Consider the following 60,948-nt stretch of genomic DNA (forward strand, 5'->3'; position numbering starts at 1 on the left):
GGATGGGAAGCAGGCCAGCCAGGATTAGAACCAGCGTCCATATGGGATCCCGGCGCGTGCAAGGCGAGGACTTTAGCCACTAGGCTACTGCACTGGGCCCACTGGGGGATATCTTTAAGATGCTGAAACAAAGCTCCATGAATCCGGAATTCTGTATCTCCAGAAAACCATCCAGACATGCTTGAGTACACAATGACTGAGGCAGCCGGCTCCTGGCAAAGGGGGTTCTCGGGCACAAGGAATAATATCAGAACAGAAGTCGTATCTGAATACCAAAATGAAGATCTCCTGAAATGTACAGAATGAAGGTCAGTGTGAGAGCCACTCTAATTTATTCAAGTTATTTTTATTTGAAAGAATTAGAAGGAGGGAGAGAGAGAGAAATTTTCCATCCCACTGATTCACTCCCCAAATGGCCCCAAGGGCTGGAGTTGGCCAGTCTGAAGCTGGGAGCTGTGTGAGTACTGTAGCCTAAGAACTTGGGCCATCCTCCACTGCTTTCCCAGGCCACTACTATGGAGCCATTTTGGAAATGGAGCAGCTGGGACACAAACTGGCATCCATATGCAATGCCAGTACCACAGCCAGAAGCTTAGCATTGCACCATGGCCCTAACCCCAATTTTTCTTTTTTTATATTTTAAAGATTTTTTTTTTATTGGAAAGGCATATATACAGAGAGGAGAAGAGACAAAGAGGAAGTGCTTTAGCTTTCATTTGCTGATTCACTCCCCAAAAGATCCAAAGCCAGGAGCCAGGAGATTCTTCCAGGTCTACCATGGGGTGGCAGGGTTCCAAAGCTTTGGGCCATCCTCAACTGCTTTCCCAGGCTACCAGCAGGGAGCTGGATGGGAAGTGGGGCTGCAGGGATTAGAACCTGTGCCTATATGGAATCCCGGCACATTCAAGGCGAGGACTTTAACCACTACACTATTGCGCCGGGCCCGGAAACATTTTTTTTTTTAATATTTATCTATTTTTTATTGCCAAGTCAGATATACAGAGAGGAGGAGACACAGAGAGGAAGATCTTCCATCTGATGGATGGAATAAAATGTCCCCTATCACTAATCAAGGCTTGTTGAGGGGGTCATGTTAATATCAGATAAAGTGGACTTGAGAAGAAAGACAGAAACATTACGTAATGATCAAAGTTCAGTTCACCAAGAAGACTTAATAACCATACGTACTACACACCTAACAGCAGAGCTTCAGACATGAAACAGAAAACAACAGACATGAAAATAATATTCTTAGAAAAATCTGTACTATACTTAGTACATTCAATGCTTCTCTCTTAGTAATCAATAAAACAAGTAGGCCAAAAAAGTAAGAATGCATAGAAAACCTTAACATTATCACTAACTTGTTTCTAATTGATACTTTCATGATACTTTACATAACAATGATAGAATTAATGTTCTTTTCAATTGAACATCCAAAATTCAACAAGACACATCATAATCTGGGCCATAAAAATGCATTGGCTCAACGGCTAACCTTCCACCTCTGAGCACTGGGATCCCATATGGACACCGGTTCACAGTTCTGGTTCCAGCTGCTCCACTTCTGATCTGACTCCCTGCTTATGGCTTGGGAAAGGAGTCGAGGACAGCCCAATGCTTTGAGATCTTGCACCTGTGTGGGAGATCTGGAGGAAGTTCCTGGCTCCTGGTACCGGATCAGCACAGCACCAGCCATTGCACTCACTTGAGGAGTGAATCATCAGAAGGAAGATCTTCCTTTCTGTGTCTCCTCCTCTCTGTATATCTGACTTTGTAATAAAAATAAATAAATCTTTAAAAAAAAAAAAGATGAATTTCAAAGGGAATTTGTAAAAAAATATCTCGACTCAAATTGAAACCGTGTTATCAGCCAGCAAATGGCTCATTCCTTGCCCTCTGTCACTCTTCTTTCGTGGGGTCCTTTCCAGTATGCCATCAAGGTCACCCTGGGTGACTTATGGGACACAGCAGACATGATGCTGTGTCCTTTTCAAAACCCAGATCAAGAAGACCGACCGGCCAACCCCGCAGCCTGTGTCTCATGCGGGTGCTCTCACTATTGCTGGGGTCGCTCATTCTGGGGGGAAGCAAGGGGCCACACTCTAAGCAGTCACACGGAAAAGGCCCCCATGCTGAGGAACTGACCAGCCGACAGCAGCTCTGGGAGTGAGCGTGGAACGCTCACACGCACTGAGACCGTGAGCACGTGGGGCTTTCACCTGCTAGGTCTCAGGAAGACTTTGCTGTGCAGCAACAGACAACCCAGAGATCGTGGTTCTGTGGTAGACTGTGGTTACGGCTCCGAGGACGTGCTAGAGGCGAGGTCAGTACTCCTAGGAAACGTGGTTGTGCACGAGGGTTAGCGCCAGTTGCCGGTGGAAACTAGTGAAAGGGCTGATCCAGAGAAGGATGTTTCCGAGCAAAATAATGAAGGTGCCTTCTGCCTTGTCCTTGCAGTTAACAGTAAAATGCAGGAGAGGAACAACAAAGTTCTCAGGTGACAGTGATACTGCCTCCCAGGGGACAGCTGGCAATGTCTGGAGACATGTTTAGTTGCCAAAGCTGGTGAGGTTGCTACTGGCAACTTTTGCTGGCGAGCAGAAGCCAGGGGAGCTACCGGGCGTCCTACAGTGCCCAGGAGAACCCCTCAAGCCACACATGGCAAAGAACTGCCCAGGTTCAACAATGCTGAGGTTGAGGAAGGGAAGAACTGTGCGACATCCACGAGCCAGGCCCCTGGATTACAGGCTACGTCTCTCATGTCAGACAGTGGCCCCACTGAGACAGGGCTTCCTGGCACAGCTCGGACCAGGGACACAGTCAGGAAGTCTGGTCTAATTAGAAACTGGAAATATGATTGTAAAACCCTATGTGCAAATCCCAGCAAACACTGAAGCAGTGCCTCAGGGCACCATGCAGGCAGGGAAGCCCCTCTCAGCAAACCCCGGTGTGTTCTACAGATCCCCAATCAAGCCACAGGGTTCTACAAAGTGGCGTGGCGCATGTGACTGTCCATCTCAGCTGGAGACCAGGGTAGAGAGTGGCCATCTCTCAGAGTTGTGGACATGTCTTTGTCTAACAGGATGCAATGCATTGCACAACTTGTTTAATTATATAACCAACATCTCCACCTGAAAGGAAATTTCTAGGAGTCAAGAGGGAAAGAATAAAAAGATGAATTCTGTCTGAAAAAAAAAAAGATTGACAAACAACAGAAAAGTCTTGAACTGTTAATATCTAAAATGCAACAACGTATTAACACTACAGATTGTACCAACATCAACAAGGCTGCAATGGCCAGAACTGAGCTCATCCAAAGCCAGGAGCCAGGAGCAAGGAGCCTCTTCCACATCTCCCATGAGGTTACAGGGTCTCAAGGTTTTGGGCAATCCTCCTCTCTGCTTTCCAGGCCATAAGCAGGGAGCTGGGTGGGAAGTGGGGCACCCAGAACATGAACCAGCACGCATATGGGATGCCAGCACTTTCAGGCAGAAGATGAACAAGTTGAGCCATTGTTCTGGTCCCAACATTAACAAGATGTTAAGAGGCAATTTTTAGGACCAGTCCCACACACATACGTTTGACAACTTGAAACTACAGATTACTCTAACTCACTCAATCTGAAAAGATAATTTAAGTAGCCTTCTAACTATTAAAGAAATGTAATTTGGGTGATGGTGTGACATAGTGGGTTAAGCTTCTGCTTGTGATGCTAATAGCATCCCATACTGGAGTTCCAACTTGAGTGCCCAGCTGCTCTGCCTCTCACCCATCTCCCTGCTGACGTGAAGGCAGTGGGAACATGACCCTGGGAGTTGGGTCCCTGCCACTCATGTGGGAGACCAAGAAGTAGTTCTGGACACCTGGCTTTGGCCTCATCTAGAATTCTCTCTCTCTCTCTCTTTTTCTCCCTCCCTCTCTCTTGTTGTGTCTTTCAAATAAATAAGCAAATAATTACTTTGAAATTTTTATTTTGTAGGATTTTTTTTTTGGTATCTCATGCAATAAGATATTGTGAAGTAATCAAGGAATCAATAATCAATATGAGTAGACTGCTTCTGATCTACATCAAAGAATTGTAAAATTGTAAGGCTCTAAACAAGATGGAAGAATCCACCATGGGGGGGGGAGCGGGTTTTGGGGAGGGGGGAATCCCAGTGCCTGTAAAACTGTGTCTCATGATGCAATGTAATAAAATCATAATAATAAAAAAAAAAAATTTCAAAAAAGGCAAACAAAGAGCTGCTGAAACAGGAAGCTTCAGGCCCTTTCGCTAGAAAATTCTACCCAACATTAATGGAAGACTTGATACCAATTTATACAATATCTTTCAGGAAATGGAAGGGGAGGGAACACCGTTTAACCTCTTTTATGAGGTCCATATTACCTTCAAACAGATCCAGGTGAAGACAATATGGAAATGAAATGCCACACGTGGGCACCGTTCAGCTAGTGTTCCGAGCATCTCTTCACTGTTCCTTTGATGGTCCACGGGATCGATGCTGATAGAATCCTCTCATTTATAATACTGATGAGTCCCATATTTTTTTATCTTAGTTAACTTCTTAGAGGTTGGCAAATTTTAAGTTTTATTTACTTATTTTTTGAAAGAGTGACAACAAAAGAGAGAGAAGGAGAGAGCGATAGAGAGGTTTTCCATCTTCTGGTGCATTTTGCACATTTTCACAATAGCCAGGACTGCTGAAGGCTGAAGCCAGGGGCCAGGAACTCCACCTGGATGTCCTCCACGGGGACAGGAACCCCAGTACTTGGGCCACGGTCTGCTGCCTGCTAGGAGCATCAGCTGGAAGCTGGATCAGAAGTGGAGGCAGGACTCAGTCTTACGCACACTGATATGGGTGCCGGTGTCCCACAGGGTGGCTTAACCGCTGAACCATATGATTGCCTGTTCTAACTGTCATTGCTTCTTTTCCTCTGTTTATTTTAGATTTAAACTCCTTTCTCATTTCCTAAGAAAGCTAAAGCTTGGGTTGATTCAAACTTTTTCTTATACAACAGCAAATACATTGAATGTTATACATTTTCCTTCAAGCACAATCTTTTCTGCACCTCACAAGCTTCATCAGCCGCGTTCTCATTTTCATTTAGTTCAAAATATTTTCAAAATTTCTCTTGAGATTTTTGATCCATGTGCTATTAAACAGTGTGTTGCTTAATCTGCAAGTGTCCTGGGATTTTCCCATTTTCTGATACCTAGTTTAATTCCACTTTGGTTTAACAAGCAATTTTGTCTGATTTCTGTTCCTTTGCATTTGTTCAGGTGTTTTATAGCCCACCTGCATGTTGGAGTGAGTTTCATAAGATTGTGTATTTTGGAGCCCAGCACAGTAGCCTAGTACCTAAAGTCCTTGTCTTGTACATGCCAGGATCCAATGTAGATGCCGGTTCATGTCCTGGCTGCTCCATTTCCCACCCAGCTCCCTGGGAAAGCAGTTGAGGACAGACCAAAGCCTTGGGACCCTGCACCCACCTGGAGGACCCTGCACCCACATGGGAGACCCTAAACAAACTCCTGGCTCCTGGCTTCGGATCAGTTCAGAGCCAGCCGTTGCAGCCACTTGGGGAGTGAACCAGTGGATGAAAGATCTTTCTCTCTGTATCTCCTTCTCTCTGTAAATCTTTCAAATAAAAAAATAAATAAATCCTTTTAAAAATGTGTCTTTGGGGCTCAGCACTATGGCTCAACAGGCTATAATCCCCTACCTGCAAGTGCCAGTATCCCATGCGGGTGCCAGTTTGTGTCCTTGCTGCTTCACTCTGCATCTAGCTCCCCACTTACAGCATGGGAAGGCAGTGAAGGACGGCTCACAGCCTTGGGATCCCGCACCCTTGTGGGATACCAGGAGACGGCTCCCAGCTCCTGGCTTCAGATCGGCTCCATTGCAGCCACTTGGGGAGTGAACCAGCAGATGGATAATCTTTCTCTCTGTTTCTCCCTCTCTCTCAAAATTTGCCTTTCTAATAAAAATAAATTTTTTAAAAAATGCTGTTTTTTAGGTCAAAAGCAGGGAGTTGGATGTGAAGTGTAGCAGCTGGGACACAAACCAGTATCATGTGCAATTCTGAAATTGTAGAAACAGCCAACAGCACCATGAGGACCCTACTTGTTTGCTTTAAAAAACAAACAAACAAACAAAAAACCCCAAGTGGTTTCCCTGAAGTCTACACCTGAACCCAGTTAGCAATGAGCCCAACATTTACTATCACACTGTGCTTTTCTTTTCCTATGTACTAATAATTATGGTGAAAGTGGATGTATAAATCAAGCACAGTGAAAGTCGGATGGCAACCATAGGAACATGGGACAATTCTAACCATATACCACACAAACGTGTTCTGTCTTCAAGATTCCTACTGCACTTGGACTTCCTTCCCTCACAGGCTCCCTCTGGCATTCGGCACTTGCCAGCATCACTACTCTGGCACTTTGGAGCTGTTGCTAAGGGAAGCGAGGGTTACTGGAACAGAAGCAACGCCAGCACAGCGGGCAGGGAACTGACATGGTTGCTGAGTGGCTAAGCATTGTGGCCTGGGCGGCATGGTTATTCAGGACAAAGGGAGGATTCACAGCCCGGGCACACAGAGCAGGGCAGTGTCAGAGTTTCACACCACTCAGAACGGTACAATTTCAAACTCATGAACTGTTTTATTTCTGGGATTTTTTTTTTCCACTTAACATTTTTGGGCCATGGTTGACCACGGTAACTGAAAACATGTAGGGTGAAGCCATCATTAAAGGGGACTGTTGTATTAGAACATTTCATCCAGTAACATATAAAACAAATCACATCCCAAAGTGGTGCAAGCCTGGGTCAATATGAAGAAATCAATTAATGTAATCTATCATATAAAGAATGAGGGGGAAAATCACACGATATCAGAGAATGCAGAAAAATTGTCAAACATAAGTTTCAGTTTGTGATTTAAAAAATAAACTTAAAAACTGAGCCCAGTGCAGTACCCTAGTAGCCAAAGATCTTGCCTTGCACATACCAGGATCCCATATGGACATCAGTTCATGTCTTGGCAGCCCCACTTTCCATCTAGTTCCCTGCTTGTGGCTTGGACAATCCAAAGCACTGGGACTCTGGACCCACATGGCAGACCCAAAATAAGCTCCTGGCTCCTGGCTTCGGATCAGTGCAGCTCCAGCCACTGTGGCCGCTTGGGGAGTGAATCAACAGACGGAAAGACCTTCCTCTCTCTCTCTCCTTCCCTCTGTATATCTGACTTTCCAATAAAAATAAATAAATCCTAAAAAAAAAAAAAAAAAACCTAAGGTTGGAAGACAACTTTGAACGAAGCACTGATGTAAAGTTATGTTTAGCATCACACTTAATAGTGGAAGACTGGAGCCTTTCTCCTTGAAAACAAGGCAGTAACGTCCGCCCCCACAACCTTTGTCAGTATACCACTGCAAGTTCTAGCCATCACAATAAGGCAAGAAAAAGAAAGGAAAGGTGAATGTATTTGGGAAGTAAATAGCTAGAAATTATACATCCTGAAAGGACTCTCAAAAGTAAACAGTGAAAACAAGCAAGTCAATCCTCACCCTGCAAGCACCTGCATCCCATACTGGTGCCAATTCACATCCCGGCTACTCCACTTCCCCTCCACCTCCCTTCTTGTAGCCTGGGAAAACAGTAGAGGACGGCCCAAAGCCTTGAGACGCTGTACCTGCATGGGAGGTTCAGAAAAGGAATGACCCAAAGTGGATAGAGGATCTTTCTCTTTGTCTTTCCTTCTCTCCATCAAAATTTAAAAAAAAAAAAAAATCCAGCTGGAAAAAGAGCAAAGCACATGAACAGCTGTCTCCCCGGAGGATAGAGAGGTGGCAAATAAACACACTGAAAATGCATTCAACACCCACAGTTACTTAGACTATGATGTCACTACATATCTTTAAAGCGACTAAAACAAACATTAGAGACCGTCCTAGAAGTGGTCAGGATGTAGAGAAACATCCTGGTACACACAGGTAAGAATACAAATGAGAGCGCCTGGCCCAGTGGCCTAGCGGCTGAAGTCCTCGCCTTGAACGCACCGGGATCCCATTTGGATGCTGGTTCTGGTCCTGGTGACCCTACTTCCCATCCAGCTCCCTGCTTGTGGCCTGGGAAAGTAGCAAAGAATGACCCAAGTGCTTGGGACCCCGTCCACACGGGGACACCGGAAGCAGCTCTTGGCTCCTGGCTTGCTGCGGCCATTTGGGGAGTGAACCAGTGGATGGAAGCTATTTCTGTCTCTCCTCTCTGTAAATCCACCTTTCAGATAAAAATAAGTGATACAATCTTTTTAAAAAACAATAATAACATGACACAGTAAATCTTTTTTTAAAAAGAGTATCACATGACAGAGTAGCCTGAAGAAGGGTATGGCAGTTTCTTGTAATATGAAATGTATACATGTGATCCAGCCGTCACACTTCTTGCACACATGCCAAAAAAACGAAAAATATCTACCCAAAAACTCATATGCCAATGTGAACAACAGTTTTATTTGCAAGAGCCCTAAACAGGAAGCAGTTCCAATGTTCTTGAGTGGATGAGTGGTAAATAAACTGTGGTACATGCACACCATGGAATATTACTCAGCAGAAAAGGAGCAAATTATTGATACAAAGACATCAACTTAGATGGAAGAGAGCATTATTATGAGTGGGACAAGGAAGCCAATCTTGAAAAATCCATACCAGGGTTCTGTTTATATATAACAGTCTTGAAACGACAAGGGATACCGGAACAGGACTAGGTCTTGATTGGGACCAAGGGCCCACGAATCCACACATGCTTTCATTGGAATGCTGTAGGATGCAAGATGTTCTCACTAAAGGAAAATGAGCGAAGGATTCATAGGGCCTGTAGGTAGTGAATCTTTAAAATATTTTGTGTCTATAAAATATTTGATTAATGTTAAAAAAAGGATTGACCTAGTTTTGAAGTCTAGAAGAAACCATAGTAGCAAGACTCTGCAAATATTTCTCAGATTAAAAAAAGCACCGTATATTTTAAGATCTAATTATCTATACAAAGTTTATCAAAAATAAAGGGGAAAAAAAGAGAAAAATGGCAAATAAGCATATAAAAATATTACATGAGGTACAACTACATTAAAAAAGCCCAAACAAGTTAACAATATCTACTGCTACCAAGCCTGTGGAACAATGAGACCCCTTGTCCACCAAGAGTGGGAATACAAACTAGTACAGCCACTTCAGAAAGCGGTTTGGCAGTTTCTTAACAAAGCTAAACATGCAATTAGCACATGACCCAGTAATTCTATTCCTCGGCATGTCTAAGGGAAATAAAACCCGTATTCCCACCAAAATCCGCACACAGATATGTTTAGGAACAGAAAATCAGACTCCAACCCAGCTGTCCTACCATGATTAGATAAACAGTGGTGCAGTGAGATAAGGGTGTGCCGCACCACAATGAAAACACAGGAACTATGGGCAGTCAACACTTGTGAGTCTCGAGGGAAGGAAATCCAACACGTAAAGCTCTGTTCTGTGCAAAGTCATCACATGCGGCAATGGGGAGGGCACTGCCCTGGGGCCTGGCACCACCTCGGCTGAGAGCGGGCAACGAGTGCCCCACAAAGAGATGGCAGCGGGAGTTAGGGCAGTTACACAACCATTCACCTATTGATCACTGGTTATGCAATACGATGTTTTCCTCAAAGCTTATGGAACTGAACAGTAACAATGTTAACCTCACCATATGCACAACGGACATGAGGAAACTAAAGCACAAACTATGAGAGGAAACAAATCAAAACAACAGAAGGGAACCTCACATTCTTGAGGATGGTTACTGTTTTTTTTTTTAAGATTTATTTATTTTTATTACAAAGTCAGATATACAGAGAGGAGGAGAGACAGAGAGGAAGATCCATCCGATAATTCACTCCCCCAGTGGCCACAATGGCTGGAGCTGAGCCAATCCGAAGCCAGGAGCCAGGAGCTTCTTCCAGGTCTCCCACGCGGGTGCAGGGTCCCAAGGCTTTTGGGCCATCCTCAACTGCTTTCCCAGGCCACAAGCAGGGAGCTGGATGGGAAGCAGGGCTGCCAGGATACGAACTGGCGCCCATATGGGATCCCAGCATGTTCTAGGTGAGAACTTTCAACACTACGCTATCGCGCCAGGCCTGAGGATGGCTACTGTTAAGAAAACAGCAAACATATAAAAAAAAAAAGTGAATGACTGTGCCCTGCTGCTGGGAATAATAAGGTGTATAGCTACCGCAGAAAGCAATATGATGACTCCTCAAAAAAATTAAAAACAGGGTCAGTGTTGAAAGGGCACAACAATGGGTTGAACTATGGGCACTAGTTCAAGTCTCAGCTGCTCCACTTCCCATCCAGCTCTCTGCTAATGCACCTGGGAAAGCAGCGGAAGATGTCCTATGTGCTTGGGCCCCTGCACTCATGTGGAAGACCGGGGTGGAGTTCCGGGTTCCTGGCTTGGCCTGGTCCTGCCCCAGCCGTTGTTGCCATGTGAAGAGTATTCCAGCAGAAGATACTCTTTCCATAACTCTTTCCATAACTTTCAAATAAACAAATCTTCAGGAAAAAAAAATAAAAAATGGAATCTTCACATGGTCCAGAAACCACTTCTATTTAGACACGGATACTTCAAAATGTGGAAAACCGAACTAAAATGTTTATTTTGGTGCAAAAAATTTTTGAATTCCTTACACAGCTTTTTCATAATACACATTTTTCCTTTCCCATGTAATTTCTTTTCTTTCTTTTTAAAAAAGATTCATTTCCTTTTATTGGAAAGGCAGATTTACACAAAGATGTACAGAGAGAAGGATTTTTCATCTATTAGTTTATTCCCCAAGTGGCTGCAATGGGGCGGAGCTGAGCTGATGCAAAGCCAGTAGCTAGGAGCTTCTTCCAGGTCTCCCGTACAGGTGCAGGGTCCCAAGGCTGTGGGCCATACTCCATTGCTTTCCCAGGCCATAAGCAGAAAGCTAGACTGGAAATGAAACAACTGGGACACAAACTGGTGCCCACATGGGATGCTGGCAGTTGCAGGCAGAGAATTAGCCAGCTGAGCCATTGCACTGGACCCTGGGAAGATATCTGTACACTCATGATCATACTAGTGTTATTCACAATAGTAGCAACAAAAGTAGCAACAGCCCAGCTGTTCAATAAATAACAAATGGATAAATTAAAATGTGGTATAGTCATGCAATGGAATATTATTCATTATTTATTTTTATTTGAAAAGCAGATTTATAGAGAGAAAAAGACACAAAGATGAAATTCTTACATTTGCTGGTTCTCTTCCCAAATGGTCGCACAGCCAGAGATGCACTGATCCAAGATCAGTGAGGAAAGGGGTGTGGAGCAGCTGAGCGGGCAGGGACGCCTGGAGGGGACTGGGGGAAGGGCAGGAGCGTCTCTTCTCATTTTCCTGCTTTCGATTTACCACAACCCCTTGCCGTGTCCTGTCACCTTCACTTTGACACTCACGGGCTTTTGATATGAAAAGCTGTTCCACAGGACAGACTTGGTCCACTGCTCATCAAAGCAGGAGTCACGCAGTCGCTGCGTGCACACACCCCTCCCCGCCAGGTGCAGCGTGATGTGGAGTGGGTCCTGCTCCTGGCTGGGTGTCAGACTGCTCTACTGCACGGGTTGGTGCCTGAGCAGCTGCATTTCTTTTTTTTTTTTTTAAGATTTATTATTATTATTATTATTTTATTGGAAAGGCAGATATACAGAGAGGAGAGAGAGAGAGGAAGATCTTCCGTCCGATGATTCACTCCCCAATGAGTGCAACGGCCGATACTATGCCGATCTGAAGCCAGGAGCCTCTTCCGGGTCTCCCACGCGGGTGCAGGGTCCCAAAGCTTTGGGCGTCCTCGACTGCTTTCCCGGGCCACAGGCAGGGAGCTGGATGGGAAGCGGGGCTGCCAGGATAGAACGGGCGCCCATATGGGATCCCGGGCATGCAAGGTGAGGACCTTAACCACTGCACCATCGCACCGGGCCCTGAGCAGCTGCATTTCACAGCCTCCTCAGAATCGGACAGCTGGGCACCAGGCTTTCAGAGTGGCCAGAGTCCCATCAAAGTCTCCCAGGACCCGTTCCCAGCACACCAGCGTCTTTCACCACTGCCCTACTCCTCCCCCTCCCCTATTTCCTTCAGGTCTCTGCTTAAATACCACCTTGTTAGTGAGCCTTTCCCAGCCCATGTTTTTTCAAACTCCCAGCCTGTGTCCTATCTCCAAGATCCTACTGACTCTTTTCCAAGCAACCCATTCGATACGGCAATGCTGCGCTACAGCTCACATATAAGGGCTTGCTGAAGTCTACCATTAAATTGCAAGGAATTCTGCAGGTTAGAGGTTAAGCATAGCTGAACATTAACATTTAATGTGTAAATTTACAGTAAAATAGTAAAAACAAAGACAAAGATATCCAAACATCACCATTTTTTAAAAAGATTTATTTGTTTTTATTGGAAAGTCAGATATACAGAGAGGAGAGACAGAGAGGAAGGTCTTCATCTTCATCCAATGACTCACTTTCCAATTGGCAGAAACAGCCAGTGCTGAGTAGAACTGAAGCCAGGAGCCAGGAGCTTCTTCCAGCTCTTCCATGCGGGTGCAGGGTCCCAAGACTTTGGGCTGTCCTCTACTGCTTACCCAAATACAAGCAGGAAGCTGGATGGGAAGCGGGGCTACTGGGACACAAACCAGCATCCATATGGGATCCTGGCACATGCAAGGTAAGGACTTTAATCATTAAGCTACCTCGCCGGGCCCACATTACCAATGGTTTTACTATTTTTCACTAAACTTTTACTATATAGCTTCCTAGGATTCTCTATATCTATTTGTTAAGAACATATACTATATCACGGCATGCTACTGTTACTTCCTGCCCAACTCTAGAATTCAGTGATGGTAGACAGGAGTACCACATCAGAGAAACAGAGAGACAGGACACACTGGCATTAGTGTATTGTTTTGTTGATTGCCTGTGCCCATGGTTAGCCATGGACTAAATTCAGGCCACCAGCTGTTTTATTGCAATACAGCCATGCCCAGTGATTTACATATTATCTATAACTACTTTCACACCACAACAGCTCAGCTGACTTCCAAGGTCTGACACATTTATTTCTATCCGGCTCTTTACAGAAGATCTCTACTGACCCTGGTCTAGAGTAAAAAACCTACTAGAAGAAACATTAGTGATGATAATTCAATGTAGGGCCCAGCGCAGTGGCCTAGTGGCTAAAGTCCTCGCTTTGAACATGCTGGGATCCCATACGTGCACTGGTTCTAATCCCGGCAGCCCCACTTCCCACTCAGTTCCCTGCTTGTAGCCTGGGAAAGCAGTCGAGGACAGCCCAAAACCTTGGGACCCTGAACCTGTGTGGGAGACCTAGAAGAGCCTCCTGACTCCTGACTTTGGATCAGCTAAGCACCAGCTATTGTGGCCGCTTGGGGAGTGAATCATCAGATGGAAGATCTTCCTCTCTGTCTCTCCTCTTCTCTCTACATATCTGATTTTGCAATAAAAAGAAATTAAAAAAAAAAGAAAATTCAATATAAAACAATGTTGTTTTAGGCACTCCACTGTAAAAAGCAATAAACAAAAAAATCTGAAAAAATCTACTTCTAATACTCAGCTTATGAACCAATTCAGTAGCAAATGAATCAAGTCATTGAGGAGTAAATTCTAACATCTTTACTGTTTTATTTCTTACCTTTTAACATGAGTCTATCAACATCCATGTTGGTGTGTATGACACTTGTTTGTCCATTAAAACCACATGCTGGAGGCCATGGACAACAGAGTTGGGGAAAAACTGATATTATATAAATTAGATAACGTTGACAGTAAAGACTACTGCAGAGTTTTACTATTATTTGTAGATTCTATAGTTAAAACTTACAGTAGCAGGTGCATGAACACACACACACAGACACATCCATTCCAGAAAGTCAGTCAACCTTTGCAAACACTGCATTGTCTGTCCTCTACTAGAACATACGCCCAAGGTTAAGAATTTTCTTCTATTCCAATGCTTAGAAAGGCACCTGGAGTACGCAACACGGATGAGCAAGTAAGTACTACTGGGTATGCTATTTGATTTCTTTGAACCTTAGCTTCTTCATTTTAAAAAGGGGGCTCATAGGGCGTTCACTGGGCATGCTGTGTTTCCTCACAGATGGCCTTTTCCTGGTCAGCCTCCGACCCTGCCCCTGTCACACATTTCAGTGATGTCACAGCTCTGCTGCTTGAGAGGCTCCGGCAGTCACATCTGACACCCCGGCCTGAGTGCTGGCTGAACGGAGAGGACAGGGCGCAAGCTGTACTCGGGTATAGTCTTGCTTGGCCTGTCTTCGAGCCTCAGAGCCCCAGCATGAGTCCACCAGCAAAGAAGAGGCCCCAGAATACAGTAGTTTTCAAGGTTGGAATGTGGACCAGACCCTAGGGGGTGAGCCCCCCTAGGAGGGGACCTTGACAGAGAGGGCAGGCACACCAACGACAGGGGTCCTACAACCAGGGGAGGAAAGGGGACGGGCCAATGGAGAGATCAGGAGAGTTAAAATGGACTCTCCTGTTCTGCCCCCAAACCAGAAGACAAAGCTCCCAGGCGTGGGTTGGTCAAACCGTGATCAGCTAAATGGAGAAGCATAATGGAGGCACTCAGGAATTCCTCTTTGTTAGCTCTCTGTCTCTCTCTGTTCCTCAGACACAAGATGAGAAACTGCAGGACAAGATAAGACAGCCCATTCACAAAGTAATTAAGCGGACCCGACTTAAAATGGTAAGATGTTCCAATCTGGCCCCAACTCCAAGGAGCCGTGATCCCCACATGGGGCTGCTCCTGGTTGTCACAAGGCGTGACGAGGAGCTGAACTGGGCACGAGGCAGCAAGGGGAGTGGGGCCTCTCCCAGGAGAGCTGCAGCGTCAGCTTCCCTGGTTTCTTGTCCCCGGCAGGTGTTAAGAAACCTTTCGCTTCTGAAGATATTCAAGAGCTCAAACCACCGGATCCTAGAACTGCATAACCTGGCTAAGAAGTGTTGGAATTCACTACTCCAAGTCCCCACGATCCTCCGCATCACCTCCAGGTGAGCCCGGCCCTCAGTCACTCCCAGGATGAATCTGGCACTATGGTTACCAGGGACGGAACTGCTGTTGATGGGTTCATAGAACCTTTCACAGGGGCTCTGTGTGAAAGCTATGGATGAGCCCTATCTTACCGACGGGGCTGAAGCTCGAGGGGTGAGGCGAGCTAGTCCCAGTTCACTGAATGAGATCATGGCAGGTGTGGGCTACTGCTGGCTGGTATCAGAGCTGTGGTCATAACCATGGTCATAATCACCCAATTATGGTCCAACTGAGAGCTGGGACACTGAGGCAGGGTGGAGCAGGGGAGGAGCTCAAAACACAACCACCATCAGAGACGCACCTGTAGACTGCTCCCTGAGGTCTGAGGACCAGGTAATCTTGCTGAGGCGTGGTTTCCTCATGAGGCACAACAGTAAGGAAGCTAATATTTACTAGGTGCCTGCTGAATGCCAGCTCCTGTGCAAGCATTTTGCAAGCACTCTCTTCATTACCTTACCCCTCACAGCAATCCTGTTAGGAGACGGGATAACCCCAGTCTTGTGCACAGTGAAGCAAGGGCTCCCATCTCACAGGTGGGAAGGGCCGAAAGCAGAATCTGGTCCCACAGGGCTGACTGCAAAGCCTGTCACCCTGCAAGCCAACCCACCCTGGTACTCCACGGGCGGCCTTGCTCTGCAGAAATGCTGCAGGGACCCTGGTGGCAGCAGCCGTGACATTAACCTTGTGCCTGAGGCCTTGCCTTCTTCACACACACTCAGGACGGTGCTGCCACCGGGCACCTAAGCAATCCATCAGGTACTCTCCAGGCACGTCTCCTTCCATCACGTAATGTGTTTGGCAGCTCCACCTGTCTGCGCTGCTCTCTGATTTGGCAGTCAACAAAAACGGAGCCACAAGAATTGGAGTCAGCGAGTGCCTCAGCTTGTCTCTCTCTCCCTTTTTTTTAATCAGTGGAATCGCTTACAAATATACACTGTCACCCATCCACCCTTCCCGGCCAAGCTCCAATTGTATGAAGAGAGGAAATGTCCTGCCCTCACCCTGCTCCCACTCTTCCCCATACTCACAGGGCATTTGAGATAACCCAGAGTACAATATGAAATGACAACAGCAACTGCAACGCTAAACTGCTCATTCTCTTCTCAGCTGAAAAATCTGAAGATTTAATCAAAGAGGAGACGTGCAGCATGTACAGGGAGATTCCAGAAAATCCATGGAAATCTTGCTTTATCTCTTACTTTTGTTTTTCCATAACTTCTAGAAGCCACCCCCCCAGCCCACCCCGGTCTTTTCCTAAGTGTCCTCAGAGCTGGCCACACCTGCCACTGGCCCAACCTCTCATAGCTTCTGCCAATATTTGTGCTGCCCCCTAGCGCCAAGCACAAAACCTCCAGGGAGTAGAGCAATTTCCTTTCAGGCCCTCTCCAGCCTTCCTAGCAGGCTCCCGTGACCTGGCCACACAGGACCAGGGCCTAGGTCCTCCTCTGCTGACTGCCTGTTCTCTCCCTGCCAGGGACAACAACGTCCAAGAGCTCCAGTTGGCTAAGTGCCTTGAGGAGAATCCACAGTCCAAGAAATTAGAGTCCGTGGCAGGACACCAACAGACTAGGCCCCAGGAAGGCAAGCCCCAGGTGGTATCTGAGATGAAGAACACGGAGAAGGGGTCGTATGCAGGGGTCACATGCAAGGAGCAGCAGGTGGAGCCCGAGGTCCTGAGGCCATTCAGGGGACACGGTGTGGATCCTGGTGCCTGGGAGAGACAGCAACCCTCTGGGGTTCCCCAAGCCCCCTCCGACCAGACTTACCAGCACAGGAATCCCAGGGAGGAGACAAGGCAGCTGGGTACAGCTGACCCAGGCACCTGGTTTGAGGGGCTGCCCACCCGAATCCACCTGCCGGGGCCCCGGGTCATGTGCAGAGCCTCCACGCTGCGCTGGGTCAAACGCTGCTGCACTCGCTTCTGCTCAGCGTCACTTGAGCACCCCATGGGCCATCTACACAAGGTGGGTGAGAAGACGCCGTTGCCAGGGCCAGGCTCCGGAGGAGATGCAGGCCCTGAGGCATGGGTGCACCATCCAGAGTCCTGGGGTGGGGTGGGGTGGGATGGAGCTGGGGCAAGCAGGGCCAGGAAGCTCCACTTTTAGGATGCAGTTGGAGGCTCTGGGGGCAGGGGCACTGGACAGGTGGGTTTCCGGATAGGTTATCTCATGGCCTCAGGGGAGACCAGGACCAGAACCGCTGACTCCCACTCTTGCCGTAAGAGGTTAAGAAGGTATGTGTGGGGAAAAACTGAGCCAGGGTAAGTGGTGATGGGGCTTTGCTGCCTTCCACTCCCTCAGAACAAACCCATTTCCTGGGCATGCTGGATTCATTCCTGCTTCACAGCAACTACTACTACCAAAAAATTCAAAAATGCTCTAGTCCCTCCGTAGGGGCACCAAGTTTCTGTGAAAGGGAGGGTATGACTGGCTTGGTCCGGGCCTGCCTGCAGCAAAATCAGCCCTTCCACCTGGCGCTCTTGCCAGACAGCGCCACCAGGAGGCGGCCTTGGCACCTAACACAAAGGTCTCTACAACAGGTGTGATCCAGGACGACAGCCAGAAGTGTAAGAGGGTGCAGATCTCATCCTAAGCTGAGCAGGAGGGATGGGCGGGAAAATTCTCCCATCTACAAATAAAGTCTCCCACAGGACACTGAGGAACACCACTGTTATTTCTACCTGTCCGTCCGGGGCTGGGAAGGATGGAGGAAAGAGAGCCTTTGCAGAGGTGGGGAGGGAAGTGTGTGTGTGTGTGTGTGTGTGTGTGTGTGTCGGACTTCAAGGGCTTGTCCCACTCTTGTTCCCCAGGCCACTTGGACTAGTCTAGACGCTGACAAAGAAGTCAGTGAGTGGCACCCCTGCCCCCTGGGGCTCCTGGGCACTGCATTCTGCTCTGTGAAGTCAGTCGAGGAACATCACGCCCACAATGGTTCTAGGCGCTGAGGACATGCACAGTAACTCAGCTGGGAAGTGACAGGGGTGAGAACTCTAATTCATGTCCCCCGGCTGCCGCTCCGCATCCCACTTTCCCAAGAAAACAAAAAGACGCGAGGAGGCAGCCTGCCCAGGCATCACCAGAATGGCTGCAGCGTCCAGCTGGTCATGCAGGGGGCATGGTGCCCTCTGGTGTGGGCTATGCCTCTGAAGTTGCTCAGCCTGTCACAGGCCCTGCAGAATGCTAGGTCAAGCAGGGCCTACGATTGTGTCCTACCGTGCTGGTGTGACCCAGGTACCCACCCTCAGCACTGAGCCCCGGGACCCCAACAGGCCAGGGTCACCCTGTCGGGAAGAGTCACAGGGCCCTGAGCAGCAGCCAAAGCCTAGGATTCTCCAGGTTCGGACAGCAGGCTGCCTTGAGTGGGCTCCCTCAGAGGGTGGCTGTCAGCAAGGGGCACCGAGCCTTCTTGGGGAAAAGCCAGGCAGTAATGAGGAGCCACAGCTTGGGAGGAAGGGAGGAGGGAGAATAAAGCGACAGCCTCCCCTTCAGGATGGGCACCATGACTGAGCCTCACCAGCCAGGACACAGCCTTGGCCCTGGGCCTGCTCAGGCGCCGTGCTGCTGTTCACGCTCCAACAGACACTTGGCTGCCTTTCTCCAGGGCACTCCAGCAGTGATGGTCAAGGGTGCAGGCCCATGTCACCCTGGCCTCTTTTCCCCCAAACCTCCAATGCCAGCCGTTTTCCTGCCTTGTCTGTCCTCCAGGCCAGACCCTCAGGAGTCTCCATGTCGGCTTCCTTGCCAGGCATCATCCACGCCAGCAACCTCAGAACACAAGCCTGATTCCCATCTTCTGTCCCATTGACCTCTGGCCACTTGTCAGGGCATTGCAGTCCCACTCAAGCTCAAACTCTTCTCCTGGGAGCCTGCCCAGGGAGCCCTGTGTGGAGGTTGTGATGGCACGGACCTTGGGAAGATTGGCAATATCCATTTTGCCCCACAGAAAGAACTGGAGTTGGCCCCCAGCTGCCCACAGAGAATGCCACCAAGGTCAGCATACATAAAAGGAGCAGCGAATGCAGGCTGTGCCGGACCCTTGGGGCCGTCCCTTCCTGCCCTAGTACTGACGCCCCCCACAGGCCCACAACTTGGGGAGGCTTCCCCACTGCTTTCTTGCCCTTGTTTAGCCCTTCAACTGGAACTTTTTCTAATGAGCTCAGTTGAGTCCCGACCTCACTGGATCACAATAGAAGGTAAGTCACCTGGTGGAGTATGGCAGAGAGAGCTCAACACCGAGCCCCAAGACCACAGGTGGCCTAACAGTTGAGAACTCTGATGCTCAGGGGACAGAAGGCTGCTCCTGCAGGATGGGAAGTGGTGGCAGGAAGGCGGAGGGCAGTAGCTGAGTGACGGACACTCAGGATCCTGCATCACTTCTCACAGGCCAGGAACTGCACCAAGAGTTTAACACATGGTATCTCGTCACACTCTCATTAGACAAGGGAGATGAAGAATCTTACCTAGGCTCTCACAGCTAGCAATGGGGGCCCGAGGGTGTCACCTGTGCTCCACTGTAGCTCTCTGGACTTCTCCCATGAACTCAACACCTTCAGCCCTCTGACTCCATCATTTCTCAATGCTAGTTTCGCCATTTTTTACTACTTTCCTATAGGAACCAAGGACCTTGGCTTTTCATTTCTTGTCCACAGAGGACTGATGCTGCTCCACCTACCACCAGCCCCCTGCCCCAGAGGCCTGGCCCTAAGACTGGTGCCTGGGCTCCAGGAACGTGTTCCACCCCTGACCACCAGCTGCCTTCTTGAGCTGCTAGAGGCAAGCCACCCTGGCCTGGCAGTGGCCAAGGAAGCAGTCCATGGAACTTGGTTTCCAGGGGAGGCAGCTTCAGTTACGCAGGTGTCAGCTGTGGATCCAATGAAGGCAAGCCAGACTTCAGAAGCCTGCAAAGTCCAGGGAGTGTCACCTAGTAGGAACCTGTGGGGAACCTCTTGGTCCAGAGACCTCTACCCCTTAATCCTTCGGAAAAAGACATTTTCTATGCTCCTACAATCACTAGGACATCGCCAGACACGTTTCCTGTGTAAAAAGCTGTCCTTAGTAACACAGTAGGATGGGAAAACATGAGGTGACAGGCTGCCTAGCTAATGGAAACTCCAATAATGACCTTTCTGTGGAGTGAGCTTAACTTCACCACCAGGGCCCAGACCCTGGCTCCCTGCCCGCTCCTCACAAGCCACTCTGACCTCAGCTCTAACAGCAGGATAAAGTGTCTCCCTGCTTCAGAAGGCTGCTGTGAAGACGCAATGAGGAAGGAGACACAGAGCTCCCCCGCCACGGCGGGATGCTCAGACAGCACTCAACAGATGCAATTTATTATTGAAAGGACAAATGTGGCACCCTCACTGCCCTCCTTCCGAGGACACATCTGCTGTTACAGAAAAATCATAAGTTCATGATGGGCACACATTTCCCATCCCAAGTGTCACTCAGGTCAGTTGCTATTTAAAAACTGGCTCCCCCTCCTGGCGATTTCTGAAAATCAAATGATTTGTCATCACAGAAGACATGGAGAAAATGCAGGGGAAGGCAGAAGCCTTTGGGGGACATTCCAAAGAGGGGTTCCTGCCTTGGCCATAGCAACCACCACTGCAGCTGGTCACAGGGCGGTGGCCACCGCACGTGAATGAAACTAGACACATGTCTGCTGCTCGCAATGTCTGGGGGAACCACCTGTCCAGGGCCAAGTCATCCCAGCACCCTGCAGCCAGAATTCCTGTCCCATCAATCAGCTCCTGCTTCCCAGTGTGGCCACACGGGAGTCCCTGAGGTGCCTCACTTAGCACTGATGTCCCAGTCCCTGCCCCAGGCACTTTCACCTTCATCCTGTCAGCCTCAACCCCCTTACTCCACAGGGCTGAGCCAGAAGCGAGACTGACTTTCCAGGAAGACAACTCTTCTGTGTGCTTCTCACACCGAAGCTGAAAACGAATAGCTCCCTTGGGAGCCCTCCCCAGGGCTCCAAGAGGAACACTGATGGTTTCAAAGCAGAAGTGAATCCAGACCAGAAACTCTAGCAGGTGTGAGTGGAATCCCAGGTGTCATAGTGACTCACTTGAGACAGCAGCTGTGGTTAGAGGGGATGGGACACAGGAGTTTCTGGAACTTAGCATCTGAGTCGAACGGAGGAGTGAGTCTGGGGTCCAGGAAAGGAGAGGGCAGCCTAATAGTTTTTCCTAGCCCTCTTGCCTGGCTGTGTTAATCTCTCCCGGTCCCAACCACGACATGACAAAGGACAGGCAAGCTGCGGAAAATACTGTATTTAGGTACACAGGAAGGACAGCCACAAGCCCCTCACAGAGGAAACTCCATCCCAAAGGAAAAAGTCTTGGCAGCAAATTCCTAACTCCCTCAGCCTGCCAGTGTGTCCCGGGCCGGCGGTCTGGGCTGCCTGTGTCCAGGCCCCGCATCCAATCACCCTTCTCACCGCAGAATTCCACTTGAGGCAGGAAAATGAACTCCTGCCAGAAGCAAGGGCCAGTAGGAGCCAGCAGGGACTTTGTGCCTTAGACTGGGAATGGCACTGGGATTTTTCTCTGGGTCCTATGTGGAAAGCTGTGAGCAGTATGGAACTAGGAGGAAGGGTGGTCATGGGGCCCTTGTGTACACAGGTCATAAGCTATGCATTTTCCTTGTGCTTGACACCTCCTTCAGCTGTCCTCTCCCTGACAGCGGCCTTGAACACTGCACCTACATCTTTCTGCAGCTCTGGATCCAGAAATCACGTGCTTCTCCCAACAGAATCACCGTGGCCATGGCAGCCAGGTCACAGCAGCACTGTATAGAGGGGTGACACGTGAATACGAGTGGTTTGCTCCAATCAGATATCCTTGATTTCATGGTTCTTTTTTTTAAAAAAAAGGCAAAAACAAAGAACAGGCTGGTGACAGGTATGATGGCTCAAGAGCGACATGGCTCCACTTCTGTTGGGATCCTCAGTGAGGTCCCCTTGCTGGCTTCGCGGACGCAAAGGCTCCAGCACAGGGTTGCCGTCCTCGTAGCTGTGAGCCTGTCCCACTCCCTGCCTTCTTGATGGGGTTTCACTCTCTCTCACACCAACACACTTCACATTTCCAGGGTTCCTCCAAGACCGGGGCTGGACCTCAGCTGGAGGGTCTGAGCGGCTCAAGGTGTTGGGGGGCCCAACTTCCAGCGGGGTGTCCACAGGGCCTGAGTCTACACGTTGGACTTCGGGGCTGAGTTGAGGGGTATCTCCTTGAGCTCCGTCCTCATGCACAGGTATTCCCCGATGACAGCCATGAGCGCGATGCACACAGCCTGGACCAGCCACCAGCTCAGCGCCGAGGGGAACCGGGAGCTGTAGAACCAGCAGCCCAGCAGGTGAAAGAAATGAACAGTGACAGTGAAATCCAGACACTGCTTCCCTCGCCGGATGAAGTACAGCAAGCCCAGGGCACTGTGGGGAGAGGACAACAGCGAGTTGTCACGGGGCATCCTGGCCTTAGATTCTGTTACTCGGGGGGTGGAGGGTAGGGACAATTAGGATCATTGCAGTGCGGTCGCAAGCCAGGGAGGTAAAGGTGAAGCAGGTGGTACAGCATCAGATGCCTAGAGGAACCTGGCAAGCAATATCAAGAGTGAGCCAGAAGAAGCAGAAGAAAATCCAAGTGTAAGCTTGATGATCAATGACAAATGTCACTTGCAAGAATGCTAAGGCCTGGTGGGCACTAGGGTACCCCAAAAACACACAAGTGGCAACAACAGCCAATTGTACCTAGGCAGATCTTACCATGCCAGAAGGTTGACTTGGAATCAATCTTCTCATTATTCAAGATATGCCAACAATTTAGATCTTTGCATGAAATACACTTTCAATTAAACAAACAACAAGAAGTTTGATACAGTACCCATGGGTTAACACTTAAGGAAGCCAAACAGAACATTATCTGGGAGACAATTTGAGGTCAAAGTCTACCCGTCAGTTTTCACATTCCCAAGTGAACTCACACATACTGACAAGGTACAAGGCAAGGTTCCTAGTACTTTCTGTGAATTACCTTTCTCGGTCGTCCCGTGTGGGGTACAGGTAATACTATTTGCCCCTTTTTAGTAATGAGGAAGCAGGGGGTTAGACAGACCAATTTGTCCAAAGTCACTCGATAGACAGTAGAGTGGGACTCCAAGCCAGGTGAGTTATCCTCAGGAGCCCAAGATCTTCGTCACCACGCTAAACTGCTTCTCAAGGCACCGGCCATAAGTGTTCCTGAATGCGACCCAATCCAACCTCTTAGAGATGAGCAGCCAAGGAGCCCAGAGAGGAGGGAAATACTTGATCAATGGCACCCGGACTGGGACAGAAACACTTCCCCTGACTGCTAGTCTAATCCTTCCTTCAACCTGCAGGCAGCACACACAAAGTGACATTAGGACGTGCCAGCTAAATCACAACAGCAATGGACAGAGCCCAGCAGACGACCAGCCCCTGAATCGGCCTCTGCCATCCACGCTAGTCCACCAACCCCAGGACGAGGAGCCCGTATGTCTTCCAGGCACACTGAGGAAGCTTGCCCTGGTGCTGGGACCCCAAAAGTTGGACAGCAAACCTGGTGATACTCACCAGGTGAGGGCATTCAGGACGAAGGACATCATGGAGAGCCGGCCTGGAGGGGTGGAAAAGCCCAGGATCTGAGGGGGGAATCACAAATGGAGACACACTGGAGATACCCAGGACAGGCCCGGGCTCCAGCAGCCCAGCAAGCCTTGCAAGACAACCCCCTCTCTGCATGCCCAGCAGTCACGGGGTGCGTCCACATCCCTGTCAGGGCAGCGTGTTTGAGCCTCACAGCAGCCTGGAAAGAGATGACTGTTCTCATGTTACAAAGAAGGCCATGAACGCTCAGAGAAGGTACGCACAGTGACGCAATGAGTAAACAAGAACAGGTTCAGAAACCTATGGCTCCACAGGCCAGACACCTGGTACTGCAAATAAAGTTGGACCGGAACACACTTACACCTATTCACTTACCTACTGGCTGCGGATGCTTCTGCATTACAAGGGCAGAGAGCAGCAGCTGGGACCTCAAGTCCTTACTGCTTCCTGCTGTAAGACAGGTGTGCCTGCCTCTGCTCTGGAACCCGGGTGGTGTGTCTCATGCATCTAGGATTGCCACACGGCCTCCCCAGGACAGAACCTTCGATGAAGCTTCTACTGGGCACCTACCACATCTGCCATCCCCACTACTACCAGCACCAAACATGGGGTGCCACGTTGTCAGCTTAACAAAGAAAGGCCGCATGCTACGCAGACTCACTTGGTCCTCACCAAGCAAGCCCACCCAAGCCATTACGGTTATTTTCATTTCCATCCCTTGGATAACAACATCCCCAAAGGCTCCAGGCTTCCAGAACTTTGCATCTCAACCCACAGCTGCCCTGCAGTACCCACTACCCTCTAGGCCTCCAGAACATTCAACAAAAGCTCCCCTAGTTTTCATAACTGAGGCTGACAAGGCAGGGTTATTCCACACCCTTTCCAGAAGCAGAACAGCTCAGAAAGGGGACGCCGGGCCAGCGTGCCTTGCCTGGACCCTCCGCACTGGCTGTTGGCACTGCAGTTTGTGTCATCGCTTCTCAGTCCAATGCTTATAGACAGGGATGGTGGGGGCAGGGAGGTACCACCACCTGTTCCAGATCCTGCAATTACTAAGGGGCGCGCTTACACAGATGCTAGCTGGCCGCCCCCCAGGCTTCACATAGTTTCCATGAAAGCCTTTTGCTCTGCCTCTCCTGGGGTGGGCAGCCCCTCAGAGAAACCTGAGCTGAGAGTTCAGCCACTTCCTTCAGGGAGGAGCTGCACCAGCATTGCCCCAGCTCGGATCCATCTCACTTGTAGCTCTTTTTTCCCTGTGCACAAATCGGCCATCCATCGTCCTATTTCATACACAGGTTCAGACATCTCAAATCCCTTTCCCAGCGTCACAAAGCGAGGAGGTGACTGAGCCTGGAGCCCCCAAGTGTCAGACCACAGAGACACTCATTCGTGTCGACCCTTACCTCGGCGTCGAACATCTGGTCCAGCGATGGGCTGCTCCGCACCAGCGCGTCCACCAGCGCCAGCCACAGGCCCAGAGAGCCGTAATAGACTGTCTGCATCAGGACCATCTGCGACAGGATCAGCAACGGGTCCCACACGTAGCTGCGGAACTGGCCCGCCATGCCCGGCCGCCGGGCCCGGCCGCTGCCCGGGCCTCGCTCAGCGCCGCCTTGCCATGGGCTCCCGGCTACCCCCGCACCTGCCGAGACACCGGCCGGACCTCAGCCGCCGGGCCGTCGCCTTGGCAACGTCGCCGGGCCTGGGAGCAGCGCCGAGGGACCCAGGAGGGCGAGCCCATTCCGGGGGACAGGGGGGCGCGGGGTGGACCATTCCCAGAGTGGGGGGGAGACCCTGCTCGTCCCGACTGCCCGGACTCCGCCTGTCTACGAACCCCTCCGGGCTTTACTCACCGGGGACAGACCCGACAAGCCAAGCGTCCCAGCGTGGGGCCGGGCTCAGCCGCGAACTCCCGACTCAGCGCTGACAGGCGGGACCATGGAGGAGAGGCCTTCCCGGCCTAGAGAGGCAACGCTCCGGAGACCCGAGGGCCGGTGGCGGCTGCGTGGGAAGGAAGCATTTCCGGGGACAGTGGCGGAGAGGGTGGGGCTGAGATTGCGCAGCCGCAGTGGAGGCAACCACATAGGGAGTGAGACAGGCCCCGTGAGGAATGGTGCACATGCGCACCAGGAAGAATGAAGGTGAACGGAAGTGAGGCACGAAAGCGGCAGTGCTGGCGTGCCCTCTAGAGGGGAAATCTCGAAAATGAGGAAGGCGGCCCAAGTCCATGGCACAGTCAGGGTTAGAGTTCGGGGATTCCCAACAGATCCAAGCGAGACAGCCCCGACCCTCAGCCTCAGTCTGGTTGGAAGGCAGAGTGCTGGCTGTTCAGAGCTTCGGTGCCTTCCCTGCGTGATGCCCTAAGAATCCTATCCCTGCCCCTCCACACCACGTCTGACTCGTGGGCAAGTGAGTAACGATCTCTGGGATGAGTCAAGAAGAGAGAAAGGACACACTGCTGACTCACTGTGTGCCTGTCCGAGCCGACCAGAGCCCCTCAACTTCACCCACCTTAAGGGTGCCCCTGTGGAGTGGGGAGAGCAGAAGTCGCCGGTTCTAGGTCGGAACCTACAGCCAGCTCTAGCACTTCGTAGTTGTGGGAGCAGAAAGCGACTTCCACAATTGCCAACATTTTATCTGCCCTCCCCTCATTCTTTTCCCATTAAAAAACAAACTTATCAACGCTTCGTGTAATGACCAATCAGAATTTCCGAACAGCGTGTGATAACCTTATTATCATTATGAGTTGATGCAATTCCAGACGCAAGTAAAGAAACTTGAGACTATCATGTGCTGAGTTCTCTTATCGTTTGGCAATACTGTAAACAGTTCGCTTGGGTGTTACTGAGGTACTTCCCAGCTCCATCATTCATCTCAGTGCAATTCAGCAAAGATACATTCCAGTGTTGATCCGTTGTTTACCCACATGAGCTCGTGTTTATGAAGTTCTACACGATCTTGTTTGTTCCTCACAACCCAAGGCGGTAGCTCAGAGAGGGGGCAGCTTTTGACCCAGGAACCTGAGCTGGAATTCAAAGTCAGGCCATCTGACTCCAAGCACCAAATGGCAATCCTCCCTTCCCTTCACCCCCCCCCCCCCCAAAAAAAAGGCAGGAAGGAAGCAGAGAGAGGAGTCAGGTGGTAAAGTGGTGGGAAGTGGAAAAGAGCAGTGCCTCCCTCAGCTCAAGTCACGCTGGGTGAGGAATCCGGCAGCCCTGGGAGGAGAGGTTTAGGAAGCCACTTCTTTGCAGTGCTTGGGAGGTGTGGCCATTCCAGGAGTCCACGCCTTCACACCATGGCTGGACCCACTCCACCCCCAACTCCTCCACAGGGAAGACTTTCTACCTGTTCTCCGGAAATGGAAATACACACACGTCTGACTGAAGTGCTGATGACATCATCCTTGCAGCTCTCCTCTGGGAAAACCCCCGCTGGGCAGAGGCTAGGGAGCTTCCGCTGTTTCCTTTTCCCTTCCGGAGTTGGGTACTTGGATGCTTACCTTCCTGGTCCCCGGAAACCACCCTCGGTCTTAATTCAGATCCGAGAAGGAATCCAAGACTGGGGGGCAAACCACAGCAACCCCCAGGGCCCATCTCCTGGATCCAGTTTCAGAATTTGACTATGGGCAGCCTGGGTTGAGACCCCATGCCTGCGACAGAGACCCACGGAATGGCTCCAGGATCCTGGGCCAGTCCTTTGCTGAGTTGTGGTATCCCCACCTGCGAAATGAAAGTGGGACTTTAGACTCTGATTTCTAGATGCAACCCATGGCCCTGTGCTTGCGGAATCATCTGAGAAGTATGTGGCATATACAGATTCCCAGGCCACGCAGAAGTCTCCATGAATGAATCGGAGGTATGGTCGCTTTGGGTAACTACAGAACAACACAGTTCTGTCATTGACCCCAACTCCTCTAACAAAAACTTCCCCGTGACCTTGGCGTGTCCAAACAGCCCTTGTTGGGCTCCAGATTTTTTTTTTCCATCTGTCATGTGAGGGGGTTGGACTAGAATAGCCTGTCCCCAAGGGCCTTTCCCACACTGTCAAGTCTGTGGTTCCCAACTTATGAATGAAATGTTAAACTTTAGGTCAGAGGCAGAATGACGAACAGCCACTAACTGGGACAGAGTGTCCTCCCAGAGGACAGGAGGAGTGCCTGTGGTCACTCAGTCACTGTCGTCACTCCCACACCAAGCCAGCATTGTGGACATACAAGGCCAACTCACACTGAGGTCACTTTCTGAACCCACCGCTCCCATAATTCCTTTGAGAAATGTTCTTGTATAAATGCTTCTGTCCAGGTCCTGGCTCTACTGTCCTGTGGGGTGACCTTGAAGAAAATTGTTCCATATCTTTTTGAGCTTGGCTTGGTTTCCCCTTCTATAAAAAGGGTCATCAGAAAAGTACTCAGGGGCCAATGTTGGGGTACGGTGGGTTAAGCTGCTGTCTGCAACGCAGGCATATAAGGGAGTGCTGGTTCAAGCCCCGGCTGCTCCTCTTGCTTATCAGCTTCCTGCTAATGTGCCGGGGAAAGCAGCAGAGGAGGGCCCATTTAGCAGACCTAGGTGGGGTTCTGGGCTCCTGTTTTAGGGGGAGACCCAACCCCACTGTGGCCATCTGAGGAGTTAATCAGCAGATGAAAGGTCTGTCTCTCTGTGTCTCCCTTCTCTGTCTAACACTTTGCCTTTTGAATAAAGAAAACAATCTTAAATAAAAAAATAACAAAGGTGTCTAGGTCATGGGCTGTCTTAATGATCAAATGTGTGGGTAGCTGTGTGAATGCTAACAACATCAATTATTGTTATTATTTCTTCCTCTGGAATGTGGGAGTGAAAATGCCTGATCTCTCCAATTTTTGGCAAAGATTTCACTATCTGTCAGGCAGAGCCAGCCTGGTGCCTGGCACGTAGTAGGACTTCAATACTTTATCTTCCTGATGGATGCCACAATTGTTCCAGAGAGCCCCCTACTCCCCCATCCCTCCCTTCCCTTCCTCCTCTGCTGAGTTGCCCTACTACTGTCCGGCTGGCATTTCCCCTTTCGGAGAACACTGACAAAAACGCTCCAGCAGACACGTGTCTCGGACAGATTATGCAACTTTGTACTCACACTTTTTGGAAACTCTGTGTGGGAGGCCAGGACTTGGCAGCCTGGCTTTCACATCAATGACCATCCTGGATTCCGGCCAGTGTGCTCCTCGCTCCAGAGGGAAACTGGGGAGGGAGCTCGTTGGCCGCCTGTCTTTATTATCAGACCCAGAACACTTTGTCACCCAGCTGTCTTTAAGGGCTGTGCTGTGCATCCTTGTTTGAGAAGGCATGTTTACTGAGCACCACCAGCCCATGTCATCCTTCTGTAACAGGCCAAGGGTTATACATACGATTATTAGTCCCACTCCCCAGGTGAGGAAAGTGGGTGTCAGAGAAGGAGCCCCCCGCGCCCAAGGCCATATGACTGAGTAAGAGGGAACTAGAGCTGACCTTTGACCCAGGCAGTATGATTCCTCCCACCGCCTTGTGCCCAGGCACAGTAAGAAGCACGTGGGGCCTGACAGTTTACTTGGCGCTTTCATCCATAAGGCTTCCGCTTACTGTCCCAACAGCCCCAGGGCATCAGTAGGTCTGAACATTTTCCCCATCTCACAGATGATGAAACTGAGGCTGGGGGAGGCCTCACAATCAGCTTATAGCTGGGGCATGGTGGTTCTTGCGGCTGGAACAAAGGTGGGAAACAGGGGGTATGGGAAGACTGTCTTTCAACTCCAGCATCCCTGCTCTCTCCTACACACAGAAGACCTTCTGCATGGGTACAGAAAACCATTCCTGCATGGAGGGTGGACAGTCTGGGCTTGCCAGTGTTGGCTGGTCTCTGAACAGAGGAAGCTGTTTCTCTCTTTTACATTTTTATTTGTGTATTTATTTGTCCTTTGAAAGAGAGACAGAGAGAGGTCTTCCAGCAGTTGGTTTACTTTCCAAGTGCCTGTTTCAGTCAAGTTAAACCCAGGCACCCAGAGCTCCATCCAGCTGCCCCTCAGGAGTGGCAGGGATCCAACCATGTGAGCCGTCCCCTGCTGCCTCCTGCACTGCACACTGGCAGGAAGCTAGACTTAGAAGCAGAGCCAGGACTCAAACCCAGGCATGCTGATACAGGATGGGGGCTCCCCAAATGGCATCTTCACTTCAGCACCCAAACACCCAGCCTGATTTTGTTGCTCTTAAATGAAGGACTCCTTCCAGTGTATCACTTTCCCAGGTCTGAGGCACTCTGGGAAGGAAGGAGGGAAGTGAGGTTTTCTCAAACAGATGCCCCTTCCTTTGAGTCTTCCCTGATTCTTGACCTCATCCTGTGCTAAGCTCCCTGCCCTACCTTGGAATTGTTCTTTCCTCTGATATTGAAGAACTCAGGCTTTGTTTTAAGAAGAGTAGCAGTTTCCCTCCCTTTCTTCTTTGTTATCATTCATTCATTCATTCATTTGATAATATTCATGGAGCATTTACTGCAGGCCTGGAACTGTTCCGGGTGAAGCCCTAAGAAGAAGCACTGACCTTGTGGAGGACGCACAAGTGGAGCAACAGGTAGAATTAGCATCACATCATGAGAAGTAGGTTGAAGAAACAAGGCAGAGAGGGAGGAGCAAGGAGGACAGAGCCGAATCACTGGAGAAATGGCATTGGCAAAGACCTCTCTGAAGAGGTGGCCCTTAAGCGGAGATCTGGTGAGATCTGTTCATAAGACAGCAAGATCACAAGGAGACTGGCGGGACAGGAGTGGAGTGGGCAAAGGGAAGAGTGGAGATCCAGGTCATGAGCCCTTGCTTCTGAATGCATTTTTTTTTAAAAGATGTATTTATTTGGTGGCAAAGGCAAATCTTTCACCTGTAGCACAGGCATCCCATGTGGGCACTGGTTATAGTCCCTGCTGTTGTTCTTCCAGTCCAACTCCCTGTTAGTGTGCCTGATACGACAGCAGAAGAGGGCCGAAATTCTGCACCCATGTCGGACACCCGGAAGAAGCTCCTAACTCCCAGTTTCCAACCCGTCCAACTTTAGCCATTCCTAGAGCTTAGGGAGTGAACGTTTGGGGCAGTGAACCAACAGATGGAAGATTTCTCTCTGTCTCTCCTCCCTCTCCCTCCTTCAAGTAAAATAAATCAATCTATAAAAATATTTATTTGGAAGACACAGAGAGAGAGATCTTCCATCTGATACTCACTCCTCGAATGGTTGTAATGGCCTATCTGAACCAGGTTGAAGCCAGGAGCCAAAACCTCAATCTAGGTTTTCCACTTGAGTGGCAGGGGCCCAAGTACTTGAACAATCATGTGCTACCTCCCAGCAACCTCACCAGAGAATTGCATCAGAAGTGGACCAGCCAGAACTCTCACTGGCACTCGAATCTGGGAGGCCAGCACTGTAACCTGCAGCTTAATGCACTCTACCACAATGCCAGCCTCCTGAATTTGCATTTTCATGGTCACCTCACAAGACCCCTGAGAGAGAATCACCAAGGAGAGAATTGGGGAAGGGGATCTGAGGAGAGAGAGAGAGGGGGAGGAGTGGGTTCATTGGCGTACTCACCTTATGCTACAAATACTCACTGAACACTGGGGTTGGTAGAGCACACAGGCAGCTGGTTGAAACAGACACAGCCCCTACCCTAGAGGAGCTTATGGTGTGGGAGGGGAGGGGAGGGGGCCGACATGGAAGCAGTCCGTGATCCCTGTGATTGTAGCAGGTGCAGTGAGCGAAATTACAGAGAATCAAAGCTGGAAGGCATCTTGGCGTCAGGGGCCAGTTCTCCCACCGAGTTGCATTTCCTTGGAGTCCTGAAGGAATGGAGTGAGCCAGGCCAGGAGGGCTCCTCGGAGGAGGCAGTGCCTGCAGCAGTTCCCAGGTGGTCATTACTGTTGTGGTCTTAGGCAGCTAGTTCAGGGTCACGAGCTTGAATGCTCAGCGAAGATGCAAATGCTAAGATGTTTTGTATTTCTAATTAATACTTTCTTTGTACATCCTAAACTTGTGGGGCAAGCTCGCTCCCAGACCCCACAACAATGACGGCACCTCTTGTTTGTTGGAGGTGGACCAGAGACTGCAGGAGTGGAGAGTGACTTACCCACGTGGAGTGGCAGGGCCAGGCTGCAGTTGTGCTCTCTGCCTCGCCAACCCGCTGCCTGTGTGCCTGCCAACCACTTTGGCTGTTGGCAAAGGCAGATCCCAGTCTCCGTGGCATTTGGTCCCTTAATAGATGTTGAATCAGGAACAAGGACCTCAAGGGAGCAAGGAATGCTGGGAGGAAAAGGAAAATTCAGCCCAATGACTGGTCAAGTACGGTGACACCAGGGTTCGGATGGCCGGCTGTCCTAACTCTCATTCTTTGCACCTGCTCTTCCCTCTTCCTGGAATACAATTCCCACACTGCTTTGCATGGTTGACTCCTCTGGGTCAACCCAGCGTTTCCAATCCCACCCAAAACTAACTCTTTCACATACTGCCTCATCTTCTTGGCACCGCCGTTCTCTGCTTTCCCTTTTTAGTGCTGATGTCTGAGGGCTGGTTTTGGCCTAGGGCTTAAGATGCTAGTTGAAGTGTTTATTTTGAGTGATCTGTATTGGAAGACCTGGGTTCAATATCAAATTCTGGCCCCTGACTCCAGCTTCCTGCCAATTTAGACCCTGGAGGGCGAGGGCAGGTGGTGGTGACTCAGTGAGTTTCTGTCATCCATGTGGAAGACTTGGATTGAGTTCTTGAGTTTCTGCAGGCATTTGGGGAAGTGAATCAGTGGATGGGATTTCTCTTTATCTCTCTTCCTTCCTGTCAAACAGATAAAAGCTTTTTAAAATTAAAAGCAGGGTCCTGTTGCCATAGCCTAGTGGCTAAATCCTCGCCTTGCAAGCACCAGGATCCCATATGGGCGCTGGTTCCTATCCCAGCTACTCTACTTACCTTCCAGCTCTCTACTTTGTGGCCTGGAAAGGCAGTCAAAGATGGCCCAAAACCTTGGGACCTTGCACCCACATGGGAGATCCAGAAGAAGCTTCTGGGTCCTGACTTCAAATCGGCTCAGCTTTGGCCGTTGCAGCCACTTGGGGTGTGAATCAGCAGATGGGAGATCTTGCTTTCTGTCTCTCTTCCTCTTGTATAAATGACTTTCCGATAAAAACAAATACATCTTTTTTAAAAAAAAAAAATTAAAACAGGAAAAAGGTCTTGCCATCCTCTCTGCTCTAGAACCCTGCAGCTCTGGCAAGTGACGTACCCCTGTGCCTTGATGAAGGATTCAGGGCCAGTGGGGATGCAGTGGGTAGATTCCAGGGCTAGAAACCATGTGATCTGGGTCAAGGTGAAGCTTTGTAACACTGAAGATTCACTTCACCTTGCTTGACCTTTAGTTTCTTCAGCTGTGATGTGGTTGCAATTGTACCGGCCCTGGGTGCCCTCTGCTACTGCCTGGGGTCTTACACGGGCAATGAAGACAGAAAACATCTCTAGCACCATCGGAATGGTTGGGCCTGCCGTCATCTGGGCTTTTCTCTTGTTCTCATCCACGGTGCACTGAAGGGAACGCGTAAGCTTAGTGCGTTCCGGAAGACATTTTCTGACTTTGGCTGCATATTCTGCTTGGCTTCATTTTGAACACAACACTCCAAAAGTGTTGCTGTGGGAGAACAAAAACCATGGCTGTGTCTGCAGTGGAAGAGCATGGTGAGGCAGACGCAGAGTTTGAATCCTGTATTAGTCAGCTTTGGCTGCGTAACAGATAACCCCCGAGTCCCCGTGGTGAGCAGCAGCAATGGCAGCGCGCATTTCTCTGTCGTGGGTTTGCACATCAACTGGGGCAGCTTTGTCACAGGTTTGTCATCGTCTCTCTTCACTCAGCCTGTTTTCTCACCTGTTATGTGGCAATAACTGACCTCAGGGGGCCAGGGGAGGGTGATACTCAACACTATCTCTTAATTAAACATGCTCTTGCTGCAGGGTCTGGGAGAAGCTGCAGATGTTCGCCCTCTAGGCCGGCCCATCATCCTGTAAGTGCTCTGGCCTGCAGTTGTCCCCTTAAGGAACAATGAAAGCCACTGGCCAAGCCAATCTGACTGCCTGCCCCACCCCAGCCCTAAGCCAACTAAGAGAGAGATAGTAAATCAGGAAAAGTGAGAGAGACACACATCCAGGAAGAAGAAAAGATGTGCTCAGGTGCAGGCCAGGAGCTAAGATGCAGGCAATGGAGCTGACTCAGCTCTCAAGCTTTTCCTGTTGGTTTTAGTCTTTAGCCCTGCTGAGTCTCCTAATGACTCTTAAACCTCCTTTCTCTAAGGCGACCTGAGAGAAGCATGTTTCCTTGCAATTGCAACAAATAGGCTGAGACAGAAGGTGCACACAGAGTTGCCAGCTGTGAGCTTGACTGAGTAGATCCCTACCCTACTGGGGCCAGCATTGTGATGTGTTGGGTAAAACTATCGCCCGCAATGTTGACATTCCATGTAGGTGCCAGTTTGCATCCATGCTGCCCCACTTCCAACCCAGCTCCCTGCTGGCAACCTGGGAAAAGCATCAGAAGATGGCTCAAGTGACTGGGCTCTTGCCACCCTTGTGGGAGACCCACATGAAGCCCCTAGTTCCTGGCTGTGTCCTGGTCCAGCCCTGGCTGGTGTAGCCATTTGGGGAATGAATCAATGGGTGATGGAAGACTTCTTCTTATTATTATTATTATTACTGTTATTGGCAAGAAAGATTTACAGAGAGGAGAGACAGAGAGAAAGATCCTTCATCTTCTGTTTCATTTCCCAGATGGCTGATCCGCCAGACGCCAGGAGCGAGGGGCCTCCTCCGGGTCTCTCCCATGGCTGTGCAGAGTCCCAAGGCTTTTAGGCCATCTGCTGCTGCTCTCCCAGGCCACAGGCAAGAAGCTGGATGGAGAGTAGAGGAGCTACGACAGGTACTGGTGCCCATATGGGATCCCAGTGCCTGGAGGTCGATGATTAGCCAATCAAGCCATCACTTTGGACCCAGAAGATATATCTTGTGTGTGTGTGTATAACTCTAACTTTTTAAATGGATAAATCGTAAAAATAACTGTGAGTTATTATTTACCTATTACAGTGATTTTTGAGAGCAAGAGTGTTGTCTCATTCACTAGGATTTATAAAAATGCCAGTCACGTCATGTCCAGTGGCTGGATCTTGGATCAATGACCACATGAGTGCTTTGCTGTGTCTAAGCTTCTCAGAAAAAAACATCTAAAAGGCATTCATCTATTTATCCCTGCTACAAATATTTATTGGCCACCAACCTGTGCCAGACCTTGGGCATGCTGCTGGAGCAAGAAAATATTTCCACCCTCATGAAATTTTACATCTGGTGGGAAGAAAAATATGATAAGCAAATGAAAACATGAATGCATGATGTCAGGTAAGGAAAATGTTGGGAGGAAAAAATAAAGCCAAGCAAACAGAAAGAGTAAATGGAGGGGTTATTTTTAGAACTCTTCACGATTCCCTGGGGTGCAGGTTTGCTCATTGTGGGGGGCCTCTGTTTGCCTGCCTCACAACAGTGACACTGTTGGATGGGACCGTCTAGCAGGCTCCTTCTGACCCTTGCTGTTCTCAGTTTCTGTGGTTATGCAAGGCAGTGGCTGGACATTCCATGGCCTCTGGAAACTCCAAGCTGTCATTATGTGTACATGGGGAGAGATTTGCATGGAGTCAGGAAGCCCAGAGAGGACTGGCACCATTCCGGGGGAGAGAACCCCATGGCCCAAGGCTTCCGTGTTCCCGTGTTCTGAAAATGGTGATGTGATTACTGCATGTTGAAACTTTTGGCTTGGAATAGCCACTGAGGAGCTAGTGACTCCATACTCCCACAGGCAGACCTCTTTGATTCTTTAAAAAAAACTGGTAATGTTTAGACCTACAATGATCTTCAAGTTGTAAGTGAGGCAACTGAGGCACAGTGAGGTTCCGGTATCTTTCTCCAGTTCACGCATGCCACCATTGCAGCCCCAGTTCTCTGTGCTCTCACCACTCTCTGTCTAAGATGCCTGCTCAAAGGCAGGGGAAAGTGGAGTCCTGAGAGACGCAGGGGAGGGACAGAGGAAGGAGAAGAGGCAGGTGTTAGATCCCAGAGGGCTTCTAGGAGAAAGGAACACTGCACACAGCTGCCTGGAGCACTTTGGGCCGGGTGGCTCTGGATGCTCCTGGGCAGGTGCACATACCCTCGGGTAACTTTGACCTAGGATGTCTGAGGAGAAAGGAAAAGGACACCTTCACCCTGGTTTCAGACTGGGACTGGGTCCACTTTGAGCTTCCTGTGTGTGGGTGGGTGGATGTGGGTGTGCACACCTATTCATGACTTACTCATTTTGATTTGCTTGAAATCAGAGGAGGCTGTGACGTGTTTGACCCTTGATGTCCCCCAGGCTGACCCCATCTCAGGGAATAGAAAACAGAGAAGGACTGACAGGGGCAGGGGAGCACCAACAACAGGGAGCAGGTACTGGGTGCCCGGGACTTCACCTTACTCCATTCTCCCAGTTGTCCAGAAGGGAGTTGTTGCCATTTTACAGAGGAGTCAGGTGGTTTTCTCCTCCTCCTCCTCTACCTCCTTCTTCTTTTTTTAAAATAAATTTTATTTTTTAAATAATGATTACATGGTTAATCAGGGTGGGGAGGACCAAGGTTTAGGGAAAACTTGGTGAATTTGCTTCCAAATTTGCTATTTCTTCTTGTTGTTCCTGGGGAAAAGAGGAGAGACAAAGGGGGAAACCACTCACGACTTCCCACATGTTCGAGCACCCAGGCACGAGGAACTACCACTTCATATCAACCCAGAGTCTCAACGTGGGCCTATTCCGAGGGTTCTATCTGGGTGTTTGGATAGTTCTGAAATGCTGCCGATTTCACCAGTCTGAGGATGATGTCACCCTCCCAGTGTCCATTGGCTTCATTCACCAAGGTTTTTTGCTATCATCGTCTGTTTGGGTTAGTTGTCCAGTTAGTTCTGTTCTTCTGCTCTAGTAACAAATGAGCTACCATATTCTCCTTTTACTACAGGGCCTGTGTCCACTGCTCCACCTTTTTCATTAAGTAGGATATGTACTTGCAAGTTAGTCCAAGGACCCAGACCAGGCGACCCAAGTCCTGCTGGATCCACCACCCCTGGGGCTCACAAATCCCACATCCACCAAGAAGGCAAGCCCCAGGATCTGGGCCAAGCAATCCACACCCCACCGGTTCCCCTGTCCCCAGGGCTCAGGAACCCATCCCCCACCACATAGGGGGGGACCCATGACCTGGAGCCAAGCTACCCGAGCCCTGTCCCATCCCTGTCCCAGTCAGGTGATTTTCAAGAACTGGGACTCTGGCCTAGACACTGTGTGGATTTTTTTGGGTTAGCTTTTTTTTTTTTTTTTCTCTCTCTTTCCTGCTTTTTATTTTTAAAAATTTCAGTCCCCTGCAGGACACCGGGACTCCAGTTCTACTACAAATCCTTGACGATTATATCTTGTTTTCTAAAAGTCAAGGGTGAATCTAACAGAACTTGTCAAGAGTCTCTCAGGTTTCAGTCAAACTGCTGTTAAAACTCTAGTAGTCAGGACGACTTTGTGAGTCTGTAAATTTGGGAGTTTCTTGCTCCAGATTAACCCAGATGGAGACCCAGGCCCTACAACACTGACCATCTGCGTAACTCCTGCCCCCAAGGAGGTCCACTTTGAAATTCCCTAAATCACCAAGCTACACTGAGCTATGCCTCAGGCCTTTAAAGAGAGTCTCAGAGAATTCCTGAATTCCAGGACTTGGGGACAGTTTACAGGACAACTTGCACTGTGTAAAGTAGCCATTTCCAGCCTTTTTTTTTTTTTTTTTTGCTACTGTACTTTCTAAATGATTATTGAAACTCTCTGTATTCCTTGGCACTTTTTTTTTTTAGTTGACAGCTAACATTTTTCATCAAAAGTTTACATAGTTACAGAGTTTGTAATTTCCTGCATATTGTACATTTATGCACTTAAAAATAGAATAGTTCCATCATTCTTTTACATGTGTGCAATTTTGTCAAACATTCTAGCAATGTGATACTTGTAACCATCTATTAAAAAAATACTAGAACAGGGACAGAAGTTGTGATAAAATGGGGCAAGCTACTGCCTGAGATGCTGACACCCCACATGAGCACTGGTTCCAACCTCAGCTGCTCCACTTCCATTCCAACTGCCTGCAATGATCCCGGGAAAGCAATGGAAGATGGTGCAAGTACTTGAGCCCCTGCACCCTTGTGGATGACCTGGATGGAATTCCAGTCTCCTGGTTTTGATCTGGCCCAATTCCAGCTATTGCGACCATTTGGGATGTGAAAAAGTGGATGGATGGTCTTTATCTCTGTAACTTTGCCTTCCAAATAAATGAATAAATCTGTTTAAAAAACACATCAACAGGCTCTTCTTTGATAGAAGTTTTGCCTAATTTCTTTTCCTGCTTGAACTCAAATTTCTACTTCATGTTCTAGTAGAAAATGTTTTTATGTGTAAGAGGCTTATTGCTGACACCATTATTCTTTTCTGTGAAAAATATAAACACAAGTTGAAATGTTTTACTTTCATGGCTGGAAGATTAGGTATTAGCTTTTCTATCATTACAATTAGTAAACAATGCAAATCAATTACCTTTTAAAAGCTGGAGACAGAAATAAGCTATTCATAAAGTATACAATTTGGTAAAAGTATGCATTTGTAAATCCAATCCTATAAACTTTGATAAGCAATTATTTAACAGATAAAGTAAAATGTGGTTGAAGATGCCTATCTTAATGAGGTAGATGGGGCAATTTTTCTTCTCTAATTTATTAACTTAAACCTGGGTGAGGGCCTGCTATAGTAGCCTAGCAGCTAAACTCCTCACCTTGAACACACTGGGATCCCATATGGATGCCAGTTCTAATCCCAGCAGTCCCGCTTCCCATCCAGCTCCCTGCTTGTGACCTGCAAAAGCAGTCGAGGACGGCCCAAAGCCTTGGGACCCTGCGCCCACGTGGGAGACCTGGAAGAAGCTCCTGGTTCCTGACTTCAGATTGGTTCAGTTTCGGCCATTGCAGCCACTTGAGGAGTGAATCATCAGACGGAAGATCTTCCTCTCTGTCTCTCCTCCTCTCTGTATATCTGACTTTCCAATTAAAATAAATACATCTTAAAAAAAAAAAAAAAAAGATTCCCTTATGTGAAAGGCAGAGTTACAGAGAAAGACAGAGATTCCACTTACTGATTCACTCCCCAGATGACCTTAATGAGCAGCCAAAGCTGGGCCAGGCCAAGCCTGGAATTCTATCCCAGTCCCCCATGTGGGTGGCAGGGGCCATCTTGTTGCCTTCCCAGGCATATTAGCATAGAGCTGGATTGGAAGCAGAGCAGGCAGGACTCAAAGCAGTCCACAGGAATGGTATGCTGGCTTCACAGGTGGTAGCTTAACCTGATGTGCCACAATGCTGCTGTTTTCAATTCTTAAAAAGAGGTCGGGCCCTGTGTGTTAACTCAATTGGCTTATCTTCCCTCTCCAAGCACCAGGGTCTCACATGGCAGTCGTGGCTGCTCTACTTCCCATCCAGCCCCCTGCTTATGGCCTTATGGAAAAGCAGCAGAAGATGGCCCAAGGCCTTGGGTTCCTGCACCCATGAGGGAGATTTGGAAGGAGCTCCCAGCTTTGGATTAGCTCAGCTCTTGCCATTTGCAGCCACTTGGGGAGTGAACCAGCAGGTGGAAGATCTTTCCTCTCTGTCTCTCCTCTCTGTAAATCTGCCTTTCCAATAAGAATAATAAATTAAAAATAAAAGAATTGTGGGAAGCCTGTAGTAGTTCATGAGAGTTATTCATTTTTTAATGTCAATTGTTAAGGATAATTATTACTTAGAATTAAGTTATATAATTTATAATTCAATACATTATTATTTTTTAATAAATTTATTTTCACTTTATTTAAAAGTCAGAAACCATCCTTCTGCTGGCTCACCTTCCCAAATACTCGCAGCAGGCAGAGCTGGGCCAGGCCAAAGCCAGAACTCAGGAAGTGCAGTTGGATCACCCATGTGGGTGACAGAGGCAGCTTTACTGTCTTTGGTTAACAAATAGCTTAACAGCTTTTGTTAGAGCAATGTGATGACATGTGGCTAAAATCCCACAGTCGTCTATGATCAAAAATTACTTATTTTGACATATTCATTGATTTATTATTTAGAAAGAGACAGAGGTTTCTCCCATGTGCGTTCATTCCTCAGAAGGTCTGAATGGCCTGGGTTGGTCAAGCCCACACCAGGAACCTGGAGTGCCCATCTCAGTCCCTCAAGTGGATGCCAGGTCCATCTTCCTCTGCTTCCCCAGGCCACAAGCAGGACTGGAAGCGGAACAGGTGGGACACACCACAACTGCAGCCCCCAAAATGACCTTCAAGGATCTCTCTGCTGATAATTAGGCTCTCCTTCAAGTGGAAGGAGAGCAGACATCACAAACCATTTGATTTGCAAAAGGATGTCTTATTCTGCCATGAGATTCATGGTGTCTGCCCCAGTGCTAGGGAAGCACTAGCTGAAAGCACTTGCTTACCTTGAAATCCATGGGGAAAACCTGGTTGGCATTCCCTGAGTTGCTGTTTGCTTTGCTTTGCTTTCAAGGCTGTCTGCCCCGACAGACTTTTTCATTCTTTGATAATAATCAAAGCAAGGAACGGGGGAAATCACGCCATTTAACCTCCCCGCCACCACACACACACACACACACACAAAGTATGTGATTCATAATATGCCAGCAGAGGCCAAAATACTCTAGTTCAAACACAATGTTCACCCTTAGATCCATAATTCTTGCTGTCCGCGGGCCCCTGCTTGCAGGATCCTGCGGATGACAAAATTCCTGGTGCTCCAAGTCCCATTTACAGAATGGCTCTAGTACTCAGATTTGCATATGAATGCTGCCCATTATCCAGGACACTTAATTATCTCCAGATTACTTAAAATACCTAGTAAGGTCATGTAAATAATCCTTACACTGTATTGTCAGGGAGTCGCGCCAAGTAAAAGCCTGTACATGTCACTTCAAACAAAATCTCCTCCCCCGTCCCTCTTCCCCCCCAAATGCATGCGTTTCCTGTCGAGTGTGGAACCCTTGGGTGAGGAACCCTGGTAGCGGCCCGGGTGGGCGGCATGGCTAAGTCAGGGCAGGTTGGGGCTGTGCACCCCAGCATCCGGACTGCTCTGCCTGATTCTGCCAGCCCGAGTACCTGTGTTTGCACCCCAAAGAGTTAAGCATTTCCAGTTTCTCCTCTTCCCTACCCACTATGAAGAGGTTGAGGACCAAGGGACACAAATTACTTCTGTAAAATTTGAACGCTGCCCTGAGAATGGAGTGTAACTCGCAGTCCAGTTCTCACAGACCAGACAACTTCTTTCGAACTTTTTTAAAAAAAGTTTGCAATAGAATGTATATATATATATATTTATTACATTGCATTATGTGACACAGTGTTTTAGACACTGGATTCCCCCTATCCGTCCCCTAACCCTCCCGAACGTTTGAAATCTGGATAGTGGAACCCTTAAAGCAGAGGTCAAGGGATTTTTGTACAGGGGCCCCCCTGTCGAGAATATCGAGGGTTGGGGAAAAACAAAGTCCGAGGAATAACTTCTCGTGCCATGTGAAGATGATACGAAATTCAAATTGCAGTGTGCATAACTAATGTTTGGTCCCAACAGCCGGGCTCACCCACCAAGTGTTGGTGGCTGCCTGGGAGCCAAGATGCTGCCGAAAACGTCAGCCCCTTCTCCCCACCCCACCGCCAAGCTCTGAAACAACACAGGTTGTGCTCCCACCACACGTGTTCACACTCTGCTTGCTTGGGAAGCTGGGCAGATCCTTCCTGTCCTTGGGCCTCAGTCTCCCCAACCGTAAAGTGTGTGTGTGTGTGTGTGTGTGTGTGGCGGGGAGGCTGCGTCCAGGGCCAGGGTTTGGCTGGGAGGTCGGCCCGCGCGCACGGGCGGGTCCCTCGGGCTTTCCAGCCCTGGCGGCAGGCACAGCGCCCCGCAGGCCGGGCTCCGCGGGGGAATTCCGGGCGGGGTGCGGGGTGCCGGGGCGGGGCGGGGCGGGGCCGAACGGGCGACTATAAATTGGGCCGCGCGCCTGCCGCGGGCCACTCGCCACTGTCTGCGCGCCCTCCCCGTGCCGAGGTGCCATGGCCCCCGCTCGCCTGTGCGCGTTCCTGCTGTTTCTCCTTGGCGCCGCCGCCGCCGAGTCGGTAGGTGTTTGGCGGGGACACGGGGGTCCCCGGGAGGGAAAGACCGCGGAGGTCGCTTTTGTTCCCGGGATTCTGGATTGGGGAGTGTTAGGGGGCCGCGCCGCCGCCACCTGGACGCCGAGGCCGGGGGGGAGGCGGGGGACTTAGTTTGGAAACTTTGCCCGGTGGCCCGGGAAGGCTCTGGAACTGGCCCCGCCGCGCGGCGCACACTCGCAACTGGTGGTTCTGGCCGCCTAGCTCCGGCCTCGGGCTCCGATGTGACTAAACTATGTGATTCCTGGGCAGCCTTGGGATCCTGGAGATCCTGCCTCGCCGTCTGCGCGCGCTGGGCAGGCAGCTCTAGAATCCCGGGTGACCCTAGCGGCCGGTGCGGGGGAAGGGAGCTGTGGTGAGTGGGGGTGCTGGGGCTGTGCGAGTTTGGGGTTTCACGTACTGGGGAGCAGGGAACTGAGCGAACCTCTGGGATCGGGTCGCAGTCCCACGGTCAACTTGGGAGAAGACGGGGCCCTGTTCCCGAGTCTCCCCCATCTACTCAGAGGCTGTGAGGCTGTGGGGTGGGAGGTGACCTCTTGGCTTCCTTGGGGCTCCTTAGAAAGTTGGGACTTGACCCGCCTGGTCTGGGGCTCTGTGCAAGGAATGCGCAGGGTTCTGACTAGCTGCTCCCAGGGCGGTTGAAGCACCTTCCTTGGCTGGAGGGAAGGAGGTCCCCAAAAGGCTGGATGAGACCTGTCCTCACTGTGGACTAGATCCCCACAGTGAGAAGGATCCCAATCCGAGTGTCCTGGGGGCTGCAAGCCAGCAGCCAGGGGGCGGGAGGAAGAGAAACTGCACCCCTCCCCTAGGATCTTTAGGGGGCAGCAGTTCTTGGAGTTGAATCATTAAGTTAATTGCTCTGGAGAGACCCGAGGCTACTTGATCTACTTAGGGGGAAAGCCGCCTGTGGCGGGCTAAGCCCTGAGCCAGGGCCCCCAGCCCTCCGTACACAGTACACAGATAATCCAGCAGTTCACACCGTCTGTGTTCCGAACACAGAATAGCCCGACCGCTAGCCGAGTTCCAACAACACTCCAGGGTTGACTCTTCTGAAACGGTTCTGAGGCGGGGGAGTTAGCTTGCCTAAGGTTACAGAGTTAATGAGGGGCTGGGTCAGATTCAAATGTAGGTAGGTGGCCCGGCTTCTCAGTGTCTGTCTGTATCTTGCAGGCTTCTAAGGGTGCTGCCGCCTAATACTGGTTAAGAAGCTGGTAGAGTTTTTAGCAGAGAGGGGCTCTGGGAATTGGAAGCCTAAGGGGTGGTGGTGACTTCCCGAACCCAGGACCATTTTGCGCCCCTCTCCCCACCGCTGTCAGTGGCCCATCCAAGCCTCGGCCTCTCCGGTGTCTACACTGGTACCCTCCAGTTGCTCTCCCCAGAGAGAGTGGCTGATGCGAGTTGGGAAGGCCTTGAAGAGACTCTGCCTGGGAGGTCCCCACCAAGCTGCCGAAGTCCCGGTAGGGACACAGTCTGTCCTCAGTGGCTGCGGCGCCTGCAGGTGCTTGGGGTGAGGAGCAGACAGCTGGGTGCCAGGGGGCAGTGTGTGGGATGTGGTTTGGGGGAGTATGTTAGTCAGCTGAAGGAGAAGCCAGCCTGGGCAGCTGCGTGCCGAGACAGGTGTCATTCTCTCATCCTGTCCTTCAGTTCTCCCCTTCCTGCCTGAGGTCATGGACGTCCTGCGGCTCACTGAGCCTGCTGTCTAGCACAGTGAGACTGAGAAGAAGGGTTTTGCTAATGGCAGCTAGGCTTGATGGAGTGCTCTCCTGGTGCCAGATCTGGGGCAAGTGGGGATGGTAATTTAGCCCATTGTCCAAGAGAGGGAAAATGGGACCGCCTTGGGGTAGCAAAAAGTACCCAGGTTGTGGGCCTCTGGGCCATGGGAATGCTAGCAGGGCCTCTCCCCAGTATTAGGGTGAACCTGCTGTTTCTTGGGGTGGTTTCCTCCCTGCCACCTCACGGTGCCACAGATTTGGGGTGCAGAGCCCAGGCTGAGCACCCAGCACCCTCTCCTGGGTTGGCGGGGTTGCTATCCCTAAACCAGTTCTTCCTGTCCAGCTGGGAGCCTCCCCCCATCTCCTTTCCTGCCACTCCCTCCCTGGCCAGTTAAAGACAGCCTTGTTTGGGGAGTCACTCCCCCATACCGCTCCCCCCAAGGTGTCCATGCTCAGTGACATGGCCCACTGACTTGGCACCAGGCCCAGGCAGTTTCTGGGGAAGTGCCCCTTTCCTACCAGATGCACTTGAACTTTTCTGGTCTGTCTGGGAGTTCTCTCCTTGATTGCACACAAGTGGGCTGGTGGCGGAAGTCTTGAGTGGACACTGAGAGCTATCGGGGCTTCTTGGGACTCCAGAAAGTTATCAAATTCCCAGGCAAATATTTGGGCCATGCTCTGGAAGACTCCAAGGGGCCGAGGCACTGAGCTATCCCCTCTCTATAAAATGGATGTAGAACTGGATGTCTTCTGACCAGTGCTGACATTTGATTAATAATTAAGTGCCAGTTGCTCAAAGGGCCTTTGGAAAACAGAAGAACATTGAAAGTATTCCCTCCCTTGAAGAAACTTGTGCTTCCTGGGGGGATTAGTACACTCCACCAACTTCCCTCCCCACTCCCCAGGACAGGAACTCTGCTCTGTATGAGGGAAATACCTGTAGTTGGTACCTAGGAAATGTTCATATGAATGAGCAAGTCATGCGTGTAACTTTATTCTCGAGGCACGATGAGCGCAGGTGTTACTGGTGTCTCCTGGCGATGCTGTGAGGTAGGTCTGCATCCCCCCTTTCCCCGGCCTTTTTTTTTTTTTTTTTTTTTTGCAGGAAGCTGATGCTCCAAGAATTGGCAGTGGCTTGGCAAGGTCAGAGCCAGGTCTGGTAGTGCAAGGTGTGCAGTGTGCATCCTCTGCGAGCTCTGCAGATGGGCACAGTTGCTGCGTTTGAAGGCCCTCCTCTCCTGCTGTGTGACCTTGAAGCAGACATGGCTTGTCTCTGGCTCTCTTCCCCAGCTCCGTTCTTGCTGTCCTGAGAGCCCATTGAGGAAGGGAGAGGAGCTTTCTTGGCCTCCCTGGTAAGGAGTTTAAACAAGTCCCGGTCTCTGAAGAGAAACGGGGCTGGACATTCAGCTCCTGCCATTCTCTGGCTCCTAGGAACCGAGGTCTTTTTCAAGGACTTGGAGTGCTGAGCCGACCTGAATGAGAAACCGGGGGACCCAGCCTGGGCTCCCAGCCCCGGCTCCCTGTTGGGAGGAATTGGCGGTCCCTTGTTGTTCCTCCAGCCTCCTGGACTGGACAAGTGGGTGTGTGTGATTTCCAAAAAAAAAAAAAAAAGAAAGAAAGAAAGAAAATCTTTAAAATAAATTAGGAGAAGGGGCTGGACAGGGCTTTGTGAGTCACCGAGAGTACTAGCAGAGCCTGCCTGAGTCACCCACTTCCTTCCACCTCCTGCCAGCAGGATGGCTCCGCGGTCGGGATGCTGGAGTGGGCTTGTCTTCTGGATCCAGCGTCTCAGCCTTGGAGCTCGTGCAAGAGATACTGGGAGGCCCTGAACCACCACAGCCCATGTGTGGACTTTGACATTGTTCAGAGGTCAGCCGGACCTGCAGATCCCGTCTTTAGACCTGTTGTAGAGCAGGTGGCATCTCTGCCTGTCCGTGCCCAAAGCTGAACTGAGCTTGCACCTAGCAGGCTTCAGATTGTATTGGACCTCTTGAAGTTTTTGAGAACCACCTCCCCTTCTTGCTCCCTGGTTTTGGCACAGTGGTTTGAGGTTCCCCCAGGCCTGACTTGGCGGTGTGAAGCCTGGCTCTTATTTACCAGCCTCATGGTTAAGCTCTCAAAGTGTAGCTTCCTGGTCTGGTGGAAAGGTGCCTGTGGCTTTGTGGTGAGGCCGCACATGAAGGCACCCTCCGTGTCATGTGTCGAGTCATGTCATGCTGTGTCATGCCTGAGACGGAGGAGGTGTTTCTTGGCGACCAGGCCCCTCCAGCTTGTCCCGGGCCACCTGGGTGCCAGATGGTGTTTTGAGGATTCCACCCCCAAGGCCCCTGGAAAACCTTCTCCTCTCACCCCTAGCTAACTCCACAGCTGCAAGGTAGCATGTTAGGAGTCCAGGGTGGAGCCCAAATCTCCTATTTGTTTATCTTAGAAGTAGGCTGTTTGCTAATTATCAGATGGGTTTATATTTAAACAAGAACCAGTTCCCGGCAGCCCCACCTCTCCTGCTGGGATCTGCTGGGGCGCTGTGCTCAGCCACCTGCAACAGGGCAGGGACTCCAGGGCTGAAGGGGACAGAGAGGCAGGGATAGAAGAGGCAGCTGTCCCTGCCAGTGCCCTGGGCGGGGAGGAGAGCTTGGACGTCAGCAGTTGGGCTGGCTTGACCCTAGGAACCCAGGAGCCCAGCTCCTGGGGCTAGTTTGTCTTTAACTCACCCGTGACCTTTGGACACATTCCTCTACCTCCTGGGCCTGGCGCTCTGGTCTGCTAGGCCCGGGGCACCAGCAAGCCAGGAGGTTCATTTCACCGCCACTAAAACCGAGAGTCCCTGTCCGGCGCTGTGGCTCACCCAGGGACACACAGTTGGTTAATGAGTCACTTTGTTGATGTGAGAGTCCTAGGGTCCTCTATAAAACACCTGTGTCACTCAAGAGTCATAACTTGTGTTTGGTCAAGTTGTAAAAGCTGGCCCGCGTTTGGTTTATTATGAGTGGCTAGACTAAGGGTTCTCCACCAGGCCAGAGGTCAGCTTCCGGGAGGTGGTGTCCACGCACTTGAACGTGATGGCTGCAGTCGCAGGGGTTCAGGCCTTTTTCTCCTGGAGGATCACCCTGAGCTTACCAGTTCTGTCCTCTTTGACCTCCCGCTGCTGCTTCCCTCCCCCAGCACCTTGGGACCAGGCTCGTCTTGGCTGTGCCCACCTCCCACGCCCTTCAGGCCCAGGGAGCTAGGCTGCCCCAATTTTCTCTGGCACAGTAGAAGAGGCTGCTAGTCAGGTGACACCTGGGGTGATGGAAAGGGGAGGCAGGGAGAGGTTGGTATGTGTGGAAACTGTGACGGGGAAAGCCTGGGGGGTGGGGGGGAAGGTTGGTGGCAAGTGGTTGGGCCGAGCTGGTCACACGTAGTGGGGACATTCCTGGCCTCAGGGAAGCCAGGAGATATGTGTGGGACACATCGCCCAGCTCTGGAGAGGTGGCTTCCCCCGGTGGGGAGGAGGGGGAGGCTGGGAAGGGGCAGGAAGCCAGTGCCCAGGGCCGATGCCATTAACTGGGAGGAGGCTGTCCAGGAGGCCCTGGACTCTGCTCTTCAAACAGGAGGTTTATTTACGTCCTGTGAGCCTGCTGCCCGCCTGCGGTCCAGCAGGGACTTGGGATCCCGCGTCTAGATTTCCAGGCGCAGCGTCAATGGTCCTCTGTCTCCAGGACCCATGGGAAGCCGGCCCCCTCCCTCCCCACTGTCTCCACTGGTAATCGGAGCAGGACCAAGCTGGCTACCGGGCCTCCTGACAGAGAGAGGCTTGTCTTACTAAGCCTGGGGCTCTTACAGGTGGGGAAACTGAGGCCTAGAGGGACTCGCCCAAGATCCCCTAGCAAGAGTCTGTAACGAGGGGATGAGCAGTTGCTGGCCCTGGGAGCCCCAGGTCCCCATTCTCCCCTCATTCCTAGCCAGCACCCCAGGATCCTGAAGTCTTTGCTGCTGTGGGAATGAGCTGTCCTAGGGCTTGGTGGAAAGCTGGCAGTGCCAGGCCTGGCTCTGTACAGGCCGATTGTGTTCAGAGTAACCTGACCTTGTGGTGGCAGGCAGAGCCGACATTGGAACCTCCTCTCTCACTCTGCTCCCACCCTCCTAGACCTGGCTTAACCCTTCAACTGCTGGAGCCCCAGGCCGTGGATGGGCCTGCTGTGGTTTCTTCTGACCTCCTAGATTTTGTGGTTGTTCTCAAGGCAAGTCAGGAAATATTCTGGGGATCCAGGTCTCCCAGGAGAATTGCAAGCATCCCTGCTCACTGCCATTTGCTCCTTCTAGAAAGATACAAGTGGTTTTTCTCTTTGTCTGCTTATTACAGGTGCTCAAGGCTGTGTGACCCCAGCGGGCCTCTGCCCATCTCGGGGTCCTTTTCTCCAGGACAGTCCAAAGGGGTCTTATTAGTTGTCCCAAATGCAGAATGAGGCCCGGCGGTTCATGTTGCTGTGCAGTTTACAGGGTGTATCCGCATCTGTTGCCGGCTTCTCTCCAGTGCCGGAACTGCTTGTGCAGTTCTCCCAGGTCTCTGACCTTTGGAGCAGTAATCCCCTTAGTCAGGAGGAAGACAGGTGGGGGTTAATAATACTCATTCCTCCTTGAGCACCTGCTGTGTACCAGGCCATGCTCGCACTGGATCCCTCCTGCACACTCATGCATGCCACTAAGTCCGCATCCCCCTGCAAGGTGTGGCCAGCCCTGATTATACAACAGGAAACAAAGGGTTCCAGAGCTGAAGGTTTCTCTGGCTCAGGTGGTTAGGACTACGACTTGATTTTCACCTGGTGGTAATGTGGCCCCAGGTGGTATCCATCTGGGGAGAGGGTTGCAGAGCAGGGGACAGTGTCGTGGCCCATATTGGAGAGCCTCTTTCCAGAATCGCTCCTGTGAGTCTGATAGTTGGGGCCCAGGTTCATAGCATCCCTCTTCTGCATAAGTTTGAGTTTCCCAGTTACTACCCTTCTGATCTCCCCTCTTGCAAGATGGAATAGCTCCCCCGGCCCTTTGTCCCCTGGAGAGAAATGGGTGAGAAAGAGTGGGTGGCAGGCTGAGGGAGCCGCTCATTAGCTCACAGTTAACCAAGCCCTGACCGTGAACTCCTCCCTGGTGCTGCAGCCAAGTTTCTGTTTCTTTGTTTAAGCAATATCACTTTCACCTTTGTTTACTCCTGGTTGGGAGTTGGGGAGGCCCAGAGCTCTGGCCTTGAGCAGTGTGTTGTGGGCTGTCGGGTTAGGGGGCAGAGGTAAAGAGTGGGCATCAGCGAGAAGTCTGCTAGTGGTTAGATCCTGGTCTTGAGAAACGTCTCTTGGAATCCCAGCTCTGTTGTTTTCTAGCTCCCTGATGCCACTAAACCTTAGTTTCCTCATCCATAAAATGGGTAGAGCACCCTACAGGGTTTTTGTGTCACTAACGTGAGAAAGATCCCATCCTGGTGACCAGCACAGTGGATAGTCCTCTAGCCACCCAGACTCTTCCTGCTGACGGGAGCCGTGGGACCATGGATTAGGGACAGCCCTGTGGCTGAAGAACTCGATGGGGAGCAAAAGCAGAGTGACAGCTGTTGCCTGTGGACCTGCCAGCTCTTTGGGGCGGTGGCCGAGACTGTGGCAGCAGCAGGGAGGAGGGCATGGAAGCTACGAAGCAGGGGAGACCTTGGGGACTGTGAGCCCAACACTACTGCCAGCTGCCTGGGCGCCCTTGGCAAAGCCTGTTGTTGTCTCCTTATTGTTTGAGGGGTGATAAAAGAAGACAGTTGGGCGCGGTGGCCTCAGATACCTTCTCCTGGCAGGTGTCCCTACCTATAGAACAAAGGAGCACCTTGCCCTGTCCCCTCCCCATCCCTTCCTTTCCCAGGTAGGCTAGGGGGTGGGTGGGGAACCCTGTGCCTTTAGTCTCAGGCAGGCATTTGGATTCCTCAGGCACGGGGCCAGCAGGGTCGCAGCCCCACTGCTTTATCCAGCTGGTCGTGTCTGTCGTGTGACCGTGACAGGGACGGAGACGCACAGAGAGCTGAGGGCCTGAGCAATGCCTGTGCATGCACACACACGCACACTCGTGCCTGGGCAGGGCTGGGGTGAGCTGAGGAGAGCACGCCACAGCTTTAACCAGCAGGGCGCGGCTGCTCTGGTCAGGGCTGGGCCTGGCTGCTGGCTGGCCTGGCTTCTTCAAAGGCGCCCGTTTGTGTTGAGAAAAGTGTTGTCCAAAAAGCAAGCGAGGAATGATAAAAACGCCCTTGCCTTTCCAGTCCGCAGCAAAGCTGAGGGATGCCTGCCGCCAGTCCTTGCCTACTGTCTGTCAGAGAACTCCTTCTGAGAGGGGGACCCCAAGGGTACAGAGCTAAGACACTTCTCAATGCCCCCACCCCGTCAGCACGGCCTCCCAGGCCCCTGCCTAGCTGCAGCGGGAGGCTGAGGCTCCTGTTTCCTGTAATATTATGCACGACTTTACCGTCTTACAGCTCTGGGAGACCGTGTGATCCGAGGCAATTCACTTGGTGGGAAACTGATACCAAAATAGTTAGGGGTGACTGGGGTGTCCTGGACAAAGCTGGATTTCTTGGTAAGCCTTGGTTCGAGCCTTGGGTTTGCTGCAGGCTCCGCATGTCTCTGAGGAAGGAAAATGGTCATTTACAGCTGCCCTGCCAGTCTGTGCCCTAACCATGGGCTGTTTGGAAAGACCCCTTAGCACTTTCACATCTTATGAGAAAGTCTAGGTGCAGGACCAACATCCCGTGGCCGGGGAGGGTTGGGGAAGGGTCTCTCCGCCTGAGCACATCCCCAGCCCCTGCCTGGAGGACTTGGACTCCGTAGCCAGGCTTGTCTTCCCAGGCAGGTTGGCAAGTGGCCTATCACCTGACTTGGATTTAACCTCTATTTCACAGGATCTGCCTGTGGCCCTGTGTCCGTGTGTGCTCACACATGTCTGTGTGTGTACGTGATTAAAAACCAGGTGATTCATGCCCTGTGGCATCGGACAAGGGACTCCCCCATCTGAGCCCACCACTGTGGAAACAGGGTCTGTTGTGAAGAAGCTGAGTGCTTGGTTAAATCCCGTCACCTGGTTAACCGGAGATGAGGGTGGACGTGCAGGGATTCCGCTCCCCTCCCCCCCCCCAGACCTGGGCACTAGTGCATGAAGTCCTGCCCCGTGCTGCCAAACCAAAGCCGCTTGGACTGGGGCTGTGTGCGGGGGCTGGAATTCCAACGCCAGCAGCTCAACAACTCCTGATTCCCCAGTCATGAAGTCATCTAGGGCTTAACCCCTTCCGGCTCCCTGCTCCATGTGTGCCAGGCATACTGCCGGCATCCTCCCGCCCCCTCCTGCCTCCCAGGCCGAGAACACCCACCTGCCCACTGCCTTCCTCCCAGCTTCACCCTGCTCCCTTCCGGGCACCCAGCCTCCGGTCCCCATGGCGGTGGGAGAGGTTCCGCCTGCCTGCCTGCCTTTCCCTGGGTGCCAGTGGGGCCTGATTCCCAGGAGAGCCCTTTCAGACTCCCTGCTGTGTCTCCTGTCTCCCTTTGGATCCGACCTAGCCATTTGGTGTAGCTAGCTCACTTTATGACCTTGGGGATATTGCTGTCTTGTTTCTCCTGGAATTCTTGCCAGTTCTGTGAGAGGGGAGGATCTGAAACACTGGGCCTCCAGCTGGCGTTCTGTAGTTCTAACCTGCCATTGCCTCCTGCAGTCACGGGACCTGGCAAAAATGAGACAGGCTTGCTGGGGTTTGGGGTGGGGGTGGTGTTTGATTTAATAAAAACCCTAATTGTTCTGGCAAACAGTAGGTACTGCACATTCAAATTAATAACAGACTGAACCGTGCTTTGGGTTGCTGCCCTGTGGGCACACAGCATCCTGAGTCCAGCAGCTAGCAGATCACATGGGCATCCCGACGTTCTTGTGCCCTCTTTAAGATTTTTATTTTATGTATTTGAAAGAGTGATAGAAAAAGAGAGAGAGAGAGAGATCATCCATCAGCTGGCTTACTTCCAAAATGGCTCCAACATCTGGGGCTTGGCTAGGAGAAGCTGGGAGCCTGAACTCCTCCTGGGTCTCCCGCATGGATGGCCTGGGCCCCAGTGTTTGGGCCATCTTCCGCTGCTTTCCCAGGTGTGCTAGTAGAGAGCGCTGGGGAGGAAGCAGAACAGGATCAAACTGACACTCTAGTGTGGGATACTGGCACAACAGTGGCAGCTTAACGTCCATGCCACCATGCCACGCCCTTGTACTTGCCTTTTGAAAATTGCTTGGTCAGGATGGACCTAGATTGCCTCGACCAGCTGGGTAGAGGAATGGGCCAAGTAACTTGAACAGCTACTGGAGTGGATGAACTGTGAATGCAGGGGCCGTGCCCCTCTCTCTGCCCTGTGTGGGGCTGGCAGCAGAATAATTCCGTGGGAGATGCTGGGAAGACAAGACTCTGCAGTACAGGAGTATGCTCTTGGGTCACCAGCTCTGGGCAGCATCCTGACCTGAGGCTGTGCTGGGGCGTGGAGGAGCCAGCTCTCTGTCCTAGCCCAGCATGACTCATCTGGGAGAGGTGCCCCAGGCTGGGGCAGACCAGAGCCAGCGGCCTGCTCCCTGCCCTGTGTGACTCAGCCCCCACTATGCTACATCATAGAACTCAGGAGCATCACATCCCAGGGCACGCTGGGAAGTCAGGCAGCCCTGTGGGCCAGCTTCACGCCTCCACCTGCCAGGGGTGTTACTAAAAGAAAGTGACTTCAGATCTTTAATTCTCTGGTTCCTTGGTTGTTGTAAGGTGAGTCAGGAATTGAAGGCCAGGGCCTGGCACGTGGCATGTGCTAAGGAATCGCTACGCAATAAGGGTACTCATGATTTGATGGTTACCATCTTGATTTAGCTTTCTTAGTACAGGACAGAAAGAGATTGCCATGATGGGACACAGCAAGTCAGAGGCAAAGGGGGCTCCAGGACCCTGGCCTGGTCCCCCTCTGGGAGTTTGGGGGACCGTTGGTTGATACCATCTTCTTTCTTCACGCTAGATCCGGGAAACAGAGGTCATTGACCCACAGGACCTCCTGGGAGGCCAGTACTCCGGAGACCTGCCGGACGATGAGGATGTTGGTGGCCCCGGGCGGGAGCCTGATGACTTTGAGCTGTCTGGCTCTGGAGATCAGGGTAAGGAGGAAATGCGGGGCAGGCCTGGGCTCAGGGCTGCAGGGAATGGAGGGGGGTGACCTCATATGGGATGTTTTGGGGTGGGTTTTCCATAGCATCTCTCTCCTCCCCCAATGGAATGGGAAAACAAAGGACCTGGGTTAACCCTTTCCATCCCCAAGATCTGATCAGGCAAATTGTTTAGGCTGTGAGTTTGTCTGTAGTTGTGTGTCCTTAGCACCAGCCTGAACTGTCCCTTGGTGGAGGTCAAGGTCAAGGTTAAAGGGGAGTGGTAGGGTGGATGGTGCTTTTCTTCCTTTGGAAAGGCAAAATGCCAGCTCAGACATGTGGGCAGAGGAATGGGGGTGGGGAGCAAGCTCCTGCTGAAGGGACAGAGGCCAATTGGCTGGTTCAAGAGCTGCTGCCTCTCCTGGCCGTCCTTGACCTTGTGGCATTGGCTTCTGGGCCAGCTGGCTACTGAGACACATCTGGCTTTCCACAGGTAAGGAAGGGCTCCTGATCTGAAGTCTGAGCTTTGTGGTCGCATAGTCCCAGGACATGGACTCCACTCTGTGTCTTGGTTTCCTCATCTCTAAAATGGGAGCAGCAATAACACCTGTTACCGTATATGGTCACCCAGTCAGTGTTTCACTGTTGCAGGACCTGGCTAACTGTTGCCACTGGGATCTTCCCTTTCACACAGTCCTGTGAGGGTCTTGTTAAAGGAGCAGACGCTGAGTCAGGAAGCCCTGAGACTGCTGTGTTTGGGACATAGGCCCCGGTTGGTCCCTGGAGCCAGCCCAGCACCTGCCTGAGCTGCTAGCTCCCAGGTTCACGTGCAAGAGCCATGGAGGCAGCTCTTGGGAGTTCCGTTTCACAGATGTGGCAACTGAAGTTTTGCGTATTGAGCCTTTAGGGATGGTTGTAAGGTAGACTCGCACAGCTGTGGCTTGGGGGATCATGCGTGTCGGGAACGGTCCTTGTGCTCACACGGTCCCTCTGGCCTTGCAGATGACTGGGAGGAGCCCAGGAAATCCTCTGAAGCGATAGAGCCCTCGGTAAGCTGCACGTCTTTGCCCCTTCCTTCCTTGTCCCTCTGTAACACACCTGCTCACGGGTGGGAGAGGAGCTTCTCTCCTCCTGCCCCGTGCCAGAGATGGCAGAGGTTGGATCCACTCTGCAACCAGGGTATTTACTTTGACCCTGGGCACTGCTGTGGGTCCCAGGCAAGCCGTCCTCTCCGCACCAGCCCTTTGGCATTTAAACCGCCTTCTCAGCCGGGAAAACCAATTATAAATACAGTTCTGCCTTTTCAACCTGGCTTGATTATTGTCATATTCTTATTTTTGAAAAGATTATTTATTTTACTTGAAAGAGTTATACATCGAAAGAGGAAGAAACAGCAAAGAGAGCGATCTTCCATCCACAAGTTCCCTCTCCAAATGGCCACAGCGGCCAGAGCTAGGCTCTCCTTCCCAGTTTCCTATGTGGATGCAGGGGCCCAAGAAACTGAATGTTGAGCCCTAAGCAGGGAGCTGAGTCAGAAATGGAGCATCTAGGACTGGAACACACCCATACGGAATTCTGGCACCACAGCAATTTTGTTCTTATCTTCTAACTCAGAACTACAGAGAGAGATCTTCCATCTGCTGGTTCACTCTTCCCAGCTGTCCATTTTTCCAGCCACCAGCAGGGTGGGAGATGGAGCAGGTGGCTAGAACCAGTGCTCCTATGGGACCCCGGTGTCGTAGGCAGCAGTTTAGCCCATCGTGCCGTAACGCTGGCCTGGAAAACATTTTTGTCTCCTTCTTAGTATTTCTGATCTGTGGTTGGTTGGATCTGCAGGTTCAGACACCACTTGTATGGGAGGGCTGTCGGTGCTACCCTAGGTAGAGGGTGAGGATGTTGGCGGCACAGCAGAAGTGGTCGTGGGTTCTTGTTCCAGGTCCTGGTGCCTCGGCCAACAGAACCAGGCTGTCCGCCTGCCTGTCCCTGCCTCCCGGCCCACATCTCTCCCTCAGCAACTCTGCATTTGTCCCTGCTTCTCCTCTGTCCCCTAGGCGCCCCTTGATAACCACATCCCTGAGGGCACCAGGCCTGGGATCCGGCTGCCCAGCCAGCCCAAGGACCTGGAGGAGAACGAGGTTGTCCCCAGGAAGATCTCGCCCTTTGAGGGGGACGAAGATATCTCCAACAAAGTGTCCATGTCCAGCACTGCCCAGAGCAGTAACATCTTTGAGCGAACCGAGGTCCTAGCAGGTGAGAATTCCACTCCTCCCAAATGCCTTAGAGAGAGGAGGGCCTGCAGAGAACCAGTGGGTTCTCTGCGGCTGCCTTGGGCCTTCCAAGGACCAGGCCTCCCTGGAAGGGAGCCCCTGGCTCTGTGTGTGTAACAGTTGGAGGGGGAGAAATGACCTGCATACCAAGAACAGGTTTTGAGTCATTCCCTTGCCTTAGGCCTATCTCCCATAGCTTTTCAAAACACTTTTACCACCCGGGTTTGGTATTTGGAAGTTAATCATTGAGAGTTAATTTCCCTTGAAAGCTTAGAGGCTCCTAGGAACTGAGTTAGCTTTCCACTCCCTGCTGCACTGCCTGGCCGCCTTGTGTCCTTGACCGGGAAGCTTTTGAACAAGATGGACGGACCCTCAGTTTCTTTGTGTCTCAAATGGGTGCAGTGCCCCCCATCCCTGAGTTGGCACACGAGCCCATGAACAATGAACCGTGGGATAGTTGTGAATGCTAAAGGACTGTTGCGATTTGCTTGGGTTCTCTGTCTTGGGCTCTTGTCCGTGAGGCACACGGTACCTTCATGGGACTGAAAAGAAAGCTGAGGTCTGGGGATCCTTTGTTTGGCTTCGGGAATGAGCTTTTTGGCCATTTCATGCTGTTGGGCAGCTAGTAACAGGCTGTGGTCTCCAAAGCTGGGATGGGAGGAGGAGATTGGGAAACCAGAGAACATAGTTTGTAATTTGTTAAAAATGTTTATTTTTGTATTTTCTTCTATTTGAAAGGCAGAGTGATGGACACACACACACACAGAGTTTTTCAATTTCCTGGTTAACCCCCCAGTGCCTTTAACAGCCAGAGCCAGAACCAGGCCAGGCCAGGCCAAAGAAGCCTAGAATTCCATATGGGTTTCCCACGTGGGTGACAGACCTGGAGTCCCCAGCCATTGCTGTCATCAGCAGAAAGCTTGAGTTGAAGCAGAACAGGCACTGTGATGCGGGAGGCAGGTGCTCCGAGCACTGGCTTAACCTGCTGTGCCGCAGTGCCTGCCCCACAGCCCGTACAGACATCGGCCGAGAGGCAGTGCAGGTGAACTGGCTGGGGGAGCGGGTGCCTCAGGCCCTGCTGGCTGACTCCTATCTCCTGGGAACCAGTTGGGCTACAGAGGCTTGCAGTAGAGGGAAAGAGCTCTGGACCCAAAACCAGCATCCTGTCTCCATCCAGGAGAGAGATGAAGGATGGCACCTGTATCCTGCAGGGGAGGCTCCCTCGGCCTGTCCCCGCTCCCTCCCAGGTGTTCCAGGTCTCCTGGCACCTAAGCCACTGCTCTTCTGTACTTTTCCTTGCCCACTGCACGTGTCACAAGTATGGGAGGGGATCTTGGGGACCTTCCAGCCCCAGGCTCCAGACTGTGCCTCAAAAGGAACGCCTCACTCCCCTGCCTTTTCGCCAGCCACAGGGTTTTATTTTCAGGTGGCATATGTTTGATCTTTTTCATCTTTATAGACTTTTTAAATTTGTAGGCTTTTTTTAATCGGCTAAAGTTCTCTGCTTCTAAGGAAAAATGCAGAAATAACCGATATGGTCCAAACAACTGTTTCTTACACATGGGGAAACTGAGGCCCAGGCTTTGGGTTGTGTAGCAAGAGCTAGACCATCCATTTTCTCTAGCATCTGAGAACGACATGGGCCTGAGATCCTTATGTGAAACACGACTTGGTTTGACCAGCCGAGGTGGAACCTTCCATCTGTTTCTTAGTCTATTGCCTTAAGAGTCCTGTGCCCCTCACTGGGTCTCTGCAACGACTTGAACTTGTTCAAAGTCACAAAGTCAGGAAGTGGTAGACCAAGGGTGCACTCAACTTCTGAGCTTGGATGCGGTCGTGGCTCTGTGTGTGCATGTGTTGGGCCTGGTGGAGGAGCCGGGGTTGTTGGAGGCAAAAGTGACCCATCGGAAGTGAGGCTGGTGTCCAGGAATACCCTGCTTTTCCTGGCTCCTCTGGTGCTCTCTGAGCTGCCTTTTGTAGGAATCCAGCCCTGGAAGCTCCTTCCTTTGCTACTCTGGGCACTCCACCATGTGATGTGTGCAGTGGCGGATGGCCACTGCGCCCCCACTCTGTGCATGGCTGTGGGATGTGTACAGTGGCGGACGGTTAATCTTCTTAGTCTGAGTCAGACTGAATTAGGGGACTCAGTCTGCCAACAGTGGCATCCAGTGAGCCATCCCTGCCCCCAATAAGCAGGAGTGGGTCATTCAGGCCACCTGAGCAGTGGACTCAGGCGACCTCACCCAAGATTAGATGCCCCCACCTGCCTGCTTGCTGCACATCAGGTGCTGGGAGCCGCACAGAAGCCCGTTTGTGGGATGCTTCCTGCTGTGCTGGCCCCTCCAGGGAGACAGAGGTTTGCCTGGAGGAGTCTTGGGTGTGTGCTGTGCCCTAGGCAGTTGAGTAAATTCTGCTAACTCTTCGGAGGAATGTAAAAGGGTATGAACAGATTCTTCCATTTTGCAATGGAAGAGAGGAAGGAAGAACCTGCCCCCAAATCCCAGAGCCAGTGCAGGTAGAATTGGGAGTGGAAACAAGGCTTTAGCCCCTGGGCTTTCCATGGCAATGCAAGCCATTGCATGCAGTTCTGTGGCAATAGAGCGGTGTGGGTATAAACCTGTTCCGTGTGTGTGTGTGGGTGTGTGTGTGTGTGTGTGGGTGTGTGTGGGTGTGTGTGGGTGTGTATTTTCTAAAGTTCAGGGAAGATGAAATTAAAGGATAAATATTTTTTGGTCCAGATGGTTTTCAGGTTTATGTTTTTTTTTTTTTTTTAAACATTTGCGTTTCTTTTTTTTTTTTTTTTAAAGATTTATTTTTATTATTTTTTCATTGGAAAGGCGGATATACAGAGAGGAGAGACAGAGAGGAAGATCTTCCATCCGATGATTCACTCCCCAAGTGAGCGCAACGGGCCGGTACTATGCCGATCCGAAGCCAGGAGCTTCTTCCGGGTCTCCCACGTGGGCGCAGGTTCCCAAAGCTTTGGGCCGTCCTCGACTGCTTTCCCAGGCCACAGGCAGGGAGCTGGAAGGGAAGCGGGGCTGCCGGGATTAGAACCGGCGCCCATATGGGATCCCGGGCGTGCAAGGCGAGGACCTTTTAACCACTTGCGCCACCGCGCCGGGCCCAGGTTTATGTTTTTCTTTCCCATAATTCTCATTTTTTGTCACAAACATCTTAAAAATGTTTTGCTCAGTTAAATTTCTTTAAAACAAAATGTATTTGAGAGACTAGAGAGCATGCTACCATCTGACTGGTTCGCTTCCCAAATGCCTGCAGTGGCTGTGAGCTCCATCCAGGTCTCCTGCGTGGGTGGGAGGGATCCCAGCACTGGAGCCAACCCTGCTGCCTGCCAGGGTATGGCGCAGCAGGAAGTTGGGATTGAGAGCAGAACTTTTGAATGAGCCAAAGCCTGCTTTGGAAGTCTCATGTGGTATTTTTTTTTTAATTGGAAAAGCAGATCAGATTTACAGAGAAGATGAAAGTCAGAGAGAGAGAGAGAGAGAAAGCTCTTCCATCTGCTTGTTCACTTCCTAAATGGCCTCAAGGGCTAGAGCTTAGCTGATCTGCAGTCAGGAGCTTCTTCCGGGTCTCCCACGTGGGCGCAGGGTCCCAAAGCTTTGGGCCGTCCTTGACTGCTTTCCCAGGCCACAAGCAGGGAGCTGGATGGGAAGTGGAGCAGGTGGGATATGAACCAGTGTTTTTTAACTTTGAATTCTGTTTTCCTTGGGCGTGCTGCAGTGCCCAGGCTGGGAATGGACTGGGATCCTTTTGGGGAGAGATGGAGAGCGCCCCTCCCAAGGTGTGGAGGCGGTTAACGCCAGGGGATTGCAAAAAGCTTTTGGAGAAGTGGATTCACAAGTTTATTTTGAAGCAAAAAATTGTGAAATCCAGGCACACAAGGAGTCTTCAAAAAGTTTTTGGAAATGGGTATTTTGAAAATACCATGAGGGGATTTCATCATTTATTTTCCACACCAAGTAAACTTATCTTTCATTTCTGTTTTCTTAAAAAGTTTATATAACTCCCCTGGGATGTCAGAGGGGGTTTCCACAGCCTGCCATTTCCCTTGTTCCCACTTAATGAGCACTGAGCCGTTGCTGGGGAGTCAGCCTGGTGTTTGGAAAGAGCTTGGACTTGGGACTAGAGCCGACGTGCGTTGGAACAGCGCCTTTGCCGCTTGAGCCCTTCTGCCGTCCGGGGGCCTGGATGGCCTAGCGTGGCCCCTTCCCCCTGGGGTCGCCAGGGGTGAATTCACTAAGCCTTGGGCCTGCTCGGCAGAGGTGGTGGTCCGGGTGGAGGTGGGGTGGCCGTGCCAAGGGCCCAGCGATGACTTTCCTCGCCATCTCCCCGCAGCGCTGATCGTGGGCGGCATCGTGGGCATCCTCTTCGCTGTCTTCCTGATCCTGCTGCTGGTCTACCGCATGAAGAAGAAGGACGAAGGTAGCTACGACCTGGGCAAGAAGCCTATCTACAAGAAGGCCCCCACCAACGAGTTCTACGCCTGAAGCCTCCTCGGCAGTGCGGGGGAGGGGAAGGCATCAGCGTGGTGGACCTTAGGGTTGAGGGAGGGCAAGTTCACACTGACCTGTCAGCATCTCCAGCTCTGATGACTTTCTGTGTCAGAAGAGACACCATCTTCCTACTGCTCTGCCTAGCTCTTCTTGATTCGCTGGGACTCAGTTGCCCTGGCAGAAAAATGGGGTTATACTTGGCCTTTCCTGAAGACAAGCCTTGGATTGGATCTTGTTTTTTTTTGTTTTGTTTTTGTTTTTTTTAAGCTTCCAGATTAGAATCTGGAACCAGGTTTTGATTCATGGGCCCCTCCCGGAGCCCCTCTGAAACCTGGGGTCTTGGGGGTGTCGTGTGAGTCCTGGCTGGAAGCCCCCTCTTCCCTCCCTGTCTGTCCAGGATCTGGGAGAAAGAAGCAAAACCACCTGTCCCTTGGGCTGTGGCCATCAGTGGGTATTGTGACCACACAACAGGTTCCTGTGCTTGGGCCGTTCCGGGCTCTTCCAAGTGACTTTTGGAAATCAACATTTTGTACTGGGGGGGAGGGGATGGTGGGAGGGAGGAAGAAAGCGCTGAAGGTTTATGCTGAAATGGGTTTGTAGAGTATTTGTTAATCTATTTTTAATATATGCGTGTGTGTGTGTGTGTGTGTGTGTGTTTAATGGTTCATTCCTTTTTGTGGAGCCCCTCTGCCCAGGGCGGAGCATGGAGATGCCCGTCTACTCGATCTTGACTCCTACCCATTTCCCCAGCACCTGTCAAGTGTGTATTTAATGGTTTTGTTTTTGTTCTGCTTATGGAAAATGAGAGAAGAGATGGAGATATGATTTTTATTAATTTTTTTTAACTATTTATAGCTTGAGACGGGGCTTCTTCTGTCTTCTCTCTTTCCTTGTTTTAAGCCTCCTCCCCACTTTCAAAAAAATATTTCACCCTCTCCTGCTCATGGTTTAGCTGCCTTCTCTATGAAGTAGCTTTGATCAAGACATTAACTTTTGGGAGGGGATGGTGTGCAGTTGGTAGATTCCAAAATATATAGTAGGGGATGGTGGGATATTTGCGCCTGAGTTCTTGTAATATATTATTATTCTTCCTTTGTTCTAGAAAAATAGAAAATATATATATATATATTTTTTTTTTCAGGAAATAGTGTGATATTTCCAGTTGGCTGTTGGTGGGGTGGTTGAGTGAATGGCTTTTCTGTGTGCCTGGGTAGG

At 50.9% G+C, this 60,948-nt stretch overlaps 3 protein-coding genes across 5 annotated transcripts; 2 read left to right on the forward strand and 1 right to left on the reverse strand.

The window, feature by feature from the left end:
* The first annotated feature begins 14,330 nt into the window (after window positions 1-14,330).
* On the forward strand, window positions 14,331-17,765 carry TP53TG5 (TP53 target 5). Its single transcript, XM_040981238.1, has 5 exons — window positions 14,331-14,468; window positions 14,754-14,828; window positions 15,003-15,133; window positions 16,648-17,137; window positions 17,664-17,765. The coding sequence occupies exons 1-5, from the start codon at window positions 14,421-14,423 to the stop codon at window positions 17,763-17,765; spliced, it is 846 nt and encodes a 281-aa protein (XP_040837172.1). The 5' UTR covers window positions 14,331-14,420.
* Window positions 17,766-22,044: 4,279 nt separating this feature from the next.
* Window positions 22,045-25,831, reverse strand: SYS1 (SYS1 golgi trafficking protein). Of its 3 annotated transcripts, none has more exons than XM_040981417.1 (4): window positions 25,652-25,828; window positions 25,202-25,440; window positions 23,766-23,833; window positions 22,045-22,604 (listed from the first exon to the last, which is right to left on the reverse strand). In XM_040981417.1, exons 2-4 carry the CDS (start codon window positions 25,361-25,363, stop codon window positions 22,364-22,366), a joined length of 471 nt encoding a protein of 156 aa, XP_040837351.1. In that variant the 5' UTR covers window positions 25,364-25,440; window positions 25,652-25,828; the 3' UTR covers window positions 22,045-22,363. The 3 variants fall into 3 exon arrangements, with proteins under 3 accessions (XP_040837351.1, XP_040837352.1, XP_040837353.1); XM_040981418.1 differs by having other exon boundaries at window positions 25,202-25,309; window positions 25,652-25,827; XM_040981419.1 differs by lacking the exon at window positions 22,045-22,604 and adding an exon at window positions 22,611-22,766 and having other exon boundaries at window positions 25,652-25,831.
* Window positions 25,832-41,991: 16,160 nt separating this feature from the next.
* Window positions 41,992-60,077, forward strand: SDC4 (syndecan 4). Its single transcript, XM_040981424.1, has 5 exons — window positions 41,992-42,063; window positions 52,829-52,964; window positions 53,955-54,001; window positions 55,004-55,202; window positions 59,576-60,077. The coding sequence occupies exons 1-5, from the start codon at window positions 42,001-42,003 to the stop codon at window positions 59,725-59,727; spliced, it is 597 nt and encodes a 198-aa protein (XP_040837358.1). The 5' UTR covers window positions 41,992-42,000; the 3' UTR covers window positions 59,728-60,077.
* The last annotated feature ends 871 nt before the right edge of the window (window positions 60,078-60,948 follow it).

The sequence above is a fragment of the Ochotona curzoniae genome, unplaced genomic scaffold, assembly GCF_017591425.1.
Source record: "Ochotona curzoniae isolate NIBS_2020 unplaced genomic scaffold, NIBS_Ocur_1.0 contig_3520, whole genome shotgun sequence".
Classification (NCBI taxonomy): domain Eukaryota; kingdom Metazoa; phylum Chordata; class Mammalia; order Lagomorpha; family Ochotonidae; genus Ochotona; species Ochotona curzoniae.

What these genes read in the sequence shown, in the direction of transcription:
- TP53TG5 (XM_040981238.1), top strand. Translation starts at nt 14,421, where the DNA reads ATGAGTCCACCAGCAAAGAAGAGGCCCCAGAATACAGTAGTTTTCAAG. An exon ending in AGCGGACCCGACTTAAAATG is followed by an intron (nt 14,829 to 15,002) that starts GTAAGATGTTCC and finishes TGTCCCCGGCAG; the next exon opens with GTGTTAAGAAACCTTTCGCT. An exon ending in CCATGGGCCATCTACACAAG is followed by an intron (nt 17,138 to 17,663) that starts GTGGGTGAGAAG and finishes CTTGCCAGACAG; the next exon opens with CGCCACCAGGAGGCGGCCTT.
- SYS1 (XM_040981417.1), bottom strand. Translation starts at nt 25,363, where the DNA reads ATGGCGGGCCAGTTCCGCAGCTACGTGTGGGACCCGTTGCTGATCCTG. An exon ending in ACCAGATGTTCGACGCCGAG is followed by an intron (nt 23,834 to 25,201) that starts GTAAGGGTCGAC and finishes TTCCCCCCTCAG; the next exon opens with ATCCTGGGCTTTTCCACCCC. An exon ending in GTCCTGAATGCCCTCACCTG is followed by an intron (nt 22,605 to 23,765) that starts GTGAGTATCACC and finishes CTCTCCCCACAG; the next exon opens with TGCCCTGGGCTTGCTGTACT.
- SDC4 (XM_040981424.1), top strand. Translation starts at nt 42,001, where the DNA reads ATGGCCCCCGCTCGCCTGTGCGCGTTCCTGCTGTTTCTCCTTGGCGCC. An exon ending in GCGCCGCCGCCGCCGAGTCG is followed by an intron (nt 42,064 to 52,828) that starts GTAGGTGTTTGG and finishes TCTTCACGCTAG; the next exon opens with ATCCGGGAAACAGAGGTCAT. An exon ending in GTCTGGCTCTGGAGATCAGG is followed by an intron (nt 52,965 to 53,954) that starts GTAAGGAGGAAA and finishes CTGGCCTTGCAG; the next exon opens with ATGACTGGGAGGAGCCCAGG.